The following is a 72,089-nucleotide window of genomic DNA, read 5'->3' as shown; positions in this document are numbered from 1 at the left end:
AATAAAGTAGAGCCCAGATCAATCAATACATATACAGATCGGGAGAAAACCAGTAAGGTACCTGTGACAACATTTGGCGAAGCCTCCTGATCCTGGCGGCTAGCACATGCATATATGCGGTTCGAAGGACCGCTAGAATCTGAAACACTGCCACGGCCTCGACCGCGGCCTGCCGGTGCCGACATACCCCGCCCCGCAGGGCGCATAGCTGATGGAGTAGAAGATGAAACAGCGGCTGATCCCATCGGCTGAACTGTACTACCAGAACCACTCGCCATCGGGCAATATCGCATAACATGGCCCTGACGGCTGCAGGAAAAATAAGCTCCTGTGTCTCGGTAGCACTCCCCTGGGTGCGATCTTCCACAATAAGAACAACGGGACCTGGGTGGTCTGGACTGGCTGGAACCCCTGGTCGTCTGCGAACCTGATGCTCTGAAACTCTGACCGGCCCCAGATGGTCCTGCACCATCAAATCGTCTACCAGCGGACTGTGTACCCCGGCCGGACGGAGGAGGATATCTGCCCGACTGCTGTGAATGAGGTTGTCCGCCTCGAAAATCTCCAGAATACCCAACTGATCTAGCCCGCTTGGGCGGCCTCCTATCACGATCTCTGCCCGACCGGTCCTCTCTGTGCTGGTCCTCCATACCCTGCGCGTAGGCCTGTAACCGGGCGATGTCCATATCAGTCTGCGATGCCATCGCCATACAGCTGTCAACCAGGTAGCGGTCCGACCCTATCAATTACTGGTGCATCCGGTCGGCTATATCCGCTACTATAGCAGGTGCATATCGAGCCAAACAATCAAAGTCCAAATTATACTCACGAACACTCCGACCTCCCTGCCACAGCTGCAAAAATCTGTCAACCCTCGCCCTCCGCAACTCCAGGGGCAAAAAGTGGCGGAGAAAAGCGGCCACAAACTCGTCCCATGTAGCTGGGGGAGCACCCTCACCTCTGGACAACTCCCAGGACTCATACCAATTAGCTGCAACATCTCGTAACCTGTGCGAGGCTAACTCAACGGACTCGGTCTCTATAGCCCTGACCAGTCCCAATGAGCGCCGCATCCCCCGAATGAAGTCGTGGGGTTCCTCCTCGGGCTTAGGCCCGAAAAACTCTGGGGGACTACATGTCAGAAAATCACGGACCCTTAGGCTATCACGCCTGTCATCATCATCATCACCTCTCAGCCCGCGTCTGCGAGTCTGTCCCACAACCAAAGTCGTCAACAACTGTACGGCCTCCCTCAACGTCCTATCCTCCGCCCCTGGCTGAGGAGCAGGAGGCTCGGACGCTGGAGCGTCTGGAGCTAATGATGGACCTGCTCCCGGCTCCGCCGGTGGTGGTGTAGCTAAACCCTCTGACTGCGGCACAACCTCGGGCAAATCCTGAGCACGAGCCCGTGTAACTCTCGGCATCTGACTAGTCTCTCCCATCACCGCCTTGCCCTTCTAGGTAGCCGTTGCCTTCTTCGGAGGCATCACTGAAAAATACAACAATCGGTCAGAAAAGAGTCATCTTAATAGCACAGCTCTATCGCACGATCTAAGATTCAAAGAAAGGTAACACCCTAAATGCCCTGTAGCCTCCTGTCTATAGATGTGGTGCACAACACACCGATAAACAAGACTCTACGAGACACGGCATGTAGACATTCCGAGGACAAACCGCTCTGATACCACTTTTGTCACGACCCAACCCCGTAGGCCGTGACTAGTGCCCGAACTGGGCACCCGAATACACTCATCCAATCTGAATCACATACAGATAGCGTATACGGGCCCAAATATCACACGCTGCCTCAAATAATATCAAACTGTCTCAGACACATTTCAACACAACTATATATATATATATATATATATATATATATATATATATATATATATACATATCAGAAGCCGATAAGGCTATCAAATGGCGCAACGGCCCAAAACATATACAAATGCACGCCGACAAGGCTGCCATGGCGAGTGAGATCATACAAACACACCTGTACAGAAGTAGGCACAAACCCACATATACGTCTACAGACCTCTAAACAGACCAACTGAATCATATGGCATAACAAGAAGCTAACCAGTCCATACCCATAATAAAATCAAACTCCATCATATCTAACTCTATCAGATCTACCACGGTATGATGACTATATATAATCACCGAACAGTCTCTATATACTTGCTTTGCTATAACAGAATCTCCTTCCGGTGTAGCTACCTCAAATGGTTCTATCAACTCAGGTTCTATTCCGATTCTACTAGCAACAAAGGGAGATATATATGATAAGGTGGAGCCTGGATCTATCAATGCATATACGTCCCGAGAGAAAATTGATAATATACCTGTAACCACATTCGGTGACGCCTCCTGATCCTATCAACTAGCCAAAGCATATATGCGGTTCGAAGGACCGTTAGAACTGGAAGCTCCGCCACGACCTCTGCCACGGCCTGCAGGTGCCTGAATACCCTGCCCTATAGGGCGCATAGCTACAGAAGAAGATGGACCAGCAACCGACCCAGTAGGCTGAGCCACACTACCTGGACCGCCTCATACGGACACTCTCTCATAATATGGCCTTGACGGCCGCAAGAAAAACCAACACCTGTAGCAAGACGGCATTCCCCAGAATGGAGCCTACCACACCGAGAACACCGAGGCAAAGGTGGCCTCCACTGACTCGAACCCCTATTCATCTGTGAACCTGAAGCCTTGGAGCTCTGACCGGCTCCTGAATACCCTGTGCTGTTAAATCTCCTACCTGTAAACTGTGGGGGTGCACTCCGTACTGGCTGGGAAACATATCTAATATACTGCTGAGGATGCCTGCCTCGAAACTCACCAGGATAACCAGCCGATCTAGCCCTCTTATGCTGGCCTCTGTCGTAATATCTATCTGGCTGACGCCCTCGGTGTCGATCCTCTACCCCCTGTGCATATGCCTGTACCTAAGCAATATTCATACCTGGCTGAAGAGCCACTGCCATACACTCATCAATCTAATAACGGTCTAGCCCCATCACTTAACGATGCACTCTATCATCCATATCAGCTACAATAGTAGGCGCATGCTTAGCTAACGAATCAAACTCAAGACTGTACTCTCGAACACTCCTGCCATTCTTTCTCAAATGTAAGAATCTATCAACTCTGGAGGCAGGAAGTGGCCAAAGAAGGCCTCTACAAACTCATCCCATACTGCTGGAGGAGCACCCCCGCCCTAGATAATTCCCACGACTCATACCAATTAACTGCTACATCACGCAACCGATACGAGGCCAACTCAACAGACTCAGTCTCAGAAGCCTTGATTATCCTCAATGTACGCTGCATCCGCCGAATAAACTCCTACGGATCATCCTCGGGCTTTGACCCGAAAAACTCTGGAGGATTACAACTTAAGAAGTCACGAGCCCTCAAACTATCAGATCTATCCGCATGGTCAACTCCTAGTCCGTGCCTGCAAACCTGCCCTGCTACTAATCTGGTCAGCACCTGAACTGTATCTCTCATGGCCCTATCCTCCGCCCCTGGATGAGGAGCTGGAGGCTCAGGTACTGGGGCCTCGGGAGCTGGCGATGGAGCTGCTGCTGCTCTAAGCTCCTCTGGAGGTGGCGGTGTAGCATAACTCGCTGACTGAAGTATAATATCAGGCATAGATTTGGCACGGGCCCTAGTAACTCTCCGAGTCTGGCTAGTATCTCCTGCTACTGATTTGCCCTTATGGGCAGCTGTTGCTTTCTTTGGAAGCATAGCTGTAAACATAATAATCTGTTAGAGAGGGATTATCCTGATAATATAGCTCTATCGCACGATCTAGAGTAGGAAGGGAAGCCAATATCCTAAATGTCATGTAGCTTCCTGTTTATAGATGTGGTGCACAACACACCGATAAACAAGACTCTACTAGACACGGTCTGTAGACACTCCGAGGATGAACTACTCTGATACCACTTATGTCAAGACCCAACCCCGTGGGCCAGGACTAGTGCTCGAGCTAGACACTCGTATACGTACCTGTTGGATATATTCTGACAGAAACTAAAGACAATATGGAAACTTGCAAAAACATTAAAGGTTCAGAACGTCATATATATTAAGATAACCTGTCTCCTGAGGAGTCACAATTAATCAAAACGTAATACGATATGCAAGCCGACACTGCAGCCACTATAAACCAATATGATACGCAAACCGACAAGGCTGCCACTACATACGATACGATACGTAAGCCGGCAAGGCTGCCACTACAGACAGGAGTATCCTTAGCAAATCATATAGACACAGCTGAACAGAACTTATATACAACCCACACATATGTCTATAGACCTCTAAGAGTATCGATAGTGAAATATGACGGGACAGGGCCCCGCCGTACCCCTGGATAAACATATATATACATCAAATGATCTGTACCAAAAGTCTAGGCTCCGGAACAATGGAGCTCTCCAAGACAGCTGAGTAGAAGTCCTAAGCTGGAGGATCACAAAATCAAGTATATGTACCTGCGGGCATGAAACGCAGCCCCCCGAAGAAAGGGGGTCAGTACGGAATATGTACTGAGTATATAAAGCATGTAATACAATAAGGAAAATCACAACTGCATCAACGATTATAGGAGGCAAGTATGATAATCAAAGATACCAATGCACCTGTGCCTTACGATATGAAAATCATGCATGTCTATATCATATATCATATCCGACCCATTATGGGACTCGGTGAATAAGTCATCATATACCATCCTCGGCGCCATAATCACATCATCATCATCATCATCATATCATATCATATATATATATATATATATATATATATACCGTACCCGGCCCTCTAGTAAGGGACTCGGTGAACAATCCAGTGAAACTGTGAACGAAAACATACCCGGCCCGGGACTCAATGAAAGATATATTACGGCATGCACGAGCAGAGTAGTAAGCAACCATATGCAAACTAAGTTATATCTGAGACTCAATAGAATATTCAAAACGGACTATCATTTGGAAATCAAGACAATAGTCATATCAAGCATCCTTCGAATGTCACTATGAAATATATCAAATAGAACTTCAGGAATCATAGACATGTATCAAGACATAATGTAGTAAGTTCTGGGGATCAAGAACATTAGCCATCCTAGTTGTTATATCCCGTATTTTGCACATTCGGAAAAAATTGAAATAATTGTGATTAGTAAGAGATAAGGCAATATTTTGATTTTATTTAATATATATGTTGTTCCTGAAAAAACTATTGATGCGGAAATATCGAGGAAGGCTAAGGGCAAAATTGAAATTTCGGAAATTAGTTTCATGAATTACAATATTAACCATAAGAAGTGGGCTTGGAAAATCAGAAAAAAAGAAAAAGAAAAAGAGAGGCCCAATATAGGTGGTGGCCGGCCATGGAAATAAAAAATGGCCCAAGCCCATGAAATTAAACCCAAGCCAAATAAATAAAAAAAGGGACCACAAACTCTTCATTATTCAAGAAGTTTCAAGAAAACAAAACTTGAGAGCACAAAAGAGATGGGCCATTCGGCCAACACAAGGAGAAAATAAATATTTTTTAGCGCACCAACCTTTGATCCAAAAATCATAATTTTCTAGTATTCTTGCTAATTCCAAGCCCCTCTTCAACGTAGTATAATTATTAAAGCGAGAAAACCACTTTTGTGGCAAGTGGAAAATTGAAGAAAAGGTAAGAATTCTATCCTTTTTATATTATGGAAGACTTATATATATGTTGTAGTATGTGGAAATGAATGAAAAGTATGAAATTTGTGTGTTGTGGGTGTAGCCGTGTGGGTGTGTGTGAGTGTGTGTGTGGCCGTGTGGTGTGGTGTAGTGAAGGAAGATGAATTAAATTTATTTAGTATGTTAATTGTGTTGTTGTGGCCCTTGTGATGTAAATGGAAGACTAAAGGTTCAAGTTGGCATGAAAATTTGGTTGTAAGTTGTTGTAGGAAATTATGTGATTTTAATATGGTTTTATGTAATTATGGAAGTGGAGTTGCTAAAGTGTGAATTGTTGTTGTTGTTGATGAATTTAAAAGAAGAAAATGCGTCGTCGTAGTTTCGTTGCGTTTGTAGAAGTTTTGGGTAGAATATGGTGTTAGTGGGATTGTTTGAATATTGTATAAATTGTTTAAAGTGTTCTTAAATTGTGTTTGAATGATCTTGGATTAGTAATGGATATGAGAGCATTGATATTGGCTTGAAAATACGTAGTTGAATTGAATGTGATAAGCTACGTAGAGGTTGAAGGTTACTAATATTAGAATGCGCTTTAAATTGATTCTTGATGTTATTGGTATGGTTGTTGGTATTGTTGGTATGGTCGTTGATGAATTTGGCCGAGTTAAATTCTCGGGGATGTTGAATTTACAGGGGAGATGCTGCTGAAATTTATGTAGACAAGTACTAGTTAGAATTGGAGTTCTAAGTACTTGTAGCTAATGTTTGGTAATTGATAACGTTATTGTAGATATTGGAGAGTCCGAGACTTGATTCGGGATTTGGTTAGCGAGCGATTGAGGTATGTAAAGCCTACCGTTCCTTCTTTTTGGCATGATCCTTTTGGAATGAACAAAAATGTATATATATATATATGCTTATAAAGAAAAATCCTACTCTTAGAGCTACTAGGATGGCTAATATCTTTGACTTCCATAAGCTATTTCATATGGCTTGATACATATTTGTGATATTCGAAGATTCTAGTTGTTACGTTTCCGAATGTTGTTCGAAAGAAAGTCGAGACGAATAAAGTCTTTGATGAATATTTGGTACGTAAATATGGTCCAAAAGTCTCCATTTGATTTGATCCCTAATGCTATTCGAAAGTTTCCTAATATGAATATTTGATCCATAATGATGTTCGAAAGTTTTGTAATATGAATGATGTATGGCTTATGAAATGTTTTTTAGAAGGCTCTGTACTTCAAAAGCTCGTAACTTTCTTATACTAATTCCGATTGACCTGAATCTTATTTTTGAGGCTTCAGATGTCGAAAAATATATTTGTCCATCGAGTTTTGAAATTTATTTATGTACTTATATGCATATGGTTTCCTCACTACTCCGCTCGTGCATACTACTACGATATCGTTCGCTGGATCCCGGGCCGGTTTTGTGATCGTGCGCACTATGTTATATTCGGCAGTATGATGTGTTACGGTTCCCGAGGCCTCGCCATAGGGTCGGGTACCGCTTATATACGGCGTTATGATGTGATATGGCATATGATGTGTGCTGATGATGTGATATGTTTCGATGATATGATATGTTCGGGGATTGTACGGAGATTTGAAACCTTCTGGAGTATGATGTGTTGTGGCGCCAGCGTCGGAGTGGCGACCACGTTCCTGAGCCCTATGCATGATTTTTTATTTGCATTATTTATATTTTCAGCACAGGTTTTGATATACTAATTCTGTATCCATTTTCTGTACTTCTCACTTCAGTTATGATTCGGATTACTGTACTTCATGCTTTACATACTCAGTACATATTTCGTACTGACCCCCTTTCTTCGGGGGCTGCGTTTCATGCCCGCAGGTACAGACGTTCGTTCAGGTGACCCGCCAGTGTAGGATACTTATTCTGCTGTTTGGAGTACTCCTTTGATCCGAAGCTCATATTTTGGTACATATCTTTTGTTATACATGTCTCTGTATATATATGACTAATTGGGGTACGGCGGGGCCCTGTCCCGTCATATGTTTCTGTTATGGTTTGTAGAGGCCTGTAGATATATATTTGGGTCATGGGTCATGTTTGTTCGATTATGTTCGTGATTTGTGCCTTAAGCGGTCCCGTTTGCTATTATGGCCAAAACGGCCCATATGTTTGTATATGTATGTATATTCGGGCGATGTGTATTCCGCCAGCCTGACGGCTTTTGGGTATGATATTTCTGTCACAGGTGACCGCTTAAGATGATGTCTGTTCACAGTATTCGTATAAATAACGTATGTTAAATTTGAATATGTTTTTGATATGTCGATCTGGTAAGTAAGTCTGTATAGGTGTCCAGTTAGGGCACTAGTCAGGGCCCACGGGGCTGGGTCGTGACACTAGTGTCTCTAAGAATAGGAGTTTCTTTAAAATCACATGCTCGTCGTCTATTTGTTTATAAAGATCATGCCAAATGAAAAAAGGGATAGCTTTACATACCTTTGGCGCTTAGTCCGTGACTTGATATGTATATGCTGCCCAAAGTATCTCAACCTATATTAAGATGTCAAGACTATGGTTCAGCTACGGAAAGGCATAAAACGTACTTCAATGTTAGTAGCTTATTTCTAGATAATTGGGTAGCACTTCCCCTATATCGCTCACTCTCCTCACATCTAAGCCAACTATACTACAACTAACATAGAATCAACGAAGGCACGTCTAAGTTATCGCATCAAGAACTAGTTAAAACAAGACCTAAGGATACCCCACACAACCCACACCATTCCAAATCAGCCCACACATTGCAACATTCGATAATCGTCAACATAACGACTACGACATTATCAAATTATTCCTAATAATCTATAGCCACCATACTTCATCGAAATGACCTTATAATAGTCCAACAATTACAACAACGCAATGTATAATTTTACTACACGTAGCCCTCCAATTCAACGAGAACAACAACACAACCAGAACCCGATCATTTTCGACACAATATAACCATAACTTTAAATACCAAATTCCTTTACTTTCATAATACAGTCAATGAAAACAATAACAACAACACTAATTAAAATTAATTCACAATTGTTAGATTAAAATAGCCCCTATACGGCCCAAACAAAATCTCAACATCAACATACACAATTCTTGCAACCAATTCCACATCCACCAATTCATACAAAGACCAAACCAACTCTAAAACATGTAGGAGAGCATTAAACCTTACCTTTGCAAGCTTAGCCTCTTAATGTTGCTGGAATATATGGATTAAAAATCGCCAATATTCTTGCTGCCCCAAGGATCAAATTCACGTTGCCAATCACTTTAGAATATATAGAACACCTTAGAAACTAAATTATTGCTATCAAAATTTTGGACCTCTTCATGAGCAGCTATGGCCGTGAGCTGCCATGGCCATAAGCTCCTCTCTTTAATTCAATTTTGTTGAAGTTGAAAAATGAAATGTATGACTAATGAATTAGTCATCAACTAAGGTCTTATATGTTGCCCATAATTGTTACACGTGCCCCACTATAGCATGGCCCAATCAGAGTTGGCCTTGTTGTAGTGGGGCCCACTCAGCCCACTAATGACTTAATTAATCTTAATTAGGTTAATTAATCCTTAATTAATAACTAATCCCCACTTAATAATCTAATTATGGTTAATTAATCCCTAATCTCTACTAATATTTCTACACTAATTGAAATTTACATGCAAGTCGTGCCATATTAAAAATCAGGATTAAAAGTCCTTGCCTCATATCCCTAAAATAATCTTATCCCTGAATTTATGTCGATTTGCTTACGAATAATCAAACCTACAAAAATACGGGATATAACAAGTGGATTGGATGTATATATTGTTGATAAGTGCAGTTATAAGGTGCGCACAGAAGAAGCTGAAGGAATCAGTAACGGTAAGCAGAATATATGTCAGATATAGTGTGAATGTTGCAGGTATGATTGAAACCTACAGTTAAAAATTGAAAGGGAAAATAAACAGGAAAGTGTAACAGGTACAGTTTAAGTTGGACATACGAGGTAAGTTCATCATTTTCATATTGATATTGATATGGGGAGCCCTGTGCGGCTATGATATGAGATAATATATATGTATATATGTTGGCCCTGTGAGGCATTGTTGGTATTTCCTGCGTGCAGGTTTTGAGATAGTAAGAAATACAAAGGAAACTCTACCAAAATTTTCCTAGAAATATAAAGGGAATGAGATATAAGCTCGTAATATGTCTTTAAAGGCCATGTCAACAGTAATGATAGGATTTGACCAAGTTGCAAGTCTGACTTTTAGAAATAAAGTTAACTGTTGAATTGATAGTAATAGTAATTATGAGGTCGATATCGATATGGTAAAAAGAAATTCTAGGATAATTTGGTAGGGCTTGTGATACTAAGAGATGATTTAGAAAAGGGTGGCAAATCATAATAGAGCGTTATATTGAGGTACCGACTGAATTGATAAGCAGGGATAAATTATGACGAGTTTATAGTTAAAAGGAGTAATGGTATGATCGAGACAAGAGTACGGAGGAGGAATAATTGCGACGAATATGAATGTATTGATAAGACAGCGTGTGAGGTATTAAGGATAAGATTGATCAGAAAGGGTAAAAGGTTAAGTACGCTTACTCCACAGAGTGTGGTTAAACCATAGTGAGTGATGCAAGCCGAGTTGCCTCAAGGACACTTAAAGGACCGTCTCGTGGAGCCAAAGTTTGGATGATAGCATGGAGAGGACGGATGGGAGATGGAAGAGCATTAAAGTGGCCAACGAGCAAGGAAGGCTATGTTTGCAAGAGGCCACATTCGCAAATTCAAGATTTCCATCTCCACAAGACTAGCCAAACAAGGCCATTGCCTCATTAATGGCATTTATGTAATAATAGGGTCTTCTATTATTTAGTTAGTATAAATAGCTAGTCTTTTATTTCATTAGGGGCTTTTGATGAATTGATGAATATTTGAGTGTTTTAGGGTTATCTCTAGAGAGAGAAACTTGTGAGAGGCCTTTGGTAGGCTCTTGTTGATTATTGATTGTGAGAGGATTGGTTTTCAAAAAAAAAAAACTCGTATTTTCTTTTTTATTTTGTTGAATCTAGTGTTAGAATTGAGTTCCTTAGAGTTTTAGGGTTTCAAATCCGAAGTTTTGAGTCATTCCACGTTGTTTTGAGCTTTTCACCATTGTTGAGTTGAAGAACTTGAAGTGGGTCTTGTTGATTTGGGTGAAATTGGGATTTGAAACTTATTCAGCTTTGTTCTACAAGTCGGGGGGAGTCTAAATTTGAAATTTGACGGAAAAACAAGTTGATTTGAAGGTAGTTGAAAATTTGAAATTGTTGGTGTTCTTGGAGATCTTCAAATCTTCGTGGGGAAGAAGACTCTCCACAAGGGCAATTAATCCAAAGTTTTCAAGTCAAGATTTGGGAAAAGTGTTTTTCTACCCCCAAAAGGGTAAACACGAGGTTGAGTGGGCCCAGGAATGTCATCAGATCCAAGAAATTTTGTCCAAAATTCGAGAAGTTCGAGTTCAACACAAAAATCGCTGAAGCTGGGAACATTGCAAATTATGGACCGTAAATCACTTTACGAACCGTAATTTGGGGTCGTAAATTTGGGTCTTGATACAGTAGCTCACTGTAATTTGGCAAATCATTAAATACGGACCGTAAACCACTATACGGACTGTAAATCACAATACGGACCGTATTCCATAACCGTATAAAGGGACCAAGGATTGGAGCATTCTGCCTCGGAAAGACATCGTTAAATATGGACTGTAAAGCATAATACGGACGGTAAACCACAATACGGCCCGTATCTTGTGGTTCGTAAAAGGCAAGGAACATTCTGTTTTGGGCATCACGGACACGAAATACGGACCGTAAACCCAAAATACAGACCGTAAACCACAATACGGCCCGTATCTTGTGGGTCGTAAAAGGCAAGGTACATTCTGTTTTGGGCATCACTAAATACGGACACGAAATACGGACCGTAAACCACAATACGAACCTTATTTTGTCAAGCTCAAACTGTATACTCAAGGTACCTTTTCAAGTCCAAATTTCATTTCATTCCACTTCCATTTCTCAAAAAAAAAATCTTGATCCTTAGTTGATGGTCTTGTTTTCAAGTTATCACCTACTCGGGCCCGAAATTTTAGTTATTTTCCCGATTTTTGAATTCCATTTTCTTGTGTCTCTCAACTAGTAGCCATTTAGTAGTTGTTCCTACTTGTGTTTGCTAGTTTTTGTGTCCGCATTTCTTTCGTGCTTTTCTTTGCTTTGCTTCGTTGTTAATTTCTTGGTTCAAGTCCGTTAGATTGAATTGAGCCGTCCGTCTTTCTTCGAGTCTAACAAGAATCCATTCCGACCTCAAGTAGCAATTGTGTACCTTGCAAGCAACCGAATCCAATCGAGAATCAACATCGGCCAATCCATTTAAGTGGTAAGAGGCAAGAGTGTGTGAACTCATTTGAGTGGTGCTAGCCAAGCACAAACGAGTGTAAACACGAAGGTGGTGAGGTTTCTTCACTACTAACGTGTTTGCTAAGTGTTATTTGCGGTACTTCTCCATGGATTCTGATTCATGTGGTGGCGATTATGATTGTTATGACGATGATGGTTGTAGTTACGAAGGGGAGGACTATAGGAGCTATCAAGGGTGTGACGATGGGGAATATGAGGGATATATGGGGAATGGTGATCATGAGGAAGTTCGGGGAGAGAATTACCATTTTGAAGGAGAATATGAAGAGAGTGGTACTCATGTGTCTCATGAGGAAGATGGGGATGAAGAAGAAACTTGTTATGCTTCACATGATGAAGGTGAAGGTTCTTATGCTATACATCATGATGATGAAGACGACTCGAGGTATGACTCTCCTTCACACGTGTCTTATAGGTCTTATGGGGAAATCCTTATACAAATAAGACTCGTGGAGGGTATGTCTATGGAGGTAGTGGAAGTGCTAATGTTGATTATGGAAGGACTTCTACTGGGCATGCATATGCTTCTTCTTGTAGTAATTCCTATCCGAAGCAAAGTGGCAAGAGTGGGAATGTGAATACTAGTTGGGGTCATCCTATACAAAAAAAGGTGGTCCCAAAGAGGCGATTCATAGAGACCAAGGTGAACATTAGTAGTAGTGAGGTATTTCTCATGGTTGATGATGATTGTTACACAAATTTCATCACCCCTCGTGCGGTTGAAGTGTTAAGGTTACCTTGTGTGATCCGGCGAAATCCTTATTATGATGAGGGAGGATATTGGGTTAATAGGAGGGTGATGGTATCCATTTCACTTGGCGAGTACCAAGAGGAGGTTTGGTGTGATGTTCTTCCAATGGATAATTGTCATGTACGTTTAGGAGTCTCTTGGTTCCAAAGGTGTGGAATCCCACGTGAACAAGATTGGCATCGATTTGTAGTGGACAAGAAAGGGAATTTCTCTTTCCATGCACACTTACTAGGAAGAGTCCAAAGTGCAAAAGTGCGAGAAACCCATGTGAAATGGCCTACCTTGGCTAAGGAAGCTAGTGGAGAAGAATATGAGAAATGGGAGTCCATAATAGATGAAATCTTCGCTAGCTACAACTATTCACAAGAAATGAAGATGGACTTAGTCGTTCAAACTTTTGACTAAACGCTTGTCAAATATTGGGAGTATGTGAAATGTTATGGCAGACAAGTGAGGAGTCCCATCAAGACTTGGGAGGACATGAAAATTATATTAAGAAGCCAATATCCCAAGCCACATGTGAGAAGAAATGAATCTTTGAGGGGTACCTCTTTTGAGAGAACCCCATGCTTGAAGGCAAGGACGGCGGCCACACCCATTCCTTCCATTGCTCAAAGGAGCTTGCATGAACACCAAGGTAAGATCACTTATCCTTATACTCCAACATCTTTGTGTGATTTTAATGTCAAGTCAAGCATGAAAGTTAGTTTACCTTGCGTTAAGCCTAATGCTTCCTTGCCGTGTATTGGTAATGCCGTTGTTGAAAGTGTCCCCACACTAGTTGATCCTATTGATGACTGAATGGATCCTTCTTGTAAGGTCGATTTGTTTCTACCTAGTGTTGGCACTTGTTCTTTGAATGATAGTGCATTATCGAATGAAGGTGCTCAAACACTAGTTGATCCTTTAGATGACAAAATTGATTCTTCTTGCAAGATCGATTTGTGTCCACTTAGTGTTGACACTTATGAATTGATTAGTAGTACAATGTCATGTGGTCATCATGTTAGTAATCCTTGCGAGTATGACATACTACCAACTAGTGTTGATCAACTTGCTTGTAATGATAATTCAGTACTCGAGGATCCTTGTGATGTGTTTAACGTACCTCTAGTTAGTGATAATGTTGATATAGTTGGTCAATTGAAAGAATGTGACATCTCACCCTTGTTTGTTTCATGTCAAAATGGGTCTCTTGATCGTACTTTAGTGTCATGTGATAAGACCCCAATTTGTAGTGGTGATGTGTGTCATGTAGATAGTCATGTGAGCAAAAATACATTGAAAGATGACATTGGTTCTTTTGAGAGTGAAATGACATGCTTTAACTCCTTATTGTTCATGGATTACTCTCTTGTAAAGGATAATGTTTTATTTAAGGATGACATGACTATTGAGAGTGATGAACCTAGTGGGGTGTTTGGTAATGTTGAACGTTTAGTTTCCTTTGGAGGCTATAATGTGATATGTAACCCACTATGGGCTGAAGACACTCTTTCCCATGATGGAGATCTTCCTTTGAGGAATTGTGATCCATTTGTGGGGAAGTAAAGTGTTACAAAGGAAGGTAATTCTTGTCTAGAAATTGCAAATTCTTCCTTTTATGTTCAACTTCATAGTAGCCCCTTCGATAACCTTGTCCTTGAACCGTATGGCGAGGTTTCATTGGGGAGTGATATTGATGAGGAAGTTATTTTACGTGATACCTTTCATTATTACTTATTTGCATATGATGACATTCTTGAGCATATAGGGAGTGCATCTTATGTGGGAGAAGGCTCTTATGATCTAGCCGATTATGTTCTTGACCATACTAGATGGATGTTCGCCCCATTTGATCCGGGTGCCACCTTGTGTGATTTGAAAGCACTATCTTGGGGGAGTCCTTGTTTGAAAAATGTGAGTGTTCTTGTTTGGACATTATGCTACATGTCAAATAGAACCAATGTCGAGTTGCATACTTCGTATTTTGAATCCATTGGTTTTATTACTCTATCCTTATGTCATGAACCTTGGAGGAATCAACTTCTTGATACCTCATGTGTGCAAATGTTAGTCATGATTGTCATAGATGTGTGGTTGTACCACAAGTTTGTTCATCCTTGGCAAGAATATGTGATTATAGCGTTGTGTGCTAACCCTCAATCCTTGAGGAGTATGTTTTTATTTGTCTCCCTTATGGTTTTGCAAGGTTTAGATTCGACGACGAATCCTTTTCAAGAAGGGGAGAATGATGCAAGCCGAGTTGCCTCAAGGACACTTAAAGGACCGTCTTGTGGAGCCAAAGTTTGGATGATAGCATGGAGAGGATGGATGGAAGAGCATTAAAGTGGCCAACGAGCAAGGAAGGCTATGTTTGCAAGAGGCCACATTCGTAAATTCAAGATTTCCATCTCCACAAGACTAGCCAAACAAGGCCCTTGCCTCATTAATGACATTTATGTAATAATAGGGTCTTCTATTATTTAGTTAGTATAAATAGCTAGTCTTTTATTTCATTAGGGGTTTTTGATGAATTGATGAAGATTTGAGTGTTTTAGGGTTATCTATAGAGAGAGAAACTTGTGAGAGGCCTTTGGTAGGCTCTTGTTGATTATTGATTGTGAGAGTATTGGTTGATTGGGAATTCAATTCCCTTGAAGTCATCCTAAGAGGTTGGTGTTATCTAGAGTGTAATTAGGAGGTCTTGGTTATTGAAGAACCTTGGTTGCCTAATTGTGCCTATTTTTGTGTCAATCTATCTATCTTTCTTTTCCTTTTGTTTATCTTCTTAATTTCTCATTTCCGCATATCCGTTATTGTATCAAGAACTATACAACAACAACAACAGTTACGACACACCAATAATTAATTCTAGCATCCCTTGCGATGTTTATTCATTCTATCAATCCTTTAACCAATTATACGATATCTTACAGGCTTGTTTTCTTCCAAATTTACGAGCCATATCAACAACAACACGACAACAACATCAACCACCATCCAAGTACAAGAAAATTACTTCAACATCATTTTAACAACAAGTTCGAAACAGTCCACCAAACTACAACATCAAAAATACGATTTTCGATCTTGACTTCGCAAAATTACAAACACACGGAAAAGAGTATAATATTACCATGAACTACAGCACCCATACATATCTATAACTATATTTCCAGCCCTTCAACATACCAAATTACCTTCAATACAATACCATGATAATGACAACACTAATCAAACTTCATCCAAATAGAACAACTCCAATTCTGCCCACTTACAACGCCAACAATAATCATGTAATTTTCTTACTTCCAATTTCGGCTAATACACTTTAATCTCTCCATTACAACATCATTAACTCCAATTACATTACAAGAAGAAGAAATCTTACCTCGAATTAGTTAGGACAGATCCTACAATCACTTGCACCAATTGCACCACTTCTTTTCCTCAACTCAATATTCTTGTGCTGCTGCCCCCTTGAACGTTTAAAGCACCTTGGGATTCAATCTAAAAATATTTTTTGCTAACATGATGAAGAACAGCCATGGCCGTGAGCAGCCATGGCTGAGTTATGCATTTTGTCTTCAAAATTTGTGAATGGAAATGTTAGCAATTAGTCATCAGATGACATATATATATATATATATATATATATATATATATATATATATATATGCAGCCTACCCTTATGACATGTGTCCCACTCAACTATACACCAATCATATTTAGCCATGTTTTGTGGGGCCCACTTAGTGGTCTAATTAGCTTAATTAATCATTAATCCCCATTTAATAATCTAATCATGGTTAATTAATCCCTAATATTTCCATACTGATTGTAATTAATTAGCAGATCGTGCACTTATTAAAATCGGGGATTAAAAGTCCTTATCTCATATCCCAAAAATAATCTCGTCCTTAAACTTATTTACGAATAATCCAACGTACAAAAATACGAGATATAACATCTAGCACTAGTCCATGGTCCCTTTTGGTACACACAAAATATTATTCTCAATCACCGTGGTCACACTTGTTAAGGCCTAAATTATTTCGGGACCTCAAACTCTTTGTACACCGAGCTCTCGATTTTTATCCATGAATATGATCGAATTCTCCGGGCTAGGGTAGTTTTGCTCATATTGGACGATTCAATTTCCTAGTCCAAAAATACGGGATGTAACATGAGATTTATGACTTCTAGACTTAGATTCATCATCGGTATTGTCATGTTCGTAACATTTCTCTTTTCTTTATCTCATATGAAGTTCTTTATACTCGTGGATTCATAGTTCCCAATATGTAGGAAAATCATGGAGACATAGGAGGATTCATACCATAAGATTCATGCCTTAGAAAGAAAGGACTAGCCTTACATACCTCTCTCGTTTAACAATTTCCATTGCTTGATTGTTCTCCTTCAATGCTCACGTTTCTACCTTCAAGAGAATTCGCATTCACATTAGGTAATCGATTATATGAACGTGCTTACTAAAGCTAGAGAACATTGGGCAGAATTTCCTTTGTTTATACAACCTTTCCCATATCGTATATAATCTCCCAAACATTTATAATAACCTTCACAATATCATAACCACCAATCGTCATTCATCTACATTACTCTCATTTCAAAATTCCACTTCAATTCATCCATAATCATGGTCATAGTATACTAGTATGTTTTCTCACATATAATGCTTGTCCCATGTCCTTAATATCATTTATAACATAACCATATCACAACACATCAATAATCATGACTCAATTCAATTTATCACTCAAAATGACACTATTCACACTTTCATGACCCATTTTCTATATCCTTCTACAATCCAAGTGTTTCAACTTTCAAATACCTTAAACAACATGTAAATACCATAAAAATTACCTTATATGGTGTAGGAATGAAGGGTGGAAACTCCTCACTTGAGCAAAACCCTAGTTTCACCTTCCCTTGTATTCCTTGTCTTGGATGAACTTTAATGAGTTTCTTACACTTGATTCACTTGGTTTGATGTAATTGATCACAAATACCCCTTGAATTCTTGTTGGAGAAGTGTAGAGAGATATTTTAGAGAGAAGGGGTGTGAAGGGAAATGAAATGAAATGAACTTGGATCCCTTTATTAATACATAAAATCTGCCCCGTCCCATTTATACAGACACACATACGGTCCATACAATTTATACGGTCCGTATGTGTGACCGTATAATGGTTCCAGTGAACACTGCCCATCTTGGCTAAATATACGGCCATACCTACGGTCCGTATCTTTCGTACTGTCCGTATAATGGACCGTACATTTCACAGTTTTCCGAAAATCATTTTCGTCGACTCGTTTGATCTCCAATCCTTATGGAACCTTCTTGACACTTTTTTATCACTTCATTAACAATATAGGGGACGTTATAACTCTTCTCCAAAGCATCATTAAGTCATCGTTAATTCTTTATTCGTAAATCCTTTCCGAGACATCTCGTATGTCTTGCCTCCTCTTGGCAACATTCTTCTTTTTCTTCGAATGTCTTTGAAATCTCATTTAGAATCGTCAAATGTTATTTCTAACTTATCAAAACATAGCATACGTCGCGCCCTTCGTCAGTCTATTCACTGTACTTGAACGGAAAATTTTTCGAGGTGTAACATTCTTCCCCCCTTGGGAACATTCGTCCTAGAATGTTAAGCTATCCGGGATTCTACGAAAATTTCATCATACATTTTCCTTCAACTGACCCGGAGTATCATGACCACACTATTCTTTCCTACCTCTTACTCCTCTTTTTAGATACCCACATGGTTTCATCGGCAACGTATAAATACTTGCAACTTACATAATCGTTTCTTGCGTGATTCGTGTACATACACATCTATACATATACATGTATCCATATCCGTATCTGTATTCATAATTGTACTCATTTACATATCGTATCCATAATCATATTCATATGCATATCATTTACATAGCATGCCCGACCACGAAGGTTCGGTGTTTCGCGTGCTCAACAATGGCTAGGTGTCACGACCCAAACCCATGGGCCGTGACTAGTGCCCGAGCTGGACACTCGTATTCATACATGCTAAATATAATCAACTGAAACGACGGACAGTATGGAAACTTGTAAAAGCAACCAAAAGATTCAAAACGCCATATGTCGTAAACCTGTCTCCTGAGGAGTCACGGCAGATCAAAGCATAACACAATACGCAAGCCGAAACAAACCATATCGACATAGCATACGGGAATATCCACAACAAACCATATTGACACAGCTGACCATAACCCATATACAACCCACATATGTCTACAGACCTCTAAGAGTATCATAGTAAAATATGACGAGACATGGCCCCGCCGTACCCCTGGATATGTATAAGTCTACATCAAAGATCTGTACCAAAATAATCTAGGCTCCGAAACAATGGAGCTGTCCAAACAGCTAGGCAGAAGTCCTAGGCTGGAGGATTACCAAACCGACTGTCTGTACCTGCGGGCATGAAACGCAGCCCCCCGAAGAAAGGGGGTTAGTACGAGATATGTACTGAGTATATAAAGCATGAAATACAATAAAGAGGATCATGACTGAAATAGATATTACAAAAGACAGGTATGACAATCAAGAAATCACTGTACTTGTGCCTTATGAAATGAAAATCATGCATAGCTATATCATATATCATATCCGGCCCATTATGGACTCGGTGAATAAAGTCGTATACATGTATACTGTGCCCGACCCATCAGGAGTCTTGGTGCCATCATCACATCATCATATCATCATATATATATATATATATATACCGTACCCGGTCCTCTAGTGAGGGACTCGGTGAATAATGCAGTGAAACTGTGCACGAAAACATACCCGGCCCGAGACTCGGTGAAAGATACATTAACAGCATGCACGAGCAGAGTAGTGAGCAACCATATGCAAACTAAGTCATATCTGAGACTCAATAGGATAATCAAAATGAACTATCATTTGAAAATCAAAGACAATGGTCATGTCAAGTATCCTTCGAATGTCACTATGGAATATATCAAATAGAACTTCAGGAATCATAGACACGTATCAAGATATAATGAAGTAAGTTCTGGGAATCAAGAACATTAGCCATCCTAGTGTCTCTAAGAATAGGAGCTTCTTTGGAGTTATACATTCGTCGTCTGTTTGTCTCACAGATCATGGCGAAAAGAAAGAAGGGATAGCTTTACATACCTTTGGCGCTTAATCCGTGACTTGATATGTATATTCTGCCAAAAGTATCTCAACCTATATTAAGACGTCAAGATTATGGTTAAGCTACGGAAAGGCTTAAAACGTACTTCAACGTTAGTAGCTTATTTCTAGACAATTGGGCAGCACCTTCCCTATATTGCTCACTCTCCTCACATCTAAGCTAACTATACAACAACCAAAATAACATCAGCAACGACACGTCTAAGTTATCACATCAAGAACTAGTAAAAACAAGATCCAAGGATACCCCGAAACAGCCCGCATAACATTCCAAATCAGTCCACACATTACAACATTCAATAATAGTCAACATAACGACTACGACATATTCAAGTTTCTTTTAATAATCTATAACCACAACACTTCATCGAAACGGCCTTTTAATAGTCCAACGATTACAACCACCCAAAATCAATCTTTCGGACTACTAGAAGTACGTTTTAAACTTATCTTTTCTTTCGAATCAAGCAACACAACAATCAGTGACTATTATCCATATACAAGAAAATCCCATCAATAACTTAACAACAGCATGCCCCAAACAGCCCATCAATTATAACAACACAATACGTAATCCTAACTATACTTAATCCTCCAATTCCACAAGAATAGCCCATGAAATCAATACAAACTCTAGCATGATTTAAGCTTTCCTTTCACTTTTAACACATAATCCATAACATTAATAACAACAATAACAATCAAACCCAATCTAATTGGAACAACTCCAATTCTGCCCACTTACACGCCAACATTAATCATGCAATCTTCTTACTTCCAATTCCACTTAATACAATTTAATCTTTCCATTACAACATCATTAACTCCAATTTCGTGACAAAAGAAGGAATCTTACCTCAAATTTAATTAGGACAGACCTACAATAACTTGCACCATTTGCACCCCTTCATCTTCTTCAACTTAAACTCTAACCTTGCTGCTCCTTTAAATGCTTAGAACACCTTAGGAATTTAATTTTCTTGCTATCAAAATATGAAACTTGGTCGAGAGCTTGGCAGCCATGGTTGTTCATAATTCTTTCTCCAAATCAAGATGAAGATTAACAATTTATTTGTGTGGAGGAGGGCTGGACATGAGTTTTCAAGGGCTTCCATGGTCGTGAGCTTTAGGAGCTGCCATGGCCATGAGTTGCCATGGCTTAGGAGCTTCTCTCTCTTCAATTCAACTTTGGTGAAGATGAATTATTAATATAGCTAACAAATTAGTCATCACTTTTGACTATATATTTGCAGCCTACTAAGTTGACACATGTCCCACTATGGCATGGACCAATCCTAATCAGCCATGTTGTAGTGGGGCCCACTTAGTGATCTGGTCATGGTTAATTCTGATCATGGGTTATTCTAACCATGGTTAATTCTGATCATGGGGCCCACTTGATACACTAATTAGAATAATTAATCATTAATCCCCACTTAATAATCTAATCATGGTTAACTAATTCCTAATCTTCACTAATGTTTCCATAATAATAGTAATTAGCTAGCAAACCGTGCATTATTAAAATTGGGATTAAAAAGTCGTTGTCTCATATCACAAAAATAATCTTGTCCTTGAATTTATGTCGATTAGCTTACGAATAATTCAACGTACGAAAATACGGGATATAACATCCTTCCCCCCTTTGGAACATTCGTCCACGAATGTTAAACTAGTCCTGCACTCCCAATACTTCTTTAAATGTTCTTTTATTGATTTATGCCCTTCACATGGTTCTTTCATTGGTCAATTCCATCCAATTCATTATAACGCATTCCACATCTCTAAGTAACCATTCCCATAATATTTTCTTTTTCTGTTGCTTCTCGAGTTAATAATTCCACGTCGTTGTCTTACCCCCCTCCTTATTTCGCAGTTGGTTGATAGTTGTATTGCGAGCTCTTCTGCTGAAATCTTACTCACTCCCTAGTGCACTTAGTCATAACTCGACTCTTTCTTCTTCTATAGTTACTCCCTTAAGATGTATCGTTCACTTCATCTTACCTCTTAATATTTAAATAAGATTTTATAACGCGCAGACGTCCCTCGTCTATTTATTAGACGTCACAATCCTTGGAGTATTTCATGCCTCTGGTAACCTGTAGACCCTTCACAGACTCTATGAATAGGACAAAATTTCCCGTGGTGTAACATTATTTTACTTCAATAACCTTACATTGCTCCGCTGTTACAGTCCATCTTCTGGAATCTTTAGCATCATGTATCACTCCTCGACTTTCTTTTTAAAAGATTTTATGTGTCACTTTGCCTTTAGCTCTTAATCTCGATCTTTAGAGTTGGCTATCAAGTAGCGCTGGAGCTCCCTCATATTATAACTTTACATAGCTGCTCTGTGGTCTGTCTATTATTAACTGGTATAATTCTGAAAGAATTTTTTATTTGACCTGTAAATTCACTGTCATCCAGTAACCAGCTTGTTCTAATCGTCTCGCTTAAACTATTTCACAATTTCGCTTAATCCAACTTGTAACACTTTATGCATATTATCTCGTGTCGTTTCTTTATTTTTAATTCAAACCCTTCTATTGCCTCTTTACTCAGATTTTGCTCTTAGTTTTTGTATCACACATTATGTTGCAATCTTTACAAGAATATGCGAAGGTGCTCAAATTAGCCCGAGAAATACCTTAGCGTTGTTTCACTAGTATTTATGCTTTACCTTGCATTCTTCTCGCGTATCTTTCAATGGTATCGCGGCTCAGCTATGGCCATGTCCTATTTGCTCTCAGTACTAATTCTATCCCGGTAATTTGGCTCAAACCATTTTGCACCTTTCCTTAATGTGTCCAAAATATCACAACCACATTGTTATTACTGAATCCTTACTCTTCTTATCAAGTATTCACTTAGTCTCATTCTTAGCATACAAATATTCGTAGGTTGCATAACTATTCTTGTACAACTTGTATAAACTATCCAATCTTAGTCATAGTCTTTCCTTCTCCTGGTTCATTATGCTTTACATAACTCATCCGTACTAAAACTCGTTCGTAGCCTATCTTGTCATATTCCTTTCCCTTCCTTTATTCACCCCTTTGATTTTCTCATATCCTACTATAGGAGAGTTTCTATCCCTTCCCTTTGCTACTTAAAAGTCGCAATATCATTAGCGGACAACTCTATTTCCAAATCTTAGCCTCTAATCTAGTATGGCATTGCTATTCTTTATAATATCTCTTAAGTTACTCGTTACCATTCTCTTATCGTACTCTTTCTTTTTATAAGTACCCACTTTTTAATGTCATATCATTCAAGATCTTTACAAATAATTCGCAGCACTGTCTCAAATACCATCCTAACTTCTATCCTTTTATGGTTGGCTTTCAGGTCTTACTAACTTGTTTCAGCAGGGGATCTCACTTGAAGTTTAAGTATCCATATCAAATATATTGCAGTGTCAATTGTTTCCATCTTACACTTGCATTTCTCTCACCCGCTTCCCCCCTTAAGGGTGTACTTATACCATTAGCTGTTTATATTCTGCTCTATGTCCCTATTTCCAATCTCAAATTCACCTGATCCGTTTTTTTTCTAACTCACTTGGTATACTATACCATATCCATGTCTTTTCTTTATAATTTATAACTTTGATTATCCACGTATGAAACCTTAACAAAATCATGAAGCGATGAGAACCTTCCTATATATAGTACAAAATCTCATCTGACCATCTGTACTCGAGTAGTGCAACCCATGTAGCAACTCATCCAAGGCCACATTCCACTTACTCCAATCAGTAATTAATTAGTACTTATAGTCGTTCCAAATTCTCAATTAGGTAGCACTTATATTCCGATGATAAGTGTCCAAAGTTCCCTTGTAATATTATCTTTATCCCAACCTATATCATCTGTTTCCTTTAATAAATTTACAATACATTATTCGTTCCTCATGTTAAATCCTGTACTTTTGTACGTTGATTTGTCGTAATTTAATCGACATAAGTTAAAGGGAAAGGTTAATTTTTGAGGTTATAAGTATTTATGCGACGCTTAACGAATGATAAGTAAGTGGTGTGGAGGTTAGAGGTTAAGCGAATTAGAGAGTATAAGTTTATCAATATTATACTCGTACTTTCGAGCTATGGTTCGAACCGCTGGCACCAGATATTTTGATCATACACAACTATGCAAATAAAGAGATTGGTGAATAAAAGGATGAGGGTCCTAAAATGATTTAAGATTTAAAATTGTGGTTACGGTGATTGGAAATTATATTTTTTTTGGTGCGTATAAAGAGGCTATGGACTAAAGTTATACCACATGATTATGATATTGGGTATCAGAAGTGTGTTAAAAATTATCACTATTTAAGTGAATTAAGATCAAGAAATTAATTATGCGCGTAGTTAGTTAAATGGAGAATTATAGTGGAAGGTAGAAGAGTTAATTAAAGAAATGTTTGGATAATTGGTGAGGGGACAACATGTCCACATGTCACCATGTGAGAAAAGTACCAAAGTGACTATGCATTTAATGGACAGTAAGTGGCATATTGGAAAGGATGAGATTTAACTTGCTAGGATGTGGACCCCACGGTCAATAATAATATGGCATCATTTGAGAGATCATTTCTCTTATTAGATATAAACATATACAACAATTGTCTAGAATTAAAAGAGTTCATAAGAAAAGTTGGCTGCAACTATACGGAGAAAACAATGAAGGATCTTTTTCCTCTTTCTCTTTTAGTAACCCTTGATGTGCAGCATCCAAATACTTAGTAGCAACAATGATCATTTCCCTTTATAGCAGCAACGTACTGCTATTTTCATATGTATCAACTTGATGTTGCATTTTACAGATGTGATGTATAATTTTTTCTCAAGAACAATATTCGAGTTTTGAGCATCGCTTCGATCTCGTTGTTTCATTTGTCACGTGGTTGAATTCGGGCTTCCATCAACATGAATTAAAGTGGAAGAAGATTATTTCTTGGAGAATAAGGTAAGAATTCTCCTCTACTAGATATATTTAAATTCGTCCAGGGCATTGTTAAATTGTGAGACGAGAACTATGAAATTAATTGCGGGAAATCGGATAAATTATTATTGTTATCATGTGGGCTGTTTGGTGGTTGTTATGAATTATTTTGTGGGCTGGATTTGATATGAATATTCTATTACTGTTGTTGTTGGTATTGTTGTGATAACAGGAGATTAATTGGAAGCTCGGGTTAGGCGAGTTATATAGGGGAAATGCTGCCCGATTTCCGTTAAGTTCTTAACTAACGAAGATCCTAACCAAGAAAGTGTGAACTAAAGAATGATTCCTATTAGTGATTGGTTGTAGGTTTATAAGCTAGAAAGTATAGTTTACTAACGATAACGTTACTTTCATATTAAATAGGCTAAAGGGGCGACACAGCAAACTTGGTTACGGTTAACCTATAACAGGTATGTTAAGCTATCCCTTCTTTCTTTTGGCATGTCTTAGATATAAGTGACGTATGATATGAACTTTGGGATAATTCCACTCATAAGTTTCGAGTGTGATTCATGATCCTTATTCTCTTCTTGATGTTAGAACTCTTAAGGTGATTCAACTATTGCCTCTCAAGTCTTCTATATGTTGGTTAGTAGTCGGTATTTATAAGCTCCTATCCTTAGAGACTCTACGATGACTAATGTTCTTGACTTCCCTAAGCTATTTCACATTATCTTGGTAAATGTCTATGATTCCTGAAGTTCTATTTTGATATAATCCACTGTGACATTCGAAGGATACTTGATATGATTATTGTCCTGATATTCAAGTGTTAGTTCATTCTATCTATTCTATCGAGTCTCAGATGACGATTTGATTTGCATATGGTTACTCACTACTTTGCTCGTGCATGCTGTTATTATATCTTTCACCGAGTCCCCTGATGGGCCGGGTATGCATTAGTGCACAGTTTCACTGCATTTTTCACCGAGTCCCTCGCTATAGGGCCGGGTACGGTATATGTAAATGATGATATGATGATATAATGATAAAGATTAAATGGGAAAGTAAACAGAAAAGTATAACAAGTACAGTTTGAGTTGGACATACGAGGTAAGTTCATCATACTGTTGTTGGTATTGGGAGCCCTGTGTGGGTATGATATATATATATATATATATATATATATATATATATATATATATATGTTGGCCCTGTGAGGCATTGTTGGTATTTCCTGCATGCAGGTTTTGAGATAGTAAGGAATACAGAGGAGACTCAGGCAAAATTTTCCTAGAAATAAAAAGAGAATGAGATATAAGTTCATAATATGTCTTTAAAGGTCGTGTCAACAGTAATGGCAGGATTTTGACCAAGTTGCAAGTCTGGCTTCGAGAAATAAAGTTAACTGTTGAATTGATAGTAATTGTAATTATGAAGTCGATATCGATATGATAAAAAGAAATGCTAGGATAACTTCGAAGGGCTTATGATACTAAGAGATGATGTAGAAAAGGGTGGCAAATCTCAATAGAGCGTTATATTGAGGTGACGACTGAATTGATAAGCAGGGATAAATTAAGACGAGTTTATAGTTAAAAGGAGTAGTGGTATGATTGAGACAAGAGTACGGAGGAGGAAGAATTGCAATGAATATGAATGTATTGATAAGAAAGCTTGTGAGATATTAAGGATAAGATTGATGAGAAAGTGTAAAAGTTAAGTATGCCTACTCCACAGAGTGTAATTAAACCATAGTAAGAATCGTGAATATGGTTAAGAAGTGTTACACTATAGGATTGATTACGAACAGGATATATGGTGAATATAATGAGTAAAGCCTAGCGAGGAAGTTACTAAAAGATATGACGTGACCTAGGTGACTAAGGTATAAAGGCAATGTGAAATGGAAAGGCAAGGTATGGAACGGATGAAAAAGACTTATAAAGTTCTATAGGGAAATTCAGAATAAAGATTATGCGATAACGGGAACGAAAGCGAGCACAAAAAAAAGGGAGTTAATTAAAAGAAGGAAATAAGAAGGAAGCGAGCAAGACAATAGTACAGTAATAGGTTATAACATGTATGGCCGAGGACACGAGTAATATAAGTGGTGGAACAGCGAAGGACTAAACTATAAAGAGACGAGCAACGAAGCAGAATGAGTGCCAGAAAATGATTGGGGTGATAAGAACAAATTGGGATGAACGGAATACACTTTGAAAAAGAGAGAGATTATGCAGGAGTAGTGGTTTCCGAAGGATACAGGGGTAGCATGAGATTCCTCGTGCACAGAATAAAAGACGAACATAGATTGGAGAAATGAAAGGAGTTCTAAAGGAAACACCTAAGATAGACGTGATTAATTGGGTACGAGTATAGAACAAAAGGAAAATATATAGCTATGAACTTAAAGGTGTAGTAGGATGACAAGGTGATAAGATAAGACTATCATTAAAATTAACTTGACTTCAGTTTGAATAAGTTAGAAGTCGGTACTGGGTACAGAACAAGGATAAAAGTGCATAAGGCATAAAGGAGTACTGCATGTATATGACTCCACCTCAGAAACAGTGAAATCCTTAAATGACAAGTACACCCTTGAGGGGGGAAGCGGGTGAGAGTAATGCAAATGTAAGATGTAAACAATTGACACTGCAATATTTGATATGAATACTCAAACTTCAAGTGAGATTCCTCGCTGAAACAAGTTAGTAAGATCTGAAGGCCAGCAATAAACGGATAGAAGTCAGGATGGTACTTGAGACAAGACCGAGGATCATCTGTAAAGATCTTGGATAATATGACATTAAAAAGTAGATGCTTATAAAAAGAAAGAATACGACAGGAGAATGGCAACGAGTAAGTTAAGAGATATTATAAAGGATAGCAATGCTATATTAGATTAGAGGCTAAAGATTATGGCAATAGAGTTGATCGCCAATGATATTGCGACTTATAAGTAGTAAGGAGAAGGGATAGAGAATCTCTTATAATAGGATATCAGAAAAATCAAAGGATGAATCAAAGGAAAGAAGTATGACAAGATAGGCTACGAGTTGTACGAATGAAATATGTAAGGCAGAATGAATCAGGAGAAGAAAAGACTACAACAAAGACTGGACACACTTTCTGTAAGTTGTACAAGAATAGTTATGCAACCTATGAATATTTGTATACTCAGAATGACACCAAGTGAGTACTTGATAAGAAGAGTAAGGATTCAGTAATATCAATGTAGTTGTGATATTTGGGGTACATTAAGGAAGGATGTAAAGATGGTTTAAGCTAAATTACCAATATAGAATTAGTACGGAGGGCGAATAGGACATGGCCATAGTTGAGCCTCGATACTGATTGAAAGATACGAGAGGAGAAGGCGAGGTTAAGCATTAAGACTAGTAAGACAACGCTAAGGTATTTCTTGGGATAATTTGAGAACCCACATATATTCATGTACGATTGCAACGTGATGCGTGATAGAAAAGCTAAGAGCAAAATCTGAATGAAGAGGCAATAGAAGAGTTTGAATTAAAGATAAAGAAAGGACACGAGATGATATGCCTAAAGCTTTACAAGTTGGATCAAGGGGAATTGCGAAGTGGGTAAGCGAGACGAACAGGACGAGCTGGTTACTAGAAGACAGTGAATTTATATGTCAAATCAAGAACTCGTTTAGAATTATACCAGTTAATAATAGACAGATCATAGAGCAGCTATGTAAAGTTATAATATGAGGAAACCTCTGCGCTACTAGATAGCTAACTCTAAGGATTGAGATTAATAACTAAAAAGTAGAGTGACAGTTAAAGTCTCCTAAAGAAGTTGAGAAGTGATACATGAGGGTAAGGATTCGAGATTATGGACTGGAACAACAGAGCAATGTAAGGTTATTAAAGTAAAATAATGTTACACCTTGGGAAAAATTTTGTTTCATTCGTAGAGTCTGCGAAGGGTCTACAGGTTACCGAGAGGCATGAAATACTCCAAGGATTATAAAGTCTAATAAATCGACGAGAGACGTCTACGCGTTATAAAATCTTATGTAAAGATTAAGAGTTAAAAAGAAGTGAACGATACATCTTAAAGGAGTAACTTATAGAAGAAGAAAGAGTCGAGTTATGACTAAGTGCACCATGAATACAAGTCAGAATCAATCAGTGCCAGTACAACTGAACAGTATGCAGACAAGAGAGAGAGTAACATTTCAGCAGAAGAGCTCGCAATACAACTATTAACCAACTGGGAAATAAAGAGGAGAGTAAAGACAATGACGTGGAATTATTACCTCGAGAGGCAAGTGCAAGAGGAAATATTACGAGAATGGTTACTTAGAGATCTGAAATGCCTTATAGTAAATTGAAGGGAATTGACCAACGAAAGAGAGATGTGAAGGTCATAATTCAATAAGAGAACACTTGAAGAAATATTAGGAATGCAAGATTAGATTAACATTCGAGGGCGAATGTTCCTAAGGGGGGAAGGATGTTACATCCTGTACTTTTGTATGTTGATTTGTGGTAAGTTAATCGACATAAGTTCAAGGGCAAGGTTAATTTTTGAGGTTATAAGTATTTATGCGACGCTTAACGAATGATAAGTAAGTGTTGTGAATGTTAGAGGTTAAGGGAATTATAGAGTATAAGTTTATCAATATTATACTCGTACTTTCGAGCTATGGTTCGAACCGCTGGCACCAGAGAGTTTTGATCATACACAACTATGCAAATAAAGAGATCGGTGAATAAAAGGATGAGGGTCTTAAAATGATTTAAGATTTAAAATTGTGGTTACGGTGATTGGAAATTATATTTTTTTTGGTGCGTATAAAGAGGCTATGGACTAAAGTTATACCACATGATTATGTTATTGGGTATCAGAAGTGTGTTAAAAATTATCACTATTTAAGCGAATCGAGATCAAGAAATTAATTATGCGCGTAGTTAGTTAAATGGAGAATTATAGTGGAAGATAGAAGAGTTAATTAAAGCTATGTTTGGATAATTGGTGAGGGGACAACATGTCCACATGTCACCATGTGAGAAAAGTAACAAAGTGACTATGCATTTAATGGACAGTAAGTGGCATATTGGAAAGGATGAGATTTAACTTGCTAGGATGTGGACCCCACGGTCAATAATAATATGGCATCATTTGAGAGATCATTTCTCTTATTAGATATAAACATATACAACAATTGTCTAGAATTAAAAGAGTTCATAAGAAAAGTTGGCTGCAACTATACGGAGAAAACAATGAAGGATCTTTTTCCTCTTTCTCTTTTAGTAACCCTTGATGTGCAGCATCCAAATACTTAGTAGCAACAATGATCATTTCCCTTTATAGCAGCAACGTACTGCTATTTTCATATGTATCAACTTGATGTTGCATTTTACAGATGTGATGTATAATTTTTTCTCAAGAACAATATTCGAGTTTTGAGCATCGCTTCGATCTCGTTGTTTCATTTGTCACGTGGTTGAATTCGGGCTTCCATCAACATGAATTAAAGTGGAAGAAGATTATTTCTTGGAGAATAAGGTAAGAATTCTCCTCTACTAGATATATTTAAATTCGTCCAGGGCATTGTTAAATTGTGAGACGAGAACTATGAAATTAATTGCGGGAAATCGGATAAATTATTATTGTTATCATGTGGGCTGTTTGGTGGTTGTTATGAATTATTTTGTGGGCTGGATTTGATATGAATATTCTATTACTGTTGTTGTTGGTATTGTTGTGATAACAGGAGATTAATTGGAAGCTCGGGTTAGGCGAGTTATATAGGGGAAATGCTGCCCGATTTCCGTTAAGTTCTTAACTAACGAAAATCCTAACCAAGAAAGTGTGAACTAAAGAATGATTCCTATTAGTGATTGGTTGTAGGTTTATAAGCTAGAAAGTATAGTTTACTAACGATAGCGTTACTTTCATATTAAATAGGCTAAAGGGGCGACACAGCAAACTTGGTTACGGTTAACCTATAACAGGTATGTTAAGCTATCCCTTCTTTCTTTTGGCATGTCTTAGATATAAGTGACGTATGATATGAACTTTGGGATAATTCCACTCATACGTTTCGAGTGTGATTCATGATCCTTATTCTCTTCTTGATGTTAGAACTCTTAAGGTGATTCAACTATTGCCTCTCAAGTCTTCTATATGTTGGTTAGTAGTCGGTATTTATAAGCTCCTATCCTTAGAGACTCTACGATGACTAATGTTCTTGACTTCCCTAAGCTATTTCACATTATCTTGGTAAATGTATATGATTCCTGAAGTTCTATTTTGATATAATCCACTGTGACATTCGAAGGATACTTGATATGATTATTGTCCTGATATTCAAGTGTTAGTTCATTCTATCTATTCTATCGAGTCTCAGATGACGATTTGATTTGCATATGGTTACTCACTACTTTGCTCGTGCATGCTGTTATTATATCTTTCACCGAGTCTCCTGATGGGCCGGGTATGTATTCGTGCACAGTTTCACTGCATTGTTCACCGAGTCCCTCACTAGAGGGCTGGATATGGTATATGTATATGATGATATGATTATGGTACCGAGTCCCATGATGGGTCGGGTATGGTATACGTGTACACGACTTTATTCACCGAGTCCCATAATGGGCCGGGTATGGTATATGATAATGATATGCATGATTTTGCTTCGTAAGGCACAGGTACAGTGATTTCTTGATTATCATACTTGTCTCCTGGAATCTCTACTTCAATTCTGAACTTCCTTAATGTATTTCCTGCTTTATATACTCAGTACATATATCTCGTACTGACCCCCTTTCTTTCGGGGGTGGGGGGGGGTTACGTTTCATGCCCGCTGGTGCAGATACTCGCTTTGGTGAACCTCCAGCTTGGGACTTCTACTCAGCTGTCTTGGAGTGCTCCATTGTTCCGGAGCCTAGACTTTTGGTACAGATCCTTTTGATGTATATATATGTTTATCCAGGGGTACGGCGGGGCCCTGTCCCGTCATATGTCATTGTTGATACTCTTAGAGGTCTGTAGACATATGTGTGGGTTGTGTACAGATGTTGTTCGGCTGTGTTAGCATGACTTATATTTGGGATGTTCCCATACATAGTGGCAGCCTTGTCGGCTTGCATATATATATATATATATATATATATATATATATATATATATATATGTATATATATTTTGGGATGTTGTATAGAGTAGCAGCCTTGTCGGCTTGCATATATATATTTTGGGATGTTCCCGTATGTAGAGGCAGCCTTTTCCTCTTGCGTATTATGTCATGCTTGATTGATTGTGACTCCTCAGGAGACAGGTTACCTTGATGTATATAAGTGACAGTTCTGAGACGACGTTTTGTTTTTATAAGTTTCCATATTATGTTTAGTTTCGGGTTGATTATAGCTAACAGGTACGTATACGAGTGTCCAGCTCGGGCACTAGTCATGGCCCACGGGGTTGGGTCATGACACCTCAAGCCTACAGTCCTTGTCCGTTATGGATTTCACTATTTCCGAGGTGAAGTCATATACACGCAGTACTCCTTTGTGCCTTGTGCTCTTTCACCCTTGTTGTGTACCCAACACTGACTTCTAACTTACTCAAAATCATATCAAGTTTGTCTAAATAATGGTCTTATCTTATCACCTTGTTGTTGTACTACACCTTTAAGTTCGTAGCTATATATTTCCCTTTTATCTTACACTCGTACTCAATTAATTATGTCTATCTTAGGTGCTTTCTTTAGTATTCCTTTCCATTTCTCCAGTCTATGTCCATCTTTTATTCTGTGCACGAGAAATCTCATGCTACCCCTGTATCCTTCGGAAAACACTACTCCTGCATAACCCCTTTCTCTTTTTAAAAGCGTATTATGTTCATCCCTATTTGTTCTTACCATCGCAGTCATTTTCTAGCACTCATCCTACCTCGTTGCTCATTTTTCTATAGTTTGGTCTTTCACAGTTCCGTCACTTATATTGCTCGTTTTCTTAGCTATATGATGTGATTCTTCGAATTAACAAAGAACCAATCGACCAGGATCTTGTTCTTGAAGCGATTTGATGGGGCAGATTCAAGCAACGGACGTATCTCAAGTTATAGGCGTTGGATTAAAGTGATTCAAAAACTATTTGAAAGATGACGATCTGAACTATAAAAATAACTATTGAATCGTTTAAATCAAGTAAGTATTGTGGCCGGAACGATGGAAAGAAAATTAAGGTTCTGGGTATGAACTAGAACGAATTTTAATCAAGAAACGCGTTCTTGAATGATCAAGAACAAATAAAGTTCCTAAGTCACCACTTGAAATAAACTTACATGATAAAGAAACACCACACGCTATTGAAAACAAGATAAAGACTATCACCACCTTGCTTGCAAACAAAAACAAGGATAAAGAACAAGAAATAGAGAAAATAACTCAATTACAAAACTTAGGTTTATGCTAAAAACGTGAAGCGATTTGATGGGCAGAATTCAAGAAACGAACGTAAATCGGGCTATACTTCTCGGAATTATGTGATTTCAAGACGAGGAGAAAGATGACTATTTGAATATAAAAATAACTATTGAATCATTTAAAACAAGTAAATATTGAGGGTACAACGATGGAAAGGAAATTTGGATTCTTGGTATGAAATAGAACGAATTGGTTTTCAAGAAACGCGTTCTTGAATGATCAAGAACCAACAAAGTTCCTAAGTCACCACTTGAAATACACTTACGTGATAAAGAAATACCACACGCTATTGAAAACAAGATAAAGACTATCACCACCTTGCTTGGAACGAAGAACAAGGATAAAGAAGACCAAACAGAGAAAATAACTCTATTGCAAACTAGGGTTTATGCTCAAAAACGTGAATTCTCTATTTACTAGTCATGAGAACCCTTTATATAGGCCTAGGGTCTCTTCTTTTATGACTACAAATCCCTATTCTACTCTAGAAAGGAAATAGCTAAAAACAAGGAAAGTAAAATCCCTATCCTATAAGGAAAAGAATAAAGAAAACTAGAATCCTACTAGAGCTAGGATAAAGATCCTACTAATGATATGAAATTAAATACTACTATAATATAAATCAAGAAACAAGAAACCTATTTAGAAAAGGATTCAAGAAACTAGAATGGGAAATAATCTTCAAACTTGAGCTTCTTGGACTTTTCTTTTTCTTGAATTTCAGTCTTGTGTTTCTTGACTCGGGAAACTATACTCGGGAGTTTGAATATCTCATGATTAAGTGTGATACTCGAGAACATTAGGAGCAAACTATAGCAAGGTACATTGGTGGGTTGCGGCTTTCCATCGCAGATGCTATTCGACTGCAACCTTATTGGACTTTCAATGATGTGCGAAAACTTGCTATCAATTTTGAACAGCAACAAAAGGAGCCGAAAAGATCTTACGCCAAGAAGAACTATTCTAACCAGGGGAGTAATAGTAGTGGTGCTGGGAATTCCAAGGCAATTCATAGAGGTAATTCTTCTAATTAAACTAATGCTAAGAGTGATGAGAAGAAACCTCAAGGGGATTCAACTAGAAGAAAGTGTTTTAAGTGTCACGGTTTTGGCCATCTACAAGCTGATTGTCCCAATCGAAAGCCTATTATGATAGTTGAGGAAGAAGATGGGGCTGATCATGAAGACAACCAAGAATCTGATCAAGTTGATGAGGAACGTGAGGATGTCGAAATTGAAGCCGATGAAGGTGCTTGTTTAGTTATTAAGAGAAGCTTACATGCTGGACATAAAGATGAAGAGCCATGTCAAAGAGAAACACTTTTCCACACTAGGTGTACTTCACATGGCAAGGTATGTTCTGTGATTATTGATGGTGGAAGTTGCACTAATGCTGTTTCAGAAGAGATGGTGACTAAATTAGGTTTGAAGACGGAGAAACATCCCAAGCCTTGCAACATTAAGTGGTTACAAGATGGTGGAGGTATGAAGGTCACGAAAAGGTGTTTGGTCTCTTTTTCAATCGGTAAAATCTATATAGACCAGATTTGGTGTGATGTAATGAGTATGGATGCTTGTCACTTATTACTTCGCAGGCCATGGCAATATGATAGGCGTGCTTATCATGATGGATACCTTAACACCTATTCATTTATTGTTGATGGACGTAAGATAACTTTGAAGCCATTGCACCCAAGAGAGCTTAATAAGAAGACCAAACCCATGGGTGATGCCCTATTGACTAGATCACAAGTTTTTGGCCACATTAATAAGGGAGAGCCATTGTATATTGCAATAGCTATAGAAGACTCACAAGAGGAGGAGAAAAAGTTAGATGCACAAGCTAAAAAGCTACTTACTAAGTTTGATAATGTGATCTCTGAGGATGTCCCATTAGAACTTCCACCTATGCGTGATATTCCACATCAAATTGACCTTGTACCTGGGGCTTCTTTGCCGAACAAAGCTGCTTATAGGATGAATCCTACACAACAAGCTGAACTCCAAAGGCAAGTTGAAGAGTTACTAGAGAGGGGATTAATAAGAGAGAGCCTTAGCCCTTGTGCTGTACCCGCTTTGCTTGTTCCTAAGAAAAATGGCACCTGGAGGATGTGTGTTGATAGCCGGGCAATCAACAAAATCACCATCAAGTATCGCTTTCCAATCGCTAGGTTAGACGATCTATTTGATCAATTGCATGGTGCTAAAATCTTTTCCAAGATTTATTTGAAGAGTGGATATCACCAGATTAGTATGAGAGAAGGTGATGAATAGAAGACTGCCTTCAAGACGAATGGTTGGTAATGCCTTTTGGTTTGTCTAATGCTCCGAGCACATTCATGAGACTTATGACTCATGTGTTTAGACCATTCATGGGGATGTTTGTTGTTGTTTACTTTGATGATATCTTAGTTTTTAGCAAGGAGGATGTCGAACATGAGAAACATTTGGAGAAGGTTGTTGAAACCTTAAGAAGGGAGAAGTTGTATGCACAACTCAAGAAGTGCATCTTTTATGCTGATAGCGTTTGCTTCCTTGGTTACATAGTAACTAGTGCTGGTATTCAAGCTGATCCAAGTAAGATAGAGGCAATCTTAAGTTGGCCAAGTCCTAGGTCAATTTCAGACATAAGGAGCTTTCATGGAATGGTGTCCTTCTATAGACGGTTTATTAAAGATTTCGGCACATTGGTTGCTCCTATAGCTGAGTGTTTGAAGGGAGGCATATTCAAGTGGAATGAAGATGCCCAAAAGAGTTTTGAATTGATCAAGAATAAGATGACACAAGCTTCTATCCTTCAGTTACCAAACTTTAATGATCTATTTGAAGTAGAATGTGATGCTTCAGGTGTTGGCATTGGAGGAGCCCTTAGTCAAGCAGGTAAACCCATTGCATACTTTAGTGAGAAGTTGGGTGGACCTAAGCTTAGGTATGCCACCTATGAGAAAGAGTTTTATGCTATTATTCGAGTTTTGCAACATTGGAGTCATTACTTGCTGCCCAGAGAGTTTGTTCTATATTCTGATCATGAGGCGATAAAGTATCTTAATCATCAACAAAAACTCAACGCGAGGCATGCAAAATGGGTAGAGTTCCTTCAGAATTTTCAATTTGTGATCAAGCACAAGGCTGGAAAACTAAATCAAGTTGCTGATGCTCTTAGTAGAAAACCATGTGTGCTTTCCATCATGTAAACTAATGTATTCGGATTCGACCATATTAAGGAACTTTATGAGGTTGATCCAGACTTTGGAGTCATTTAGACGAGATGCTTGGAAGGTCCACAAAGAATGTTCTTGATAAGTGATGGTTTTCTTTACTAGGGCAAGCAACTTTGCATACCACAAGGCTCTATAAGAGAGTCCATTGTTAGAGAAGCACATGAGGGTGGATTAGCTGGTCACTTTGTCCATTCTAAGACATCAAAGATGATTCAAGAAAACTTCTATTGGCCCAAGTTGAATCGAGATGTTTTGAGGTTGATTGAACGTTGTGAAAGTTATAAAAGGGCAAAGATGCATGGTAGATATAAAGGGTTATACGAACCTTTGCCAATTCCCACAACACCTTGGGAACATATCAGCATGGATTTCGTGCTTGGATTACCAAGAACTCAAGAAGGTAAGGATTCTATCTTTGTCGTTGTAGACAGGTTCTCTAAGATGGCCCACTTTATCTTATGCAAAAAGACAAGTGATGCAACACATGTGGCTGTTTTGTTCTTTAACCATATTGTCAAGTTGCATGGTATTCCTAGAAGTATTGTTTCAGATCGTGACACTAAGTTTCTAAGTCACTTTTGGTGTACTCTATGGGCTAATCTTGGTACATAGTTGAAGTATAGTTCATCTTATCTCCCTCAGAGGGATGGACAAACAGAGGTAGTCAATCGGAGTTTGGGTTCCCTATTAAGAAGTCTGGTTAAGAAGAACATAAGAGAGTGGGAGTTATTGCTGCCACAGGCTGAATTTGCTTTCAACAAGTCCGTGAATCGAACAACCGGAAAGAGTCCTTTTGAAGTGGTGTATGGTAAGAATCCTCTTGGTCCCTTAGAATTATCTCCTCTCATTCAAAATCATTCTTTTAGTGGAGATGCTGATGAGAGAGTTAAAGAGTTGAAGAAAATTCATGAGAATGTTTTACAGGAGATTGAGAGGCAAACAAAAACATACAAAAAACAAGCTGATAAGAAGAGAAAGAAACAACTCTTTAAATAGGGAGACTTAGTGTGGGTATACTTGAGGAAGGAAAGGTTTCCTAAACAAAAGTATCCAAAATTGCAAGCAGGAGCTGATGGTCCCTTTCGTGTTGTTCAAAAGTTTGGTAATAATGCTTATAGAGTGGAGCTACCAGAAGAGTATGGGGTATCCCCGATATTTAATGTAGCTGATCTTGCACCATTTATTGAGCCTTCAGACTCGAGGACGAGTCTTTCTCAACCAGGGAGAATGATGCAAATCGAGAAGCTATATTGGGCTTTTGTTATTTAGGGCGTCAACAACAAGCTCTTGTGAACCCAAGAATTGGTATGTGGACTTGTCTTCAAATTCAAGAAGCCCAAGGATGATTTCAAGCCCAAGAAGCCAAGTTAAAATTACTTCCTTCTTAAATTAGGATTAGTTGTTTTCCTTGTTCTAGTAGGTTTTACTTTCCCCTTTCCTTATAGAATAGGGATTTTACTTTCCCTGTTTTTAGCTACTTCCTTTCTAGAGTAGAATCGGGATTTGTAGTCACCAAAGAAGAGACCCTAGGCCTATATAAAGGGTTCTTATTCTTTGTTAAACACTATTCACGTTTTTAGCATAAACCTAAGTTTTGCAATAGAGTTATTTTCTCTATTTCTTGTTCTTTATCCTTGTTTTTGGTTCCAAGTAAGGTGGTGATAGTCTTTATCTTGTTTTCAATAGCGTGTGGTGTTTCTTTATCACGTAATTTGATTTCAAGTGGTGACTTGGGAACTTTGTTGGTTCTTGATCATTCAAAAACGCGTTTCTTGATTAAAATTCGTTCTAGTTCATACCCAGAACCTTAATTTTCTTTCCATCGTTCCGGCCACAATACTTACTTGATTTAAACGATTCAATAGTTATTTTTATAGTTCAGATCGTCATCTTTCAAATATTTTTTGAATCACTTTAATCCAACGCCTATAACTTGAGATACGTCCGTTTGTTGAATCTGCCCATCAAATCGCTTCAAGAGCAAGATCCTGGTCGATTGGTTCTTTGTTAATTCTAAACTATACTCATGATTCCTAAGGATTATGACGAAGGGTCTGATATTAATCCCTTTCATGATGTTGATGAAGATGACTCTAGCGATAATTCTGATTTTACTAGGAGACGACAGGATGATGAATTTGATCATCCAAGAAGAAGGAGGAATCATATAAGGGAGAAAAGAGATGATGTGAAGGTTGATGTTCCTGATTTTGATGGAAAAGCCCAAAGGGATGCGTTTATAGATTGGTTACTCACTGTTGAATGAGTCTTTGAGTTCAAGGACTATTCTGAGGAGAAAAAGCTGAAGATTGCTGCCATCAAGCTTAAAGGATATGCATCACTTTGGTGGGAGAATCTTAAACGAGAAAGAGAAAGAGAAAGTCGTGGAAAGATTCGAACGTAGGAGAAGACCAAATAGAGAAAATAACTCTATTGCAAACTAGGGTTTATGCTCAAAAACGTGAATTCTCTATTTACAAGTCATGAGAACCCTTTATATAGGCCTAAGGTCTCTTCTTTTATGACTACAAATCCCTATTCTACTCTAGAAAGGAAATAGCTAAAAACAAGGAAACTAAAATCCCTATCCTATAAGGAAAAGAATAAAGAAAACTAGAATCCTACTAGAACTAGGATAAAGATCCTACTAATGATAGGAAATTAAATACTACTATAATATAAATCAAGAAACAAGAAACCTATTTAAAAAATAATTCAAGAAACAAGAATGGGAAATAATATTCAAACTTGAGCTTCTTGGAATTCTTTTTTCTTAAATTTCAGTTTTATGTTTCTTATTCTTTTGGGTTTCTTGATCTTCATCATCTTTCATCATTCTCCCCTTGTTGAGAAAGACTCGTCCTCGAGTCTAAAGGCTCCATAAATGGTGAAAGATTAGCAAACAAAAACAAAAAATTTGGAATAACCCATACTCACCAAGCTCTAAGTTGCATTTTTCTAGCTTGTCATAGACCTTCATCATGTTGTCAACAAGCTTTGCATATGATCAAACCAAATCCCACTTTCTTAGTAGTAACTTTGTTCCCTGATTTCTCAGATATATCATCTTAAATTTATCTTCAATGTTTAAGCCATGATCAAAACTTATTTCTTTTTGATCTTCATGAATCTTGAAAACTCTCGTGCCTATGTGGTGTTTGCATGAAAAATCCGAGACAGTGCCATGAAAACCTTTATATAAATCAAATTCAACTACCTTTGGATCAAGGTTGGAGATCAAATAATGTCTTCTTAAGAACTCCTTGACAAATTTGCTACTCCCAGATTTGACATGGTTATGGCCATTAACCTCAATGAAATTGAGAGATCTTAAATTGACACATTCTTGCAAAGGTTCATCCTTTCGAGGAATAATTCTTGCTCGAACTACATTATATAATAAACTCTCATTCATAGACACTTTTTTCATAAACTCGTACTTTTTCCCTTCCAAATATTCATAGACTATTGGTCCTATGCAATACGCTGCTTTGGTTGGTGTGAAGTAAGAAACAAAATCTATATTATTTTCAAAATTTCTTAATGGTGGAAACTCAATCTCACAAATGGTTGGATGCTCTACATTGATGGGACCAATGATTTGTAATTTGGTCACAAAAGAATCATCAACATACTTGGATATTTTAGCAACATCTTCTAGATTCAAGGGAACCAACTTAATTTGTCGTCCATCCTTTGTAAAAGAATAGGTATTATGATATTCATCATAGTTAGCACACCTTTCATACACCCATGGTCTTCCAAGTAATAAGTGGCAAGCATCCATCTTTGTTACATCACACCAAACAAGATCATTTTATATTTTGCCAATAGAAAAAGAAGCTAGGCTTTGATGAGTTACATCTAAACCACCATCATCATTCTCAAATTTGATGCTATAAGGATATGGATGAGGTTTTGTTAACAAGCCAAGTTTAGAAACCATCTCTTTAGAAACAACATTAACATGACTTCCTTTATCAATGATTAACGAACATACCTTATCATGGGAGGTACATCTAGTGCGAAAAGAGATATTTCTTTCCATAGTTTTTCATCTTCATGAACCCAACGTCCTCTTGTTTCTTGCATATAATGCATAATATTCCTCAACTGTGCTCTGATACCAAATTGATGTGATTCTTTGAGTTAACAAAGAACCAATCGACCAGGATCTTGTTCTTGAAGCGATTTGATGGGCAGAATTCAAGAAACGAACGTAAATCGGGCTATACTTCTCGGAATTATGTGATTTCAAGACGAGGAGAAAGATGAATATTTGAATATAAAAATAATTATTGAATCGTTTAAAACAAGTAAATATTGAGGGTACAACGATGGAAAGGAAATTTGGATTCTTGGTATGAAATAGAACGAATTGGTTTTCAAGAAACGCGTTCTTGAATGATCAAGAACCAACAAAGTTCCTAAGTCACCACTTGAAATACACTTACGTGATAAAGAAACACCACACGCTATTGAAAACAAGATAAAGACTATCACCACCTTGCTTGGAACGAAGAACAAGGATAAAGAAGACCAAACAGAGAAAATAACTCTATTGCAAACTAGAGTTTATGCTCAAAAACGTGAATTCTCTATTTACAAGTCATGAGAACCCTTTATATAGGCCTAGGGTCTCTTCTTTTATGACTACAAATCCCTATTCTACTCTAGAAAGGAAATAGCTAAAAACAAGGAAAGTAAAATCCCTATCCTATAAGGAAAAGAATAAAGAAAACTTCATCATGTTGTCAACAAGCTCTAAGTTGCATTTTTCTAGCTTGTCATAGACCTTCATCATGTTGTCAACAAGCTTTGCATATGATCAAACCAAATCCCAGTTTCTTAGCAGTAACTTTGTTCCATGATTTCTCAGATATATCATCTTAAATTTATCTTCAATGTTTAAGCCATGATCAAAACTTATTTCTTTTTGATCTTCATGAATCTTGAAAACTCTCGTGCCTATATGGTGTTTGCATGAAAAATCCAAGATAGCGCCATGAAAACCTTTATATAAATCAAATTCAACTACCTTTGGATCAAGGTTGGAGATCAAATACTGTCTTCTTAAGAACTCCTTGACAAATTTGCTACTCCCAGATTTGACATGGTTATAGCCATTAACCTCAATGAAATTGAGAGATCTTAAATTGACACATTCTTGCAAAGGTTCATCCTTTCGAGGAATAATTCTTGATCGAACTACATCATATAATAAACTCTCATTCATAGACTCTTTTTTCATAAACTCGTCCTTTTTCCCTTCCAAATCTTCACAGACTATTGGTCCTATGCAATACGCTGCTTTGGTTGGTGTGAAGTAAGAAACAAAATCTATATTCTTTTCAAAAGCTCTTAATGGTGGAAACTCAATCTCACAAATGGTTGGATGCTCTAATGGATCCTCATCAAACTTTGGAGGTAAATCCTCAACTTGTGGATCTAATTCATTCTTCTCCTCCATTTGCAGTTCTACATTGATGGGACCAATGATTTGTAATTTTGTCACAAAAGAATCATCAACATACTTGGAGATTTTAGCAACATCTTCTAGATTCAAGGGAACCAACTTAATTTGTCGTCCATCCTTTGTAAAAGAATAGGTATTACGATATTCATCATATTCAGCACACCTTTCATACACCCATGGTCTTCCAAGTAATAAGTGACAAGCATCCATCTTTGTTACATCACACCAATCAAGATCATTATATATTTTACCAATAGAAAAAGAAGCTAGGCATTCATGAGTTACCTCTAAAGCACCATCATCATTCTCAAATTTGATGCTAGAAGGATATGGATGAGGTTTTGTTAACAAGCCAAGTTTAGAAACCATCTCTTCAGAAACAGCATTAACATGACTTCCTTTATCAATGATTAACAAACATACCTTATCATGGGAGGTACATCTAGTGCGGAAAAGAGATTCCTTTTTCCATAGTTTTTCATCTTCATGACCCCAACGTCCTCTTGTTTATTGCATATAATGCATAATATTCCTCAACTGTGCTATGATACCAAATTGATGTGATTCTTTGAGTTAACAAAGAACCAATCGACCAGGATCTTGTTCTTGAAGCGATTTGATGGGCAGAATTCAAGAAACGAACGTAAATCGGGCTATACTTCTCGGAATTATGTGATTTCAAGACGAGGAGAAAGATGAATATTTGAACATAAAAATAACTATTGAATCGTTTAAAACAAGTAAATATTGAGGGTACAACGATGGAAAGGAAATTTGGATTCTTGGTATGAAATAGAACGAATTGGTTTTCAAGAAACGCGTTCTTGAATGATCAAGAACCAACAAAGTTCCTAAGTCACCACTTGAAATACACTTACGTGATAAAGAAACACCACACGCTATTGAAAACAAGAAAAAGACTATCACCACCTTGCTTGGAACGAAGAACAAGGATAAAGAAGACCAAACAGAGAAAATAACTCTATTGCAAACTAGGGTTTATGCTCAAAAACGTGAATTCTCTATTTACTAGTCATGAGAACCCTTTATATAGATAGGCCTAGGGTCTCTTCTTTTATGACTACAAATCCCTATTCTACTCTAGAAAGGAAATAGCTAAAAACAAGGAAAGTAAAATCCCTATCCTATAAGGAAAAGAATAAAGAAAACTAGAATCCTATTACAACTAGGATAAAGATCCTACTAATGATAGGAAATTAAATACTACTATAATATAAATCAAGAAACAAGAAACCTATTTAGAAAAGGATTCAAGAAACAAGAATGGGAAATAATCTTCAAACTTGAGCTTCTTAGACTTTTCTTTTTCTTGAATTTCAGTCTTGTGTTTCTTGATCTTTTGGGTTTCTTGATCTTCTTCATCTTTCATCATTCTCCCCTTGTTGAGAAAGACTCGTCCTCGAGTCTAAAGGCTCCATAAATGGTGAAAGATTAGCAAACAAAAACAAAAAATTTGGAACAACCCATACTCACCAGGCTCAAACTTGCATTTTTCTAGCTTGTCATAGACCTTCATCATGTTGTCAACAAGCTTTGCATATGATCAAACCAAATCCCACTTTCTTAGCAGTAACTTTGTTCCCTGATTTCTCAGATATATCATCTTAAATTTATCTTCAATGTTTAAGCCATGATCAAAACTTATTTCTTTTTGATCTTCATGAATCTTGAAAACTCTCGTGCCTATGTGGTGTTTGCATGAAAAATCCGAGATAGTGCCATGAAAACCTTTATATAAATCAAATTGAACTACCTTTGGATCAAGGTTGGAGATCAAACAATGTCTTCTTAAGAACTCCTTGACAAATTTGCTACTCCCTGATTTGACATGGTTATGGCCATTAACCTCAATGAAATTGAGAGATCTTAAATTGATACATTCTTGCAAAGGTTCATCCTTTCGAGGAATAATTCTTGCTCGAACTACATTATATAATAAACTCTCGTTCATAAACTCTTTTTTCATAAACTCGTACTTTTTCCCTTCCAAATATTCAGAGACTATTGGTCCTATGCAATACGCTGCTTTGGTTGGTGTGAAGTAAAAAACAAAATCTATATTATTTTCAAAAGTTCTTAATGGTGGAAACTCAATCTCACAAATGGTTGGATGCTCTAATGGTTCCTCATCAAACTTTGGAGGTAAATCCTCAACTTGTGGATCTAATTCATTCTTCTCCTCCGTTTGCAGTTCTACATTGATGGGACCAATGATTTGTAATTTGGTCACAAAAGAATCATCAACATACTTGGATATTTTAGCAACATCTTCTAGATTCAAGGGAACCAACTTAATTTGTCGTCCATCCTTTCTAAAAGAATAGGTATTAGGATATTCATCATAGTTAGCACACCTTTCATACACCCATGGTCTTCCAAGTAATAAGTGGCAAGCATCCATCTTTGTTACATCACACCAAACAAAATCATTATATATTTTGCCAATAGAAAAAGAAGCTAGGCTTTGATGAGTTACCTCTAAACCACCATCATCATTCTCAAATTTGATGCTATAAGGATATGTATGAGGTTTTGTTAACAAGCCAAGTTTAGAAACCATCTCTTTAGAAACAACATTAACATGACTTCTTTTATCAATGATTAACGAACGTACCTTATCATGGGAGGTACATCTAGTGCGAAAAGAGATTCCGTTTTCCATAGTTTTTTCATCTTCATGAACTCGACGTCCTCTTGTTTCTTGCATATAATGCATAATATTCCTCAACTGTGCTCTGATACCAAATTGATGTGATTCTTTGAGTTAACAAAGAACCAATCGACCAGGATCTTGTTCTTGAAGCGATTTGATGGGCAGAATTCAAGAAACGAACGTAAATCGGGCTATACTTCACGGAATTATGTGATTTCAAGACGAGGAGAAAGATGACTATTTGAATATAAAAATAACTATTGAATCGTTTAAAACAAGTAAATATTGAGGGTACAACGATGGAAAGGAAATTTGGATTCTTGGTATGAAATAGAACGAATTGGTTTTCAAGAAACGCGTTCTTGAATGATCAAGAACCAACAAAGTTCCTAAGTCACCACTTGAAATACACTTACGTGATAAAGAAACACCACACGCTATTGAAAACAAGATAAAGACTATCACCACCTTGCTTGGAACGAAGAACAAGGATAAAGAAGACCAAACAGAGAAAATAACTCTATTGCAAACTAGGGTTTATGCTCAAAAACGTGTATTCTCTATTTACTAGTCATGAGAACCCTTTATATAGGCCTAGGGTCTCTTCTTTTATGACTACAAATCCCTATTCTACTCTAGAAAGGAAATAGCTAAAAACAAGGAAAGTAAAATCCCTATCCTATAAGGAAAAGAATAAAGAAAACTAGAATCCTATTACAACTAGGATAAAGATCCTACTAATGATAGGAAATTAAATACTACTATAATATAAATCAAGAAACAAGAAACCTATTTAGAAAAGGATTCAAGAAACAAGAATGGGAAATAATCTTCAAACTTGAGCTTCTTAAACTTTTCTTTTTCTTGAATTTCAGTCTTGTGTTTCTTGATCTTTTGGGTTTCTTGATCTTCTTCATCTTTCATCATTCTCCCCTTGTTGAGAAAGACTCGTCCTCGAGTCTAAAGGCTCCATAAATGGTGAAAGATTAGCAAACAAAAACAAAAAATTTGGAACAACCCATACTCACCAGGCTCAAACTTGCATTTTTCTAGCTTGTCATAGACCTTCATCATGTTGTCAACAAGCTTTGCATAAGATCAAACCAAATCCCACTTTCTTAGCAGTAACTTTGTTCCCTGATTTCTCAGATATATCATCTTAAATTTATCTTCAATGTTTAAGCCATGATCAAAACTTATTTCTTTTTGATCTTCATGAATCTTGAAAACTCTCGTGCCTATGTGGTGTTTGCATGAAAAATCCGAGATAGTGCCATGAAAACCTTTATATAAATCAAATTCAACTACCTTTGGATCAAGGTTGGAGATCAAATAATGTCTTCTTAAGAACTCCTTGACAAATTTGCTACTCCCTGATTTGACATGGTTATGGCCATTAACCTCAATGAAATTGAGAGATCTTAAATTGACACATTCTTGCAAAGGTTCATCCTTTCGAGGAATAATTCTTGCTCGAACTACATCATATAATAAACTCTCATTCATAGACTCTTTTTTCATAAACTCGTGCTTTTTCCCTTCCAAATATCCATAGACTATTGGTCCTATGCAATACGCTGCTTTGGTTGGTGTGAAGTAAGAAACAAAATCTATATTCTTTTCAAAAGTTCTTGATGGTGGAAACTCAATCTCACAAATGGTTGGATGCTCTAATGGATCCTCATCAAACTTTGGAGGTAAATCCTCAACTTGTGGATCTAATTCATTCTTCTCCTCCGTTTGCAGTTCTACATTGATGGGACCAATGATTTGTAATTTGGTCACAAAAGAATCATCAACATACTTGGATATTTTAGCAACATCTTCTAGATTCAAGGGAACCAACTTAATTTGTCGTCCATCCTTTGTAAAAGAATAGGTATTATTATATTCATCATAGTTAGCACACCTTTCATACGCCCATGGTCTTCCAAGTAATAAGTGGCAAGCATCCATCTTTGTTACATCACACCAAACAAGATCATTTTATATTTTGCCAATAGAAAAAGAAGCTAGGCTTTGATGAGTTACCTCTAAACCACCATCATCATTCTCAAATTTGATGCTATAAGGATATGGATGAGGTTTTGTTAACTAGCCAAGTTTAGAAACCATCTCTTTAGAAACAACATTAACATGACTTCCTTTATCAATGATTAACGAACATACCTTATCATGGGAGGTACATCTAGTGCGAAAAGAGATTTTTTTTTCCATAGTTTTTCATCTTCATGAACCCAACGTCCTCTTGTTTCTTGCATATAATGCATAATATTCCTCAACTGTGCTCTGATACCAAATTGATGTGATTCTTTGAGTTAACAAAGAACCAATCGACCAGGATCTTGTTCTTGAAGCGATTTGATGGGCAAAATTCAAGAAACGAACGTAAATCGGGCTATACTTCTCGGAATTATGTGATTTCAAGACGAGGAGAAAGATGAATATTTGAATATAAAAATAACTATTGAATCGTTTAAAACAAGTAAATATTGAGGGTACAACGATGGAAAGGAAATTTGGATTCTTGGTGTCACGACCCAACCCCGTGGGCCGCGACCAGTGCCCTAGCTGGGCACCTATACGTACCCGATACCCAAATTAGCATATTATCAGAATAATAATATAATAATAACATTAGTGGATGCTACAGAATTTAGCCGAAGAGCAGACTTGGCACACAGAAGCCGATAAGGCTATCATAAAACAAAACATCCCAAACATATGTACATAACCCACACAGATGTATCCACAGACCTCTACAGAACATATCATAATCATAAGACGGGACAGGGCCCCGTCATACCCTGAACAAAGTACATATCCCGATAGCAGTAACAGACTGTACCAAAAGATGGGCTCTGTAGAAGAGAGCGCCCCAAAATAGCAGAAATGGGATCCTAAACGTGTGGATCAGCAAACCTGTCGTCTGTACCTGCGCGGCATGAAAACGCAGCCCCCGAAGAAAGGGGGTCAGTACGAAATATGTACTGAATATGCAAAGCGGAATCACGGAAGTCAAATCATAATGGTTACAGAAAATGAGTACAGAATCCAGAGTGTCAAATGCATATTTCCAAAACAGGCAGAATGCGTACAGAAACATATGTCATATCATATCATATCCGGTCCCTGCCACGGGACTCGGCAGACAGAATGTGGCCACCCTCCCGACGCTGGTGCCATTATACAGAGAAATCAGAAAAAGGGGCGTGGCCCCGTATCATATAATGTCATATCAAAATGGCCATAACAGATCAGATTAGAATAGGCGGACATGGCACATCATACTCCACAGACCCATGTACGCGTATACCTGCCCCCTCACATCGGGACGCGGCGAACAATGCAGAGAATTACGCTTGACAACATATCCTGGCCCGGGCTCAGTGTGGGAAACATTGGGACATCCACGAATGGAGTAGTGGGAGACTAATGCAATTTAAAAATATCATAAGTATTTTCAAAGACTCGATGAGGCGTAGCAAAGACAAACAAATCAAATGGAGTCGGACGGAATCATAATAAATGTATTCCAGATATCATAATAAATTACAGAAGTCTAACTTTCCCGAAGTCATTCCAGGTGTCAAAATAATGTATAAGGTTTAATAGAATATTTAAAATAATATTCGTTAAGCGATTAGTAGGGTAATTAAAACATTTCTTTCAAAAATCGCTTAAAAAGGAAGCTTTAGCATATTAGGGGCAAAACCGTAAATAGTGGGCCCGTCTCGGGACAAATAAGGCGGCGGGCTCAAATTGTGCCCTCTAAGCATATAGTGTCACCTAAAGAGGTTATACAGATATTCTATGACTTTCTGAATAATTTAGAGCAAGTTTGCATAATTTCAGAAAAAGCGTATCAAAGAGGTTCAATTCTACTGAAGGAAAAACTGAAATTTTGTCTTGCGGATTCCGAGGGCCAAGAGGTCCTTCGAGGCCCGGATCCGACCCTAATACACTAAGGGCATGCCAAGGGAAGAATTGGGTTTGCTTTACATACCTTTCACGCTCCTTAAGCCTTTCCAATCTCATTTCCCGTTTCGTCGAAAAACTGCAATTGGTCAAGTTTACCAATTGTGAATTATTAATGCCATTATTTCAACTTAAAGCATATTTGGCTACCGAAATTTCGGCAGCACTTCCCCTATACATATGACACCTCGAGAATTCAACTCGGCTATAAATCATCAACAACAACCCAAACGACAACAACAATATCAACAATGAACATTAAAAACACAAATATCCTTCAACTAGTCATTTTTCTCACAAGTTGACATAATCTTCAATTCAACCCAACTTTCAACTAAGATCATAATTTCGTATTCAACAACCATCATGATCATCACCATATAAATCTAAAGACATCTCATACCATTTCCCTTAGGATATACACTTGATATACATGATATACACTTTTCCGCCAAAAGCATAACTTATGCAAAACATCAAATCTTTGGCATATAATTTCATAACAAGTTTCCAACTTCCAAATTCATCAATGAACATCATAATTCACAACCAAACACTTCATTTCCTTAATGTCGGAAAATCATACTAAAACGACATAAGTGTTCACATTCCAATTCAACACAAACTTATATCATTCTAGCTTAATTCACATTACAAACATCACAATACCAACACTCCAACACATTACACAACTTGATTCATATTTATTCCAAGACCATTACACCACACGGCCATATGCTCATTTTGCAACATCAACTAAATTCATCCAACTTTCAATTCCCATATGCATTTCATTACAATCATGACTAGATTATAAAATAAATTCAACACATAGAGGCTATATATGTAGTATATACCCACGGCCACACACTCACACCCACTTTGCAAACTTCTATTTCGTCATACAATCAACACATTTCCATAAACTACAACACAATCAAAACTTCATAACACCAATAAAAGGTAGAAATTCTTACCTTTTCTTCAAGTTTTCTTCACTTGGACTTGTGTTCAACTTGGAGATTCTAGAGCTCCCCACTCCAAACCAACTATACCAAGATGCAAGGAAACCTTGAATTAGTAGGAAATCAACAAGATTTGAATTTTTGGGACAAGATTTTTGAGGGCTATTTTTGCCCCTCAAACCCGAGAACCTCACTTTCTCTCCTCTTCTATTTTTTTGCTCTTGCTTGCTTCTAATGGATACACATGAAGACTTTGTCTTCTTATATAAAGTTGTCACATGCCATGCACATGACATAATTAATTTGGGCTTGGGCCAAGGCCTACTATGGCCGGCCACCCTTGTCTCTTTGGGCTTCAATTTGTTTCACATTTTGCAAGCCCAATAAGGTGTGGATCGTATTTTGTATTTCCTGAAACTAATTTCCAAATTTCCAAAATTACCCTTAGCCTTGTCCTACGCTTTCATGATTCTATTCTTTCATGCATAACTCCTATGTTCAACAAAATATCAAATTTGACATTATATCTCCAAAAATCCAATATTTCCAAGTTTTTTCCAAACGTGTGAAAACACGGGATATAACACTTGGTATGAAATAGAACGAATTGGTTTTCAAGAAACGCGTTCTTGAATGATCAAGAACCAACAAAGTTCCTAAGTCACCACTTGAAATACACTTACGTGATAAAGAAACACCACACGCTATTGAAAACAAGATAAAGACTATCACCACCTTGCTTGGAACGAAGAACAAGGATAAAGAAGACCAAACAGAGAAAATAACTCTATTGCAAACTAGGGTTTATGCTCAAAAACGTGAATTCTCTATTTACAAGTCATGAGAACCCTTTATATAGGCCTAGGGTCTCTTCTTTTATGACTACAAATCCCTATTCTACTGTAGAAAGGAAATAGCTAAAAACAAGGAAAGTAAAGTCCCTATCCTATAAGGAAAAGAATAAAGAAAACTAGAATCCTACTACAACTAGGATAAAGATCCTACTAATGATAGGAAATTAAATACTACTATAATATAAATCAAGAAACAAGAAACCTATTTAGAAAAGGATTCAAGAAACAAGAATGGGAAATAATCTTCAAACATGAGCTTCTTGGACTTTTCTTTTTCTTGAATTTCAGTCTTGTGTTTCTTGATCTTTTGGGTTTCTTGATGTTCGTCATCTTTCACAATTCTCCCCTTGTTGAGAAAGAATCATCCTCGAGTCTAAAGGCTCCATAAATGGTGAATGATTAGCAAACAAAAACAAAAAATTTGGAACAACCCATACTCACCAGGCTCTAAGTTGCATTTTTCTAGCTTGTCATAGGCCTTCATCATGTTGTCAACAAGCTTTGCATATGATCAAACCAAATCCCAGTTTCTTAGCAGTAACTTTGTTCCATGATTTCTCAGATATATCATCTTAAATTTATCTTCAATGTTTAAGCCATGATCAAAACTTATTTCTTTTTGATCTTCATGAATCTTGAAAACTCTCGTGCCTATGTGGTGTTTGCATGAAAAATCCGAGGTAGTGCCATGAAAACCTTTCTATAAATCAAATTCAACTACCTTTGGATCAAGGTTGGAGATCAAATAATGTCTTCTTAAGAACTCCTTGACAAATTTGCTACTCCCAGATTTGACATGGTTATAGCCATTAACCTCAATGAAATTGAGAGATCTTAAATTGACACATTCTTGCAAAGGTTCATCCTTTCGAGGAATAATTCTTGCTCGAACTACATCATATAATAAACTCTCATTCATAGACTCTTTTTTCATAAACTCGTCCTTTTTCCCTTCCAAATCTTCTGTCACGACCCGACCAGGGGCCGTGACGAGTACCCGATACTTGTACCGAGCACCCCTTAGCTATCCTGTACAAACAGTGCCATATTTTTTTTTTCTAAACATTAACATTTGCAGTAAACTTTCTAATATCGCGTTACACCAGAACGCGGACCATTCGGAATAAAATACATTAAACTGTACATAGCTGACTGTGTATATCTGTCTACGAGCCTCTAGACATAGTACATTTATACAGAGAAAGGGCCGAGTACTATCGCGCCCGAAAATACATACACAAAATAGTACCGATGAAATAAGGCTCCGGAACAACTGGAGCGCTGTCGAATGCTGCTGATAGGGCACTAGGAATCTGGTCCGTATACCTGCTGACCTGCGCGGCATGAAACGCAGCGTCCACAAGAAGGGACGTCAGTACGAATAATGTACCGAGTATGTAAGGCATGGAAAACAATACAAGCAGTAACATGAAGTACGATCAATAATAATATCACGGAGCCATAGGGCGTATAACGAGGCAAGAACGTAACCTGTACATAGGAAGGCCCCTCTTTAGGCCTGCTGTCATGTAGGCTTGTCTTTTCGTCTTTGAAACGTTTCTTTTCATAGGCATAGGAATCACATCTTTATATTACTTATTCTCGTGTGTACAGAAATAAAACAGTACGTTTCAGTAACGGTATCATTTGCTCACGTTTACGGACACCGAATACAATCGGCTCTCCCAACCCCCCCTCGGTGTCCCTTATTCATGTATACAGAAAACAGTACAATTCAGTAGACGGTATCTTTCATTTACATTTACAGACGCCGAATACAATCGGCTCTCCCAACCCCTCCCCAACGATAACCCAACATATTACATCACACATGTATCACACATTATATATATATATACAGACGCCGCGTACGGCTCATCCCATATCCCGCGTCCGGGCATCCCGCGTCCAGGATGGAATCCAGCTGAATCAGGTGGTGATATAACAGTGGCCCTTCCCTTTTTCCCCACATACACATACATATACATTTACTCATCTTTTATGCATATACATGTCTTATATACATTTACTTTACCATATATATATACATTCCCATACACGTATACCCGTTTTATGTACCTATATCATATAAGCACACAAGAGAGCCAAGGAAAATCATGTATCCATCGGAGTGACATAAGGTCGGTGACCTCCGATTACATTACGGAATGCTAGTGATAGCTTTGTCTCACCTTGAAGAAACAAGTATTTTAAGGCGAAACTATCAACGGAAAATAGTGTTACAGTAACCGAAAATGAAATCTTAGGTATTTTAGAAAATAAAGTTATAACTAGAAAATATAAATATGATTCAACAATTAGTTTATCGCTTTCATGTTTATATGAAGTACTTGGCTTAGTCGTAGAGTCGTTCCGGTCGTACTTATCATAGCTACATTCTCTTGTCCGACATTGTCATTATCATTATCATCATAGAAACACTCCCGCTGGAGTAATCATAGTACTTATCACTTGGTGACGAAATCGGGATCAAAGGCCCCCTTTTGATTCACTTCAAGTACGTTAACCAAGATTATAGGAAAATCCGAGAGTAACGGGCCCACCTCGGGCCGGACGAGGTAGCGTATATAATTTACCCATAGTACGTGTCATAACGTTACTTGTATGAGTCTTAGGGTAATCGGGTCCCACTTAGGCAAGTTATAGAGGTCTAGAAGGTCTTTTTTCATCGTTTTGCACACTTTCTACTTCAATTCAATTGAACGAAAAGTTGAAAACTTTAGGTGCGGATTCCGGGGATTAGGGTTATCCCCGAGACTCGTACCCGACTTCGTTTAGTTAAGACATGCCATAGAAAGAAAGGTGAAGCCTTACATACCTCTTTCCGCTCCTTTAGCTACTCCAAATTCGAGTCACAATCTCGTCAAAATCTGCGATTTGGTCATTTTTACCAAAACTCTCATTAGCATACTTAGAGTTAACACCTTAAGGAAACAATTGGCTACCGAAATTTCGGCAGCATTTCCTCTGTAAATACACCATCCTCGACATTCAATATAACCAAATTCTTGACAAACACAATCCGGGAATTCAAACCCGGCCAAACTATTATCATAGCTCAATAATCACACTAGTGATTCACACATTTAGTTCAAGACACATGATATCAATTTGCTACTTTCTTCAAAACTTTCCAACTTCAATAAACACAATAGCAACCTTGTAATATATATTTCCTCAACATTATACTAATACCATTACTTACTATCCATGCAAGAACATTGTCCTCCAATATACATAATCTCCCACTTACCAATACTTCACCAAGGTCACCAAACCTTTATTTGCGATATGAAATCTACGACACAACAACTACAACATTGAATATAACTTGCTCATTATTCTTCATTCTTCAACACATATACATTGCCATACATACAATATACACGGCCATGTACACATAATAAAATTACTATACCTCACGGCCATACACAACATCAATATTCTCCAACTCATTCAACTTTCATTTTCTACACATTACTTACAAACATAACAACCAAATACTAGTTAACACAATTGAAGCATGGCTTCTACACATACATATAGGTACACGGCCACATATCATATTTCTCTCCTTCATGAATTTCATCCATTTTAGCATACTACAACACATATAAACCATATATAACACATAAAACAAGATTAGAATTTACCTATCTTCTTCAACTTCTTATTTGCCTAACTCTTGGCAACTTGTATGATTTTGAACCTTTCTTGCTCCAACAACAACTCCACCTTGTTAAGCACCCTTCACTTGGTAGAAAATGATTTTTGGAGGAATTTTGCAATTTTTTCTTGGGAATTCTTGTTATGGCCGAATGGCCTAGGTTATTTTCTCCTTCTTTCTTTTCTCCTCAAGTCTTGAAATTTCTAGAGGTTAGCAAGATAAGGATGACTTACTCATCCTATTTATTGACAAAGTTTTGTTCAATATGGGCTTGGACCCAAGTCCTTGGCCGGTTGGGCCTAGAAATTTCCCAAATATTTACTTTCAAGCCCACTTGTATTTTTTTGCTAGTTTATGTAACCAAAATTTCCCTTCATCTTCTTCCATATTTTCACGAGTCATATTGCGAATTTCCCTTTATGCCCTTGACCTTCCTTATTAATTCCACTTCTATGTTTTTCATAAGCAACTCATATGTCAAACAAAATAAGATATGGCCTTGCTTGTTATCTTCCCGCGATTGCCTTGAATTATTCGAATGTGAAAAATGCGGGATATAACATCCTCCCCCCCTTCAGAACATTCGTCCTCGAATGTTAAACTTGCCTCATAGCGTAGTATAATATTTCGGGGAGGTCTCCTTTGTAAATACCTCCTGTCGCTTAGCATATTCATCTTAGAAGCTTAGGTTGCCCTTTTTACGATCTTTACGGTTGAAATTCCTTCTTCATGGCGTCCGCTGCGTCTATCCCCTCACTAGACATGTTCCCGTATACCGCCATATTAGGTATTCCTTGCCTTAGCTAGTGTGGACTCAATATTGGCCTCACCCTGACATTTGTACTTTTCTCCTTCGTTCCCAAAGCTTTCCGTTGTCACGACTTCCCTTTTTCTGTTAGTCTAGTCCGGCTCGGCCTATGTGACTCGTGTGGGGTTTCTAACCACTTCCCACACCCCAATTTACTCTGGGCTACCTACTTTTACACTCGTCTCTTGTATCCGCATCTATGAAATTTTCAGCATATTTCCCAGGGGGTCACCCATCATGGGATTACTCCCACCTGAGCACGCTTAACCTTGAAGCTTTAATGCATTTCATTGTCTCGGTGTCAATATTTTTACTTCCGCTTCCTCGTACCACTTATGCCGCATAATATGGAACGAGTTGGGGTCTCGGCAGTTTTCGAAACGTCCGCGTAACACGTCTTTTCCTTTATTTACAGTTCTAACCTTCGCAATTTTCGGGTGTTCGCCTTTTACCTATGCGTATGGCCACTTCCGTCCAAATTTCCAAATTCTCAATGTGTTCAGTAATACAGAGGACAGTATAGGGAAAAAAATAAATTTCGAATTAATTAACACATGTCTATCACAGAGGATACTGAAAAAGTACCTGTGGCCGCGTCTGCGGAAGCCTCAGGGTCCTGTCGTCCTGTCAGTGCATATAGGCGGTGCGGAGGACCGGCTGAACTAGGTGCTCCTCCCCTACCTCGGCCGCGGCCTGCTGGAGCCTGAGAAGTCTGTCCACGAGGGCGCACGGTCGACGACGAACCGATCGCTGATCCGGCTGGCTGAGTTTGGCCTCCTCCATCCTTTAGTGGGCAATCACGTACAAAATGGTCAGTCCGACCACAGGCAAAACAACCACCGGTGTCTAGGTAGCACTGCCCAGAGTGTGGCTTGCCACACCGAGCACATCGTGGTGGGGGAAGCCCCGTCCTGCTAGAATCGACTCTGTACTGGAGTCTTGAAGCCTTAGAGCCTTGTCCTGTTCCTGAATTGGTAGGTCGGTCAAATCCCCATTCCGCTAATCGAGGAGGTCCACTGGCCGCTGGTTGGCCCGAATACCCAGATTGCTCTTGTGCCTGCCCCCCTCTATACTCGCTCCTACCCCTAGAAAATCTGCCTCTTTTTCTGGAACCCCTATCTGGATAGCTCTCCTCTCTCCGTGTCTGATACTGCTCCTCCAGATTTTGGGCGTGGGCCTGGATGCGAGTAATAGTCATCCCGTCTTGGAGTGAGGCCGTCAAACACTCCTTAACCAAATGTGGCCCTAGCCCGCTTACAAATCGGTGCACATGGTCTCCCCTATCTGCTATCAGGGCGGGGGCATACCTGGCGAGCGAGTTGAAACGAAGGCTGTATTCCCGAACGCTCATATTTCCCTGTCTCAAGTTCAAGAACATATCGGCTCGAGCCCGTCGAACCTCTGGCGGTAGAAAATGTCGTAGGAAAGCCTCAGTGAACTCCTGCCAAACCGGAGGGGGTGCATTTGCTCCCCTCGATGATATCCAGTTACCGTACCACAGAACTGCCACATCCCACAGCCTGTATGAAGCCAACTCTACGGACTCCGTATCTGAAGCATGTATGATCCTCAGAGTCCTCAGCATCTCGTCTATAAAACCCTGCGGGTCCTCCTCTGGCTTCGATCCATAGAACTCTGGCGGCTTCAGGGTAATAAAGTCTCGGGCCCTTGCGCTTACCGCCCTGTCGCCTGTGTCCACATCTTGCCGCTGAGCTTGCGCGGCGACTAGCTGGGTCAATAACTGGATGGCCTCTGCCATCTGCTGGCCCGGAGCTGCTGGCGGTGGAACTGGAGGTGCGGGGGCTGGAGCTGGAGCTGGAGCTCTTCCCTGCTCTGCCGGTGCAGGGGGTGCAGGAACAGTCTGAGGGGGAGCTTCATTGTGAGATTCTTCTTCGTCTAGCTCCTGTTCAACTCTGCGGGCCGCCACCCCCTTGGCTTTCTCGGCCGTCGTAGCCTTTCTCTTCGGCGGCATTACTGAAACAATAACATCGGTTTTAGAAAAGGAGCATGGAAGCCTGGTAACATAGCTCTATCGCACGATTTCAGAATACAAAGAAGGTCACATTTCCTAAATGCCCTGTAGCCTCCCGTCTATAAGTGTGGCGCGCTACACACCCATAGACAAGACTCTACTGGACACGGCTCGTAGACAAACCCTAGGACCGAACTGCTCTGATACCACTTCTGTCACGACCCGACCAGGGGCCGTGACGAGTACCCGATACTTGTACCGAGCACCCCTTAGCTATCCTGTACAAACAGTGCCATATTTTTTTTTTTCTAAACATTAACATTTGCAGTAAACTTTCTAATATCGCGTTACACCAGAACGCGGACCATTCGGAATAAAATACATTAAACTGTACATAGCTGACTGTGTATATCTGTCTACGAGCCTCTAGACATAGTACATTTATACATAGAAAGGGCCGAGTACTATCGCGCCCGAAAATACATACACAAAATAGTACCGATGAAATAAGGCTCCGGAACAACTGGAGCGCTGTCGAATGCTGCTGATAGGGCACTAGGAATCTGGTCCGTATACCTGCTGACCTGCGCGGCATGAAACGCAGCGTCCACAAGAAGGGACGTCAGTACGAATAATGTACCGAGTATGTAAGGCATGGAAAACAATACAAGCAGTAACATGAAGTACGATCAATAATAATATCACGGAGCCATAGGGCGTATAACGAGGCAAGAACGTAACCTGTACATAGGAAGGCCCCTCTTTAGGCCTGCTGTCATGTAGGCTTGTCTTTTCGTCTTTGAAACGTTTCTTTTCATAGGCATAGGAATCACATCTTTATATTACTTATTCTCGTGTACAGAAATAAAACAGTACGTTTCAGTAACGGTATCATTTGCTCACGTTTACGGACACCGAATACAATCGGCTTTCCCAACCCCCCCTCGGTGTCCCTTATTCATGTATACAGAAAACAGTACAATTCAGTAGACGGTATCTTTCATTTACATTTACAGACGCCGAATACAATCGGCTCTCCCAACCCCTCCCCAACGATAACCCAACATATTACATCACACATGTATCACACATTATATATATATATACAGACGCCGCGTACGGCTCATCCCATATCCCGCGTCCGGGCATCCCGCGTCCAGGATGGAATCCAGCTGAATCAGGTGGTGATATAACAGTGGCCCTTCCCTTTTTCCCCACATACACATACATATACATTTACTCATCTTTTATGCATATACATGTCTTATATACATTTACTTTACCATATATATATACATTCCCATACACGTATACCCGTTTTATGTACCTATATCATATAAGCACACAAGAGAGCCAAGGAAAATCATGTATCCATCGGAGTGACATAAGGTCGGTGACCTCCGATTACATTACGGAATGCTAGTGATAGCTTTGTCTCACCTTGAAGAAACAAGTATTTTAAGGCGAAACTATCAACGGAAAATAGTGTTACAGTAACCGAAAATGAAATCTTAGGTATTTTAGAAAATAAAGTTATAACTAGAAAATATAAATATGATTCAACAATTAGTTTATCGCTTTCATGTTTATATGAAGTACTTGGCTTAGTCGTAGAGTCGTTCCGGTCGTACTTATCATAGCTACATTCTCTTGTCCGACATTGTCATTATCATTATCATCATAGAAACACTCCCGCTGGAGTAATCATAGTACTTATCACTTGGTGACGAAATCGGGATCAAAGGCCCCCTTTTGATTCACTTCAAGTACGTTAACCAAGATTATAGGAAAATCCGAGAGTAACGGGCCCACCTCGGGCCGGACGAGGTAGCGTATATAATTTACCCATAGTACGTGTCATAACGTTACTTGTATGAGTCTTAGGGTAATCGGGTCCCACTTAGGCAAGTTATAGAGGTCTAGAAGGTCTTTTTTCATCGTTTTGCACACTTTCTACTTCAATTCAATTGAACGAAAAGTTGAAAACTTTAGGTGCGGATTCCGGGGATTAGGGTTATCCCCGAGACTCGTACCCGACTTCGTTTAGTTAAGACATGCCATAGAAAGAAAGGTGAAGCCTTACATACCTCTTTCCGCTCCTTTAGCTACTCCAAATTCGAGTCACAATCTCGTCAAAATCTGCGATTTGGTCATTTTTACCAAAACTCTCATTAGCATACTTAGAGTTAACACCTTAAGGAAACAATTGGCTACCGAAATTTCGGCAGCATTTCCTCTGTAAATACACCATCCTCGACATTCAATATAACCAAATTCTTGACAAACACAATCCGGGAATTCAAACCCGGCCAAACTATTATCATAGCTCAATAATCACACTAGTGATTCACACATTTAGTTCAAGACACATGATATCAATTTGCTACTTTCTTCAAAACTTTCCAACTTCAATAAACACAATAGCAACCTTGTAATATATATTTCCTCAACATTATACTAATACCATTACTTACTATCCATGCAAGAACATTGTCCTCCAATATACATAATCTCCCACTTACCAATACTTCACCAAGGTCACCAAACCTTTATTTGCGATATGAAATCTACGACACAACAACTACAACATTGAATATAACTTGCTCATTATTCTTCATTCTTCAACACATATACATTGCCATACATACAATATACACGGCCATGTACACATAATAAAATTACTATACCTCACGACCATACACAACATCAATATTCTCCAACTCATTCAACTTTCATTTTCTACACATTACTTACAAACATAACAACCAAATACTAGTTAACACAATTGAAGCATGGCTTCTACACATACATATAGGTACACGGCCACATATCATATTTCTCTCCTTCATGAATTTCATCCATTTTAGCATACTACAACACATATAAACCATATATAACACATAAAACAAGATTAGAATTTACCTATCTTTTTCAACTTCTTATTTGCCTAACTCTTGGCAACTTGTATGATTTTGAACCTTTCTTGCTCCAACAACAACTCCACCTTGTTAAGCACCCTTCACTTGGTAGAAAATGATTTTTGGAGGAATTTTGCAATTTTTTCTTGGGAATTCTTGTTATGGCCGAATGGCCTAGGTTATTTTCTCCTTCTTTCTTTTCTCCTCAAGTCTTGAAATTTCTAGAGGTTAGCAAGATAAGGATGACTTACTCATCCTATTTATTGACAAATTTTTGTTCAATATGGGCTTGGACCCAAGTCCTTGGCCGGTTGGGCCTAGAAATTTCCCAAATATTTACTTTCAAGCCCACTTGTATTTTTTTGCTAGTTTATGTAACCAAAATTGCCCTTCATCTTCTTCCATATTTTCACGAGTCATATTGCGAATTTCCCTTTATGCCCTTGACCTTCCTTATTAATTCCACTTCTAAGTTTTTCATAAGCAACTCATATGTCAAACAAAATAAGATATGGCCTTGCTTGTTATCTTCCCGCGATTGCCTTGAATTATTCGAATGTGAAAAATGCGGGATATAACATCTTCACGAGACTATTGGTCCTATGCAATACGCTGCTTTGGTTGGTGTGAAGTAAGAAACAAAATTTATATTCTTTTCAAAAGCTCTTAATGGTGGAAACTCAATCTCACAAATGGTTGGATGCTCTAATGGATCCTCATCAAACTTTGGAGGTAAATCCTCAACTTGTGGATCTAATTCATTCTTCTCCTCCATTTGCAGTTCTACATTGATGGGACCAAAGATTTGTAATTTGGTCACAAAACAATCATCAACATACTTGGAGATTTTAGCAACATCTTCAAGATTCAAGGGAACCAACTTAATTTGTCCTCCATCCTTTGTAAAAGAATAGGTATTACGCTATTCATCATAGTTAGCACACCTTTCATACACCCATGGTCTTCCAAGTAATTAGTGGCAAGCATCCATCTTTGTTACATCACACCAAACAAGATCATTATATATTTTACCAATAGAAAAAGAAGCTAGGCATTGATGAGTTACCTCTAAACCACCATCATCAATCTCAAATTTGATGCTATAAGGATATGGATGAGGTTTTGTTAACAAGCCAAGTTTACAAACCATCTCTTCAGAAACAACATTAACATGACTTCCTTTATCAATGATTAACGAACATACCTTATCATTGGAGGTACATCTAGTGCGGAAAAGAGATTCCTTTTTCCATAGTTTTTCATCTTCGTGAAACCAACGTCCTCTTGTTTATTGCATATAATGCATAATATTCCTCAACTGTGCTCTGATACCAAATTGATGTGATTCTTTGAGTTAACAAAGAACCAATCGATCAGGATCTTGTTCTTGAAGCGATTTGATGGGCAGAATTCAAGAAACGAACGTAAATCGGGCTATACTTCTCGGAATTATGTGATTTCAAGACGAGGAGAAAGATGAATATTTGAATATAAAAATAACTATTGAATCGTTTAAAACAAGTAAATATTGAGGGTACAACGATGGAAAGGAAATTTGGATTCTTGGTATGAAATAGAACGAATTGGTTTTCAAGAAACGCGTTCTTGAATGATCCAGAACCAAAAAAGTTCCTAATTCACCACTTGAAATACACTTACGTGATAAAGAAATACCACACGCTATTGAAAACAAGATAAAGACTATCACCACCTTGCTTGGAACGAAGAACAAGGATAAAGAAGACCAAACAGAGAAAATAACTCTATTGCAAACTAGGGTTTATGCTCAAAAACGTGAATTCTCTATTTACAAGTCATGAGAACCCTTTATATAAGACTAGGGTCTCTTCTTTTATGACTACAAATCCCTATTCTACTCTAGAAATGAAATAGCTAAAAACAAGGAAAGTAAAATCCCTATCCTATAAGGAAAAGAATAAAGAAAACTAGAATCCTACTAGAACTAGGATAAAGATCCTACTAATGATAGGAAATTAAATAATACTATAATATAAATCAAGAAACAAGAAACCTATTTAGAAAATGATTCAAGAAACAAGAATGGGAAATAATCTTCAAACTTGAGCTTCTTAGACTTTTCTTTTTCTTGAATTTCATTCTTGTGTTTCTTGATCTTTTGGGGTTTCTTGATCTTCGTCATCTTTCATCATTCTCCCCTAGTCTAGAAAGACTCTTCCTCGAGTCTAAAGGCTCCATAAACGGTGAATGATTAGCAAACAAAAACAAAAAATTTGGAACAATCCATACTCACCAGGCTCTAAGTTGCATTTTTCTAGCTTGTCATAGACCTTCATCATGTTGTCAACAAGCTTTGCATATGATCAAACCAAATCCCACTTTCTTAGCAGTAACTTTGTTCCATGATTGCTCAGATATATCATCTTAAATTTATCTTCAATGTTTAAGCCATGATCAAAACTTATTTCTTTTTGATCTTCATGAATCTTGAAAACTCTCGTGCCTATGTGGTGTTTGCATGAAAAATCTGAGATAGTGCCATTAAAACCTTTATATAAATCAAATTCAACTACCTTTGGATCAAGGTTGGAGATCAAATAATGTCTTCTTAAGAAATCCTTGACAAATTTGCTACTCCCAGATTTGACATGGTTATAGCCATTAACCTCAATGAAATTGAGAGATCTTAAATTGACACATTCTTGCAAAGGTTCATCCTTTCGAGGAATAATTCTTGCTCGAATTACAGCATATAATAAACTCTCATTCGTAGACTCTGTTTTCATAAACTCGTCTTTTTTCCCTTCCAAATCTTCACAGACTATTGGTCCTAATGCAATACGCTGCTTTGGTTGGTGTGAAGTAAGAAACAAAATCTATATTCTTTTCAAAAGCTCTTAATGGTGGAAACTCAATCTCACAAATGGTTGGATGCTCTAATGGATCCTCATCAAACTTTGGAGGTAAATCCTCAACTTGTGGATCTAATTCATTCTTCTCCTCCGTTTGCAGTTCTATATTGATGGGACCAATGATTTGTAATTTGGTCACAAAAGAATCATCAACATACTTGGAGATTTTAGCAACATCTTCTAGATTCAAGGGAACCAACTTTATTTGTCGTCCATCCTTTGTAAAAGAATAGGTATTACGATATTCATCATAGTTAGCACACCTTTCATACACCCATGTTCTTCCAAGTAATAAGTGGCAAGCATCCATCTTTGTTACATCACACCAAACAAAATCATTATATATTTTACCAATAGAAAAAGAAGCTAGGCATTGATGAGTTACCTCTAAACCACTATCATCATTCTCAAATTTGATGCTAGAAGGATATGGATGAGGTTTTGTTAACAAGCCAAGTTTAGAAACCATCTCTTCAGAAACAGCATTAACATGACTTCCTTTATCAATGATTAACGAACATACCTTATCATGGGAGGTACATCTAGTGCGGAAAAGAGATTCCTTTTTCCATAGTCTTTCATCATCATGAACCCAACGTCCTCTTGTTTCTTGCATATAATGCATAATATTCCTCAACTTTGCTCTGATACCAAATTTATGTGATTCTTTGAGTTAACAAAGAACCAATCGACCAGGATCTTGTTCTTGAAGCGATTTGATGGGCAGAATTCAAGAAACGAACGTAAATCGGGCTATACTTCTCGGAATTATGTGATTTCAAGACGAGGAGAAAGATGACTATTTGAATATAAAAATAACTATTGAATCGTTTAAACCAGGTAAATATTGAGGGTACAACGATAGAAAGGAAATTTGGATTCTTGGTATGAAATTGTCACGACCCGGCTAGGGGGCCGCGACGAGCACCCGGTGCTACCCCACCCGGGCACCCCCTTATCGTACGTAACATATCATCTAGGTGAACCATAAGTCAATTCGTGCTTTTCTTATCGTTAATCATATTGATCCTATTAGACGACCATCATCATTTAACATATCATAGGCATCTATGCCACATCATAAGTACAAGGCCGACGTGGCTAACAAAAGATATACAAAACATGGGCCGACATGGCCGAACTTCTCTACCCACATACACATGACTACGAGCCTCTAAGAGTATGACATATCGTATGAGCGGGACAGGACCCCGCTATGCCCATAATTATATACACAAAAGAATAAGTACCCAAAAACTACGACTCCGAAAGAAATGGAGCTCTGCTATGAAATCTCTGAATAACTAGCAATGGATCAAGTCTGTCTCCCTGTGCACCTGCGGGCATGACGCAGCGTCCACAAACAAAAGGACGTCAGTACGAAGAATGTACTGAGTATGAAAAGCATGATCAACATCAATACAGAAGCATAATAGATATCATATGAAATAGCATAGGAGGGGAGACAGTAATATCGTCATCATCATGTCGCTTACTTGCATACATCGTCGTTCGTATCCCATAATAATAACCATACCACCTTGTGTTCATATTCGTATAAATGCCCTTACTAAGTCTTATCACACTCATATTCATATTATATACATGGTCATATTATATACATAGTATTTACATAGCATACCCAACCTCGTAGGATCGGTGTGTCATACATACTTGGCCAACCAAGGCTTAAGATCATACATACCTGGCCCTACCAAGGCGTCAGGGTTATCCGTACCATCTGCAGAGGTGTGCGTGTGTTTCGTAATCGTCTACATACTTTATACATAGTCATATACATATAGTCTTACCCGGCATCATATGCTCGGGGTCTTATCATAGGCCTTCATAGGCATACATATACATATATCATAGCTCGTAAGCATCTCTAGTCTCATTTTACTCTCATCATCATTACTATCCTCATCATTATCGTTACATCTACATTATAGACTTACTCGTCATACGAGGAACATATTATAATCATAGTACATATCAAGGGTCGTGAACTTATGAGCTCGGAATGTCAACCAATCCGTTGAACTGTTCTACACTTGCACGTTCCCTTCCAATGCTAGCGTTTATACCTTCATTAATATCATAACAATGGCCATTAGTCATTCACATTATCCACATTGTCTAGATTTCCTCAATTTGCCTCTAATTCACCCACATTCATGGTCATAACACCCAACTTCGTCCATTCGTCTAAAGTGTATAGTTCATGATCTTAATACCATTTATAACACATTCATAACTCAATTCAAACTATTTCTCAAAATGTCACTATTCATCATTCATGACCTAGTTGACCATATTTTCTACAATCCATGTACTTTAATTCTCCAATACCTTAAACATCATGTAAAAATCATGAATCTTACCTTAGAAGTTGTAGGAACAAGCTTTGGTTGATAATACTCCTCTTTGACCAAAACCCTAATTTTTCTCCATTTGCATTTCTTGACTTGAATGGTATTTAATGGCTTGCTTACACTTGATTCACTTGTCTTAATGTTATTGATGGCTTATAATCCTTGAAAACTCATATAATAAATGTAGAGAGAAGTTTTAGAGAGAAGTGGTGTAATGTTGTAATGAAATAAAATAAGTCTTGATCCTTATATTTAATGAATTGGAAAATCTGTGCTGGGTGAACAGTGGTCGTCCATGGAGGTTTTCGGTCCGTATTTCATTTTACGGACCATCCCTCGTGGTCGTCTTTAAGCTTAAGCAGGACCAGAAACTTTTGCCTGCATGCATGGTGATTTACGACCATGGTTTACGGGCCGTAAATCACTTTACGGTCCGTCCACCAGGTCGTGTTTAGCCATTTCCTCGGCTGGCAGAAAGTTGAAGTTTGGCATGCCAGTTTACGACCTGGCAGTTTACGGACCGTATTGTACTTTACGGTCCGTAGTTTGCAATATACGACCGCTGGGCAGTTGCAATTCTGCAACTTCCCATATTTCTTAGACTTCTCATTTCAATCACCCCCGTCCATGCACATGCATTGCTCACCTTGTATCTCATCTTAACTTATCCAACTTCCTCGTCTCACATCGGATACTTTCGAAATCTCGCCTAAGGTCATCAAACATCGTTTCTTGCTCATGGACGTCATGCACTCATATTCATCACTAGTTCGTTCTCTTGCGTACCAACGGAAAATTTTCCGAGGTGTAACATTCTACCCCCCTTAGGAACATTCGTCCTCGAATGTTACAGGCTTGGGGAATTCTATAAAAATTTCGCCAGAGTTTCCTCTGTAATGTGGCACTACCACCCTGTCACAACAACCCACAATAACAATGCCTCACAGGGCAATAATACAACAGCACTAGAAATGTAGCCACACACGACCTGAATGTATAAAAGGGAAAACATGCATACCTTATGATTTTGACGTCTCATCTTGGACTTCTTCCAAGGGCCGAAATAAATGTGGGTATTTGGATCGCATATTCTATTCCGCTTCCCATGTCATTTCCTCTCGATTGTTATTTCTCCATAGAACTTTAATTGAGGCCACTTCTTTGTTTCTAAGCCTCCGTACTTGCCTATATAATATGGCAATGGGTATTTCATCATAAGTTAACTTTTCTGTCACTTGAATATCATTCACTGGGACGATCCTCGTAGGATCTCCAACACACTTCCGAAGCATCGAGACATGAAATACTGGATGGACTAACTCCTAATATGGAGGTAGATCTAGCTCATAGGCCACTTTGCCTATTTTGCGCACAATTTCGTATGGCCCAATATACCGAGGACTGAGCTTCCCCTTTTTGCCAAATCTCATCACGCCCTTTATCGGCGACACTTTCAAGAATACCCAATCTTTCACTTCGAACTCTAAGTCTCTTCGACGATTATCCGTATAGGACTTCTGACGACTTTGAGCCGCTAGCAATCGATCTTGTATGAGCTTAACTTTCTCTATTGCTTGCTGGACCAAGTCTGGCCCTATCAACTTAGCTTCTCCGGTTTCAAACCACCCAATTGGGGATCTACACTTTCGCCCATATAGAGCTTCATACGGTGCCATTTGAATGCTAGAATAATAACTGTTATTGTAAGCAAACTCAATGAGTGGCAAATGGTCATCCCAATTTCCTCCAAAATCTATCATACATGCCCGTAACATATCTTCAAGAGTCTGAATAGTACGTTCAGCTTGCCCATCGGTCTGTGGGTGAAATTTCGTGCTTAGGCGCACTTGGGTCCCTAAACCCTCTTGGAAAGACCCCCAAAACTTGGCTGTAAACTGAGTTCCTCTATCGGAGATAATAGATACCGGAACGCCATGGAGTCTCACTATCTCTTTAAGATAAGGCTTGGCATAATCTTCTGCCATATAGGTCGTTCTGACCGGTAAGAAATGCGCTAACTTTGTGAGTCTATCCACGATCACCCATATAGAATCATATTTACGTCGAGAACAGGGTAACCCTGTAATGAAATCCATATTAATCACTACCCACTTCCAAGTTGGGATTTCTATAGTTTGCAATAACCCACCCGGCTTTTGGTGTTCTATCTTCACTTGTTGGCAATTAGGACACTGAGCTACGAATTCTGCTACGTCTTTCTTCATCCCATTCCACCAATATATAGTCTGAAGATCATGATACATTTTCGTCGCTCCGGGGTGAACGGAGTAACGGGAACAATGAGCTTCCCTCAATATTTGGTGACGTAGACCTACCACATCGGGAACACATAACCTGCCTCGACATCGGAGAACTCCGACTTCTGAAATGTCAAATGATGACTCCTCCTTCTGAGGGAGTGTATCTCTGTACTGCATTAGCATGGGATCCTCATATTGTCGCTCTTTTACTTCCGCTACTAATGATGAAACTGCTAAATTCTGAATAGTGGCTCCGCAGCTACCTGAGTCCACCACTCGGACTCCTAGGCTAGCTAACTGCTGAAGATCACGGGCCATCTCTTTCTTTTCTGGTCGTACATCACTTAGACTTCCCATGGATCTGCGGCTAAGAGCGTCAGCCACAACGTTAGCCTTTCCGGGGTGGTACAAGATATCAACATCGTAATCCTTTAGCAACTCCAACCATCGTCGTTGTCGCAAATTCAACTCTTTCTGCTTGAAGATATACTGAAGGCTCTTATGATCTGTATAAACATCCACATGGACACCATATAAATAATGTCGCCATATCTTTAATGCATGGACCACTGCGGCTAATTCTAAAACGTGGGTTGGATAGTTCTGTTCATGTTTCCGTAATTGCCTAGAAGCATACGCAATCACCTTACCATTTTGCATCAATACACAGCCTAGCCCGACGCCTGAAGCATCACAATAAATAACATATCCTTCCAATCCCTCTAGAAGTGTCAAGACTGGGGCTGAAGTCATTCGGTCTTTCAACTCTTGGAAACTACGCTCGCAAGCATCTGTCCATTGAAACTTAGCTGACTTCTGAGTCAACTTGGTGAGCGGTGCACAAATAGAAGAGAAACCCTCAACAAATCTTCTGTAATAACCTGCTAAGCCCAAAAAGCTAAGAACCTCCGTAGGGGTCGTGGGCCTTGGCCAAGTCTTCACTGCCTCAATCTTTTGGCTATCCACTCGAATATCGTCAGCTGCAACAATGTGGCCCAGAAATGCCACTGAGTTCAACCAAAACTCGCATTTGGAAAACTTCGCGAATAACTCTCGAGCTCGAAGAACTCCAAGGACAATTCGCAAATGATCCACATGTTCTTCCTCGGATCTAGAATACACTAGGATGTCATCGATGAATACAATCACGAATAGATCCATAAAAGGCCTGAATACATTGTTCATTAAGTCCATAAACACTGTCGGTGCATTAGTTAGCCCAAACGACATCACTCGGAACTCAAAATGACCGTATCTTGTTCTGAAAGCTGTCTTAGGGATATCTTTCTCCCTAACTCTTACTTGGTGATACCCGGACCTCAAATCAATCTTTGAAAACCATTTGGAACCTTGCAATTGATCAAATAAATCATCAATCCTCGAGAGGGGATACTTGTTCTTAATCGTCACTTTATTCAATTGCCGATAATCAATGCACATTCTCAAGGAGCCATCCTTCTTCCGGACGAACAATACGGGTGCTCCCCACGGGGATGAAATAGGCCTCATGAAGCCTTTTCCAAGCAAGTCTTTCAATTGCTCCTTCAACTCTTTCAACTCTGCGGGTGCCATCCTATAGGGAGGAATAGATATGGGATTATTGTCTGGCAACACATCAATCGGAAAATCGATCTCTCGCTCAGGAGGAAGGCCTGGAAGCTCTTTCGGGAACACATCCGGAAATTCGTTCACTACCGGAACTGACTGAAGAGTCGGCGACTCAGCTTCTACATCTTGAACTCGCACTAGGTGATAAATGCACCCTTTCGTGATCATCTTCCTTGCCTTTAGATAGGAAATAAACCTACCTTTTGGTGATGCCGAATTTCCTTTCCATTCTAAGCCTGGTTCTCCCGAAAATTAGAAATGAACCATCTTCATTCTACAATCAACATTGGCATAACAAGAAGCCAACCAATCCATGCCCATAATGACATCAAAATCTACCATCTCTAGCTCATACAAATCAATCATGGTACGACGATCACAAATCACAATCACACAATTCCTATATACTCGACTAGCTATTACCGAGTCACCCACGGGTGTAGACACCTCAAAAGGTTTGATAGACTCCGGCTCAATTATAAATCGACCCGCAATATATGGAGTAACATATGATAATGTGGAGCCCAGATCAATCAAAGCATATACATCATGAGAGAATACCGATAATATACCTGTGACCACGTCAGGAGAAGACTCAAGATCTTGGCGTCCAGCCAAAGCATAAATACGGTGCTGAGAACCGCTAGTACTGGGAGCTCTGCCCCTACCTCTACCATGGCCGACCGGCGCATGTGAACCTGGCCCCGTAGGGCGTACAGATGCCGAAGATCCGGCTACCGACCCTGATGGTTGGGTCCTACCTCTACCATGCACTGAGGGGCAATCACGCATAATATGGCCCGGTCGACCACATGAATAGCAAACATCTGAACCCAATCGGCATTGATCCCAATGCGACTTCCCACACTGGGAACATCGTGGTATAGGTGGCCTTGACTGGCCTGAATCACCTCTAAACTGGGACCCTGAATAACTCTGACTCGGCCCGGGATGAGTAGATCTATCAAGGCTCTGGCCTGAAAACCGTGGAGGTGCATTGGTCATAGAATAGCCCGAAGGTCTAGGGAACTGTTGCCTGTGTCCGCCTCTGGACTCGCTCATTGGGCCCGAAGATCTGACCCTCTTGCTATGTCCCCTATCTTGTTCACGTTCACTTCTCCGCTGCTGTAGGCTTTCCTCTAAGTTTTGAGCATGTGCCTGAATGCGTGCAATATCCATACCATCCTGAAGGGACGCAGTCAAGCATTTGTCCATCAGATGGGGCCCTAGGCCCTTTACAAATCGGTGTACCCGGTCGCCCATATCTGCTACCATGGCCGAAGCATACCTGGCCAAGGAGTTAAAGCGGAGACTATACTTTGTAGCACTCATGTTACCTTGCCTCAAATTCAAGAATTTATCGGCCCTAGCTCGCCGAACTTCTGGAGGCTTGTAGTGACGGAGAAATGCATCGACAAACTCTTGCCATACCGGCGGAGGTGCATTGGCTCCCCGCGAAGCCATCCATACTGTATACCACTGGATCGAGATATCTCTCAATCTATAGGACGCTAGCTCTACCGACTCGTGTCTGAAGCATGTATCAACCGGAGCGTCCTTAGCATACCATCAATAAAGTCCTGGGGATCCTCCTCCGATTTCGACCCAAAGAATTTCGGGGGTTTCAAAGCAATGAAGTCACGGGCCCTTGCACTAACAGCCCTGTCACCTTGCCCTGCGCTTGGCCTATGAGTCTGGGCCGCAACCTACTGAGTTAACAAATTAATGGCCTCTCTCACGTCTTGGCCCGAAGCGTTCGGTGGAGGAGCTGGAGCTGGGGCTGAGGCTCCCACGTGCTCCTCGGTAATAGGCACTGTCTGGGAGGACTGAGATTGAGCCGCACTCTCGGACTCATCTTCCGCTACTACCGGTGGCGGAGCTCTTTCAGCCCGCTTTTCGGCCACCGTCTTGCCCTTTTGGGCTGCTGTAGCCTTTTTCATTTTAGGCATCTTTGAAATACACAACACACGATTTAGGAACAAGAATTTCTTACATCATAGCTCTATCGTACGATTCTTATGAAGAAAGAAGTTCATATATTCCTAAAATGTCCGCAGCTTCTCGTTTATAAGTGTGGCGCGCAACACACCCATAACCAAGACTCTACTAGACACGGCTCGTAGACACATCCTAGGACTGAACTGCTCTGATACCACTTTTGTCATGACCCGGCTAGGGGGCCGCTACGAGCACCCGGTGTTACCCCACCCGGGCACCCCCTTATCGTACGTAACATATCATCTAGGTGAACCATAAGTCAATTCGTGCTTTTCCTATCGTTAATCATATTGATCCCATTAGAAGACCATCATCATTTAACATATCATAGACATCTATGCCACATCATAAGTACAAGGCCGACGTGGCTAACAAAAGATATACAAAACATGGGCCGACATGGCCGAACATCTCTACCCACATACACATGACTACGAGCCTCTAAGAGTATGACATATCGTATGAGCGGGACAGGACCCCGCTATGCCCATAATTATATACACAAAAGAATAAGTACCCAAAAACTACGGCTCCGAAAGAAATGGAGCTCTGCTATGCAATCTCTGAATAAGCAGCTATGGATCAAGTCTGTCTGCCTGTGCACCTGCGGGCATGACGCAGCATCCACAAACAAAAGGACGTCAGTACGAAGAATGTACTGAGTATGTAAAGCATGATCAACATCAATACAGAAGCATAATAGATATCATATGAAATAGCATAGAAGGGGAGACAGTAATATCATCATCATCATGTCGCTTACTTGCATACATCGTCGTTCGTATCCCATAATAATAGCCATACCACCCT

The 72,089-nt window shown here is 38.9% G+C and overlaps 2 protein-coding genes across 2 annotated transcripts; both read left to right on the top strand.

Annotated features, from left to right (window-relative positions):
• Window positions 1-33,741: 33,741 nt before the first annotated feature.
• LOC132607824 (uncharacterized) lies at window positions 33,742-35,866 on the top strand. The gene is made up of 3 exons (XM_060321902.1): window positions 33,742-33,765; window positions 34,397-34,597; window positions 34,640-35,866. Exons 1-3 carry the CDS (start codon window positions 33,742-33,744, stop codon window positions 35,864-35,866), a joined length of 1,452 nt encoding a protein of 483 aa, XP_060177885.1.
• Window positions 35,867-35,964: 98 nt separating this feature from the next.
• LOC132607823 (uncharacterized) lies at window positions 35,965-39,079 on the top strand. Its single transcript, XM_060321901.1, has 5 exons — window positions 35,965-36,768; window positions 36,916-37,356; window positions 37,456-37,748; window positions 37,932-38,073; window positions 38,852-39,079. Exons 1-5 carry the CDS (start codon window positions 35,965-35,967, stop codon window positions 39,077-39,079), a joined length of 1,908 nt encoding a protein of 635 aa, XP_060177884.1.
• Window positions 39,080-72,089: the final 33,010 nt, after the last annotated feature.

This window comes from Lycium barbarum, chromosome 8, assembly GCF_019175385.1.
Source record: "Lycium barbarum isolate Lr01 chromosome 8, ASM1917538v2, whole genome shotgun sequence".
NCBI lineage: Eukaryota > Viridiplantae > Streptophyta > Magnoliopsida > Solanales > Solanaceae > Lycium > Lycium barbarum.
Note: the sequence above shows the minus strand (reverse complement) of the source record. Positions and strands in the feature narration are given on the sequence as shown.

Bases quoted from the DNA above. Each gene is read 5' to 3' on its own strand.
- LOC132607824 (XM_060321902.1), top strand. From the start codon at position 33,742: ATGGAAAGGAAATTTGGATTCTTG. The intron at 33,766-34,396 runs GTATGAAATAGA...CGAGAACATTAG, and splicing joins AAAGGAAATTTGGATTCTTG to GAGCAAACTATAGCAAGGTA. The intron at 34,598-34,639 runs GCAATTCATAGA...ACTAATGCTAAG, and splicing joins GTGGTGCTGGGAATTCCAAG to AGTGATGAGAAGAAACCTCA.
- LOC132607823 (XM_060321901.1), top strand. From the start codon at position 35,965: ATGGGGATGTTTGTTGTTGTTTACTTTGATGATATCTTAGTTTTTAGC. The intron at 36,769-36,915 runs GTGCTTTCCATC...TTTCTTTACTAG, and splicing joins CTCTTAGTAGAAAACCATGT to GGCAAGCAACTTTGCATACC. The intron at 38,074-38,851 runs GTTATTTAGGGC...ATGATTCCTAAG, and splicing joins AGAAGCTATATTGGGCTTTT to GATTATGACGAAGGGTCTGA.